Source organism: Haplochromis burtoni, unplaced genomic scaffold, assembly GCF_018398535.1.
Source record: "Haplochromis burtoni strain Fernald_Lab_line unplaced genomic scaffold, NCSU_Asbu1 Contig_51, whole genome shotgun sequence".
NCBI lineage: Eukaryota > Metazoa > Chordata > Actinopteri > Cichliformes > Cichlidae > Haplochromis > Haplochromis burtoni.
In genome coordinates, this window is record NW_024582412.1 from 2,032,555 (window position 1) to 2,103,458 (window position 70,904).

Below are 70,904 nucleotides of genomic sequence, written 5' to 3' on the forward strand. Positions count from 1 at the left end.
TTATGTACGATCATGTTTGGGCAGTAATATCTCAAATCTAAGTTTTCTTTCATTAATTTAAGTGTTTTCTTGCCATCACCACCTCTTAGAATGCATTCTTACATTATTATTATTATTATTATTATTATTATTATTATTATTATGATGCTTGTGAAATAACCATGGTTACAGCTTTTGTAAACACTGTACATATTTGCCCATCCTTTGGACATGATCGTCAATCAGGACTCTTCAATGCACTTTGATCAAATGCTCCTTGTGTAAATAAGATTGTATACATTTGACTTGATCAGTTTTTTGCTATGGTTGGGCGTCATACCAGCGGCTCAGATGTATTTAAGAAGGAAAAAACAAAACACAATGAATTTGGTAAAACTATTTTGTATGTTTGTGCTGTTGCTGTGAACTTTTTCTAGCCTTGTACAAAGAAGGGGGGACACCAATAAAATGGGAAGACTCTGTATCTGTGAAGAAACTGATCTGCGAATCACTTCGGAATTAAAATTTAATCCACAACTTTGCTCAGAAAATCTTGTTCTTTGTTTTTTTTGTCATGCATAAATGTTTTGTGATACATGGCCTCTGACCTCACCCACTGATTTGTGGACTGTTTTAAAGCCTGTTCCTGAGCTGTACAAATTTTTTCTTTTGTCAAATCTTGGTTATCAAGAAAACTATAGGTGGTAGGTTGCAGGCAAAATACCAGAATTTCACTCAGCAGAGCTGATTATTCTACAAAGAAAGTACAACATTACGTTTGCTGATTTGACAAATGCTAAAATCCCACTTGTACATGACTGATATTACAACAGTAGTTGTAACTTTGTCTGTTAACAATGACTGTAGAAAACAGTCATTGGTTAACCATTACAGCCATACTATATCTGCATGATGCTGGGCAATGTTGTGCACCTGCAGGAACCTGGAGCTTAGGACCCACTGCATCAGCATTGGGTCGGATGATGGGTCAAAGGATTTCATCCCAATACTTGATTGCAGTTGTGGTGTTGTAAAGATCTGTACGTCCCTGCATGGGTATTCCAGACAATCACAGACCTACCAAAACAGGTGGTGCAAAGCAATGTTTCCATGGTCTCTCCAGACGTCATTCACATGAGAGCTGGTTTGCCACGAGCACATCTGTGAAAAGCACAAGATCAGTTATGTGTGCGAGTTCTGTTATGCTATGGCAAATCCCAGGCACTGAACAGTAGGCCCATTAGAGGATTTTGGGCCCTCAGGCGACCCTCATGAAGTCAGTTTGTTCAGACATTCTCTGCAGTGCCCAGCTGAAGGTCATTTTGCTGTGCTCATCCTGTTCCTCCATGCACAAAGGAGCAGAAACATTGCCTCTGCCCAGCTCTCTTGGAATTTTCTCCGTGCCCTTAAATCTGTAAGGGGTGGGAGAGCAAACCTGACAATGGCACACACTGATGTGCCATCCTGGAGGATTGGACTGCTTGCACAACCTCTTTAGGGTCCATGTAAAGCCTCGTGCTTCCAGTAGTGACACTGACCTGAGCAAATGCAAAACTCCCTCGAGGAAAAAAAAAACACAAACCTACACACACAGATGAGGGGGAAATATGTGATTGGCCTCCACCTGTAAAGCTATTCCTGTTTTAGGGGTTGTCTCATCGTTGCCCTTGTAGTGCACCTTCATTAAAACAAAACCAGCTAATTAACCAACTCTGACTAAACTGGCCAGATGGATATGCCAGAGATTTAGTGCATTTTGGGGTTTTTTTTGTTTTGTTTTTTTTTTTGGGGGGGGGGGTTGTTTAAAGTTGCAGTGTATTTACTGAAAGCATAACTCCAAAAATATGTAGTTCTCATGCTCAAAGCAAATTATAAAGGTAAATTTGGGTGCAAGAGAACTAAAAATGTTAATGCATGTGCGTGCGCACCTCCCCATAGACCGAGTGGAACAAGTAACAGAACAACTTTCATCTAAGTCTAAGGACTTCCCCTGCACAAGCAGGACTGACTCTGTATGTAATGACTTAAACTCTCCTCCTCTGCTTCCAGCACAGTTTAATCTACCCTCAGTCAGATCAGGGGCAAACATGAGGATGCGTGTATGTAAAGGGAAGTGGGTCGAGAAACTGAGTTTGCCTCCATCTTTTTATTATCCCTGTTTAACTGCAGGAAGGATTAATCTCCACCTAACTTGAGTTATAATTGCAGCAACTGCATCAAACGCACACACTTGGATTAAGGCACAGATTTAAAATGCGAAAGTCTGTTGCATCTGAAGGAAGGCTACATCAGATATTTGAAAATCGAGGTTTGTTGTGATGCATTTAAGGAGCGCTCTGAACAACGGGGAAATACTTTCCCAAGATCGTATCAACTGAAATATCCAAACTTTATGTCTTAAAACCAAAAATGTCTTTTATTTGACTGCTGGGAACAGTAGATGCCTTGCTTTCCATTTTTTATTTTTTTTATTTTTTTATTTATTTATTTTTTTAGAAAACAAACTAATATTTACTACATAAAATCAATCTGTTCATCCACAGTTGGCTCAAGGTGACAGCAGGTTAACCCTGCTGTTTTGTTGCGGAACAGGAGAGATGTCACATGTCATCTGCATCACTACAGAAAACAACAAAAAAATCAAACTTATAAAAGAAAATCACAAAGTCATCAATGCCAGTGTTTCTGACACTTTTGGATGAGTAAATTTGCCCTGGGTCAAATTAACCCAGGAGCATAATTGGTGTTCCTGGAAACCAACATAACAGGAGGGTTAATTTAGTTTTTCCATACTGTGGAGGATCCTTGAGTGTCTTCTGGATCTCTTGCAAGCTGGAAACCCTCAAATGATCAGATGCCCGATTCATGGCAGTTGATTCAAAGGAGCGACTCAACCGGCTCGGTTCCCCTCCAAGCCTCAAAATACATTTTTCAGTGAAGTGAGGCTTCAAACCATGTACTGCATAAAAGATGGACAAAGATGCTGCAACATTATGTCAAATCATTGATATTGACAATTTTTGATGAGCCAGAAATTACCATATTTGGACAAGACGATGTGCCGAGTTACTAGCTCACAAGTTTCTATCATAAACTATGCTATTCAAAAAAAACCTTAAAGGAACATTTTAAGAAAGACTGTAAGAACACAAAAAATCTGATCTGAGTGGGGGAAAAAAAAAAATCCCAGGTCGGGACCAGGGATGAACGGAGGTGCAGCCTAGCAGCATTGGTACTCTGTTTGTCCCACCACGTGCTTGTATGTGTGTCTGTCAATGTTGGAGAAATCTCCTAATGACACAGTGAATGAAGTCTAAGGGAATCATCTCCCAGATTTAGACTGAAACATAATGTCCCCGAGGTGTTCTATTGGATTTAACACAGGGGAGTTTGGGGCCAGTCAGTGGTTTTCCTACATCGTCCCACTAGTGGCAGATCTAACAGTTTTGGTCTTCTATGGCAAATCTAAGTCGGACTCCACGGTGTAGTGAGCACAGAGCTTACTAAAGGATGTTGGGCCCTCAGATCAACCTCTGGAAGCTGTCTTCTGATTGCTTGGTCAGATGTTCACACCAGTGGCCTGCTGGAGGTCATTATGCAACTGTGCTCCTTGCACAAAGGAGCAGATACTGGTCCTGCTAAAGTACCTTCTACAGGCCTGCCCAGCTCTGTTACAGTAACTGCCTATTACCTGGAATCTCCTCCATGGTTATGAGACTGTGCTGGAGGAAACGGCAAACCTTCTGGCAATGGCATGTATTGATGTGCCAGCCTGGAGGAATTGGGCTCCCTCTGGAAACACTGTAAGGTCCAGGTATCGCTAACAGTAGTGTCATTGTACTAAAATGTACACCAAAGCAGATGAAACTGATCAACAATCCCCTCAGCTACTTTACGGACCAGATCAATGTCCATGTGTAGTGAAGTATAACAATGACAGAACTTTAGATCTGCATGTGTTCTGTAGGGTACAGAGATTTTGACACCTACAGTCACCTACAAAGAAATTGCTACTCTACTTTTTTCTTATGCTATCTGTTGGCAATGAATGTCAGAACTGCATTTTATAGCTGCTCTGTATCATTACGTTTCAGATGCTGTTGTAAATTAAGAGTTTTCAAATACTGTCTTGTACAAAGCAGTGGACTGACATCTTAGAATAGTATTAAAATGATCACATTTATGACCCTAATTTACCAGATTTGTAAACTTATGTGAAACTTATGTGAAAGTGGGAGGAGAGGGAGAGCTTGAGAGATCAGGAGATGGACAGAAGAGGATAATAGTATTTAAAACTTTAAGCACCCGGATCATCTCAGTCAGCAGCATTAGGCAAGGAGAATCACTTCCCTCATCACTCTGCGTGTGATATCTCTCTGTCAGCTGTGTGCATGTGTGTGAACAGTATGATTTCTTTATTACTGAATGTGTCTGTGACTGCGACGTGTCTCTGTGCAGTTTACATTTAACACTTAAAGCAGCGATCATGTTTAACCACCTCAGAGCTCGAAGCAGGAGTTTATTCTCCAGCTACAAGCCCGGCAGCCGGACTCAAGAGGTCAAAGAAACGGTGGAACACCTGGACTTGATCAGCGCCTTCATTAAACCATGGAACTCCATGCAGGTCAGTCACTCGGTCCATTTGGGATTTGTTTGATTTGATGGAGCTATTTTTAAAAAACAGATTTGAGCTATACCTTTGGATTTTGGTTATGTTTTGTTCAGATTCAACAAGTTCAGTGAGGCTGAGACAGCTTCCATGGTTTTACGGCTGTTGTGTTTTTTCAGCATTGAACCACATTCTAGTGCTCAAGCTAAGACTCTCAAATATAAGATAAAGTAGGATTCATGGATGCATAGATATGGAGAGGTAAATGGGTACTTTATTGATGCCACAGGGGAACTTGCCGTCTCACAGCAGAACGGTAATGAATAAAAATAGTACAGGCTACTATAAGCAACAAATCAACAGCAACATTAAAGTAAAACTGGAACTTAAATATACAGATGTGGAGCTCTTCAGTGAAATCTTTGGCAAGGATGCCAAGCAGGAAGTGGAATTGGACTTGGTATTCCATCTGCCTTAAGCACTGTGTTTTCCTCAAATCCACGGCCAGTTCAGAATCTGCTATTTAAATTTGCTGAAGTACTCAAAGCAAACTCCACGCAGAAGACTGTAGATGACCAGGTGAACTGGGGACCTTCTTGCTATGATGTGAGGCAGAAATGCTATTTAGTGAACCACCATGCCACTTATTTTTCTCATAAGTTTGGAAAGTGATCTGTCACGGCAACCAATAAGGTAAAAATTACACAACAGGTGCTACTCTACACCAGGTTTGGTGTAGAGTAGCATTCACCTAATTGGAACTGTGATGAGCAAAAACAAATCTATTTTACTACGATCATATCTAAGCTGATATTTTTCAGTTTTTCTGTTCATTTTGTGTTTTGTTATATTTTGAAGGACCTTGGCAGAGACATCTACGATATTTATGCTGAGTATGAAAACGAGGAGGTGGAAGATCGATTGCCAGTGTCTCCCTCCCGCTTGCTGAATTCTCCAACCAAACACTTCATTCTCAACATCAATGTTGGAGGAACGGTAACTCTGCTTAACTTTTGCATAACTGCTAATATTTTTATTTTACTGTTAGGACTGAACCTGACACTTATTAACAAGCAGCAGAGGTGGCACTCATACATCATTATCAGACTGTGAGCTGCATATCTGTCACAGCCGTCTTGCTCAGATGTTACTGCTGAACCCGTGGAATCAGTGGTTCTGATCCAATCCCATAGAAACTTACAGATTCAGGAGGTCTCCTCTGAGTTCACTCTGACTTTTTCCAGTAACTACCCAAAGCTCGCAGTCATCAGAGAGTGTTAAAACCAAAGACTGCATATAAAAGATGGATGTAGCCCCCATGATATCATCCACTGGTTTTCAAATCTGCATTTTGAAGTCTCATCCTTAGTCTTTGGGCCACCAGTGGAGTGCTGTGTTATCAGCAGATTACAGCACACAGTAGAACATCAGACAAATAAAATACTAGATTTTTATTGACTAGAACAACGCCATAGCCTGCTTAGATGATCTCTACATGCAAGTCTAGTTTGGTAAAGATGAGTCGTAGCATATTGCTACTATTCAGATGGATGAATTACAGAAAAAAATTGACTCTCACAGAAGGGAGGAAGAGAAAAATGATCTTTTGTACCAAATGATAAACATGCTTTATAATGTTGTAACATTTGGCATTTTTTATGTGGAAGTCTGTGGGGATGGGACTCCCTGTAAGTGTTCACCAGAGAAAATTTGGTTGGAAAGTTGAAGAGCTGCAAATATCGCCACCTACAGGCCACCAAACAAAGCTACTATAAGTTTTACAATTGCGCTAGTTGTGAGCAATGAATAAAAACTAGATTTTTTAAACTGGTTTTGTACATTGCATATTTTTTGTGATATTAGCATTTTGTAATTGTAATGAAAATTTTTCTATGTTTTTTCAAATGTCTGTGCAAAAGAGAAGAGACTAATTCTCTTTTTATTTCTCAGGTGTATCACCTGCCTTACAGGTTAGCCGCCAGGTATCCGAAGACTCGGATCGGTCGCTTGGCCACATACACAGACCACAGCAGGAAGCTGGACCTCTGTGATGACTACGTCGTCCAGCGCAACGAGTTCTTCTTTGACCGCGACCCAACAATTTTCCACAACATCTTTAATTTCTACAGGTGACATAAAACACGTGAGGTTATAAGTCAACACAGGGACACTTTAATCTCCTTTGTGATATCTTGGAATGATCATGGATGCTGTTTTCCCGTCTCTTTCCTCTCTGTCAGAACTGGAGTGTTGTGGATTAAAGACGAGCTGTGTCCCCGAAACTTCCTGGAGGAGATAAACTACTGGGGGGTCAGAATCAAAAACAGCCAGCGCTGCTGCCGGATCTCCTTTGAAGAGAGGCAGGACGAGCTGAACGAGCAGCTGAAAATACAGAAGCAGCTGATTACAGAGATGGGCGATCTGGTGAGTAATGTCACACTTTTTGTGCATTTTTACTTAAATTGTGTGTAATAAATAAACATTTACATTATTGTGCTCAAGTTCACCTCAGTTGAACAGACTTAAAAAACCTTTGCATGATTCACAGTTCACAGTATTTATCTTATACCACACGGTAGTGCAGGCGCTCAGTTCACCATCTGTCTGAAACAACCTTTATAGCTCCCTGTCTCTTTTCTTTAAACCAGTTTTCTTCTAATTGGCTGACCCTCATAAATAAATATTTTGAATTACAGGTGGGTGGGGCTTTTTTCATGGATGCTAAATGTTAGAGGACCAAATAGGAAACGTATCTTTTATGTGCTGCGTTTTATAAAAGGTCTGAAAAATAAGTGCAAGATCTCATGTCAGGATCCCTCATGTTTATCTTGTGACCCTTTTGGGATTTCCGTCTTCAAATGTAACACACACACACATATACATGGCCATGGATTTTTATTTGCAGCCCTCACAGCCTAGAAAACAGTAACTTTCCCTTCTCCGTAAGAAGTGGATAATCCACAGGACACAGGAGGCAGTTTGTAATCAGTGACTTTATTTATTTTACCACCGGTTCGACTCCATATGTTTAACAGTGCTGCAAAATAAAATGTCACGGGTTCATCACCTACTGCTGCCTCATTGGTTCAGCAGTTATTTTTTTAACTCTGATTTGGCAGTAATCTGCTGGCTGACTCTGAGTCTGTTTGACCTACATTATAAATCAGCGCTCTGCTCTGCTGTCTTGACAGATGGGGAGAAGAGAATAAGCTTTTCCTTGGCACAGATTTATACAGATGTTTCCATTACAGTTTGCTGTGCCCGTTTTTTAGTTTAATTCAAGCGCGTTTCAGTTTGGTGACTTGTCTTGACATTTCATTTGTCTAGTTTTATCCTCAATGAAAAATAAGATGTTTTTATACTGCCTATTTTTCTGGTTGTTTCTAGTGAGCATCAAGTTTGACTCCCCTCTAAAAAGCAAACAAAAAATGCTGTTTGTATCCTGTTGCTGATGCATTTCCATCCTGCAGGTAGAAACAGAGGAGAATGAGGTGTTATTTAACGGCATGGCCTTTGGGCAGACCCGGAGGAAAATCTGGAACCTAATGGAGATGCCATTCTCCTCGATCACAGCCAAGCTTGTGGCAGTCGCATCCTCCATGTTTGTGCTGGTGTCGCTGGTCGCCATGACCCTCAACACCGTGGAGGAGATGCAGTACAAGGTGTCTATAACACTAAAACCATGACTGATCCTTTATTGTTTCAGAACAGAAGCTGTATCTTTATATTCTGTGTTCTAGACACCATCAGGTGAGCCCAGTGGCAGGTTCTACGGCGAGTACGTCGAGACGTTATGCATCACCTTTTTCACCCTGGAGTACCTGCTGCGCCTGATCTCCACCCCTGACCTGAAATGTTTTGGACGCAGCATGCTGAACACAGTTGATCTGATCGCTATCCTGCCACACTACTTGCAGATGATCTTGGAATGCTTTGAAGACAAGGACATCCACGTGCACTCTGGAGACATTGAGACAGTAGCACGTGTCGGGAAGGTAAAGAAAATACGGGAGAGTTGTTGTTGTTAAACTTTAAATATGGTGGTCTTATCCATGTTTAGTAGTGTTTTTTTCCCTCTCTGTAGGTTGGGCAGGTTCTGAGGATCATGCGTCTGATGAGAATCTTCAGGATCTTGAAGTTGGCTCGTCACTCAACGGGCCTCAGAGCCTTTGGCTTCACGCTAAGACAGTGCTACCAGCAGGTCAGGGTTTATCTGCAGGTTGAGAGAAATATGAAGAAAGTGTTTAACTAAATGCTGAAATTGCTCTAAAATATCTGTCCAGGTGGGATGTTTGCTGCTCTTTATCGGCATGGGAATCTTCATGTTTTCAGCCATGGTGTACACAGTGGAGCACGATAGCTACAACACCAACTTCACCTCCATGCCACACGCATGGTGGTGGGCTGCTGTGAGTCGACACACAATTACACCAACAATTTTTGTTAAGTACACTTGCTCAACTGCTCATTAATGCAAATAAGTGTTGGAACAGGAGAGTTGCATCAGGGATGTAAGTCCAACAAATCTAATGCTATCATGTTAATATGGACCAAAATCTCTGAGGAATGTTTCCAGCAACTTGTTGAATCTTTGCCAATTAAGACAAGCAAGGTGTAACAGTAAATGTACTTTTGCCTCTTGGCATCTATTAATGTCTGTGTTTCTGGATATGAAACCCCTATTTATGACTTTTAACTCATATCCACTGATTCAACGTACACAAAATGAAGATCTTACACTTCATTTTAGAACCAGTGTTTTACATAAAACATAACAATGTATACAAGTAAGTGTTTGTGTGGTGGGACAAAAAAGAAAGACATGTTTCAGTAAATCCTACCTAAGATCATTCAATCTCTGTGTCTACCTTTGCGTCTTTATAGTTATTGTCTCTTTCACCCCTCAGGCGAGTATTTCCACAGTGGGCTATGGCGACATGTACCCAGAGACCAACCTTGGACGTATCTTTGCTTTCGCCTGCATCTCCTTTGGCATCATTCTCAATGGCATGCCCATCTCCGTCCTTTACAACAAGTTCTCTGATTATTACACCAAGCTCAAGGCCCATGAGTACACTGCTGTGACCAAGGCTCGTGGGAAGATGGGCTTTGCCAGGAGGGCAGCAAAGAAGTTCTCAGAGTTCTGCGATGACAGCATTCACCAAAAGTGATGACAGTAGCTTGTAGAAGTTTTAAGAGAAGAATTACAAACATGTGTTTGTGACATGTGTGACAGGTTCCTGATCACACATACTGCAGACAGTACCTGAAATTTCCATAACAGCTAGACTCTATCTGGATGAACTGCTGGATGGTGCGATGCTGCTGGAAACTTCCACCACCAACAACACTTTTCTGATATCAGTTAGGTGGTGTACAGGTAAATAGAAGCCAGGAATTGTACTTGTCATTCTACCTCTTTTTTTCAGGTTATTCGGTTATTTTTACAAATTGTTCTCACAATGTTCAAAGCAATATTATTGTTCATAATAGAACTATTTGACTGTTCAGATGCCAGCACTGGTGGAAGTGGAAACTAATGTGGCAAGAGACATTTCAGTGAAACAGCTTCCAGAAGCCATTTAAAGTCAAACTTGAGGACTTTCTGGCCAAAGAATTGGCAAACCTGTTTATTTATGCATACTTTCATCCATCCTCCCATTATACATGATGTAATCCCGCCCATTAAAAAAACCAAAAAAAACCCCAGTTGGTTTAAATTTGGTTACTATACTCTTGCTCTGTTGTGCTCCCTGCAACTCCTATTGGCTTCGCAGTGCAAACCTTTGGGGGTGTATGACCTTAACAGATAACCATGGACCTGATAAACTGACTTAGTTGGTGTTTAATGCACCACCACTTCTTCTTGCTAGGTCATGCTCTCCTGGCTGCAGTGTTTAAATTTCTTTGTGTGTAAACTTAGATTATTTAGAAATTGAATAAAAACTCACATTTCTAAATGATCCGATGTCAGTCTCAATTTTATGTTTTAGCTTTGTGAGCTGGGTAGCAACAAAAATTCATGTTGTAGGCCAGAAGTACCGATCCTGGACAAGCCCCCAAATTTATTTTTAACCAAGGTTTAAATACATTTTGTAGAGGCATATCTGCCTCTGTTCATGAACACTCCCACAAATGCTCCTGGTCACATTCCTGACCCGAAGTATCCCAGGTCTCAACTCTCACAAGCAATGATCCTTGGCACAAAAGTCAACGGTTAGTTTTACACAGAAGGGATTTAAAATGATCAGGACAGGATTTCTAGAGAGTGACCCAAACTGAAAGCAGCACTGTAAACAGTTCAGTGGTGCAAAAGGAGATAACCTTGAAGGGGGGCTGTGGCCAAATTTATATGTAGTATCACTTTTGCTTATTATTGTTGTACAAAGTTTTTTTTTTTTAAATTCCAATTCTCAAAGTCAAAAAAATGTCCTCTGAATTAAAGGTGTTTATTTATTTCAAACCTGTCTGTGGTGAAGCTGTTAAAGCCTCCATCCCCGACATGGGACCCGATAACATTGAAACATCCAACATCTGGACAGTGCCTGAGAGACCTGTTTATCTGCCCCATGAGTCTCTGTAAGAATGAAACTGTTTCTCATCGTCTTGTCTTCAACAGTTTGTGTACAGAACTTTCTATCCTCAAAATATGAACTGTATCTCTGGAGCCGACAACCTTCTTTTATAAAATATCAGATTTTTTTTAAGCAATTTCTTGCTTCAAATGGCAAAAAGAATTGAGCCAGGTTCTTTCACAAGAAAGCAACATTTTAAAAAAGCGATGTAGTCAAATTACACGTATGACATTGTCAAAGAGGACCCATTATGTTCATTTCCCCTCCATATTTTTATTCTTAGGCTCTACAGGAGTGGCTTTGCATGATTCAGAGTTAAAAATTATTTATCTTACAGGTATTGCCAGTCCATTTACCATGAGCACCAACCATTGGAACAATATCTATGGCAGAAATGTGACAGGTTCTTCTGCTCACTGAAATAAACCAACATTTTAAAGTCTACTTTGACAATGCTCGTTGATTACTTGCTTGCTCACACTCAGGTTTTGGGGTTCTGTGTCAGCATCACATAAATAAATCTCTTATTTAAAAAAAAAAAAAAAATCATAATTCATATTATAATTGTCACAATAGTCTTTATTTTGCAAACACAGTAACTTTGTAGCTGATGCTTACAACATATAAAATCTTACAAAACAAATCTGAAGGCTGATCAGATGAATCCTAGTTCACACAAATTACCAAAAAACTTTGGGCTTTGTCATGTTATGCACATGGTTTTACTTGTCCAACCTTTTTAATGACCTGCAGAGTGTTGGCCTGAACATAGATTTTAAAATCAAGTCAACTGGAGAAGACCCCAAGCATAAAATAAGCAGGATTTTCTCTTATAATTACAGTAAGTATAAGAGACCTCTGTTCATTTCTTGAAGATCTTGTCATGATTCATTCATTCATGCTAAGCTCATCAATCACAGACAGAGGCCGTTTCCCATTCACTAATCAGCTCTGTATCTAAACATTTTAGCCTCTGTCCATTAAACCCATCACTTTGTCCAGATTTGTTTAATGTAAATGATGAAGTGCTGAGTTTCAAAGACAGTAATGGACTCGAAACTGATTATCTGAGAATTTATGTGTGTTGTCCGTTGACTTTTGAACTGCCAGCTGTTCTTCCATGTTTGTAATCTGTTTTCTTGTAGTGGTGACCATTTTTCCAAACACTTTTCCTAATTTCCCAGATTCCAAACAAATTCCCATCCACTGTAATTACACAGCAGTGTGTCAGGTTGTATCCACTTCCTGAAAAATGTTCCCATTTGCTGCTTCAATCACTCAGTCATGCAGGTGTTGGTGCCACAGAGGCAGCGATGGGTTAAACATCAGCAGTTTGTTTGGAAGAAACAGGTCTACTTGTTCAGATTCTCCAGCAGGATTTCCACGCCTTTGTTATTGCTGATGCTGCTAAGCTCCGACCTGATGGACTCCAGCGCCGCCTTCACCTCCGCAGCCACAGACTTGTCACAGCTGTTCAGCAAACTGCAAAGAAACCCCGCCCCCCAAAACTTTAATTTACAAAAAAAGAGGGCAAACTGTTTCTTTGTGATACCAGAGTCGCCCCCTGTTGGTCCTTAGAACAAACACATGGTTATCTTCAGTTTAAAATCAGCTGGAAGTGCCATGTTTTCACATGTTCTTTGAGCATGTTTTGAAATCAGTATCGATTACAGTGGGGCAAAAAAGTATTTAGTCAGCCACCGATTGTGCAAGTTCCCCCACCTAAAATGATGACAGAGGTCAGTAATTTGCACCAGAGGTACACTTCAACTGTGAGAGACAGAATGTGAAAAAAAAATCCATGAATCCACATGGTAGGATTTGTAAAGAATTTATTCGTAAATCAGGGTGGAAAATAAGTATTTGGTCAATAACAAAAATACAACTCAATACTTTGTAACATAACCTTTGTTGGCAATAACAGAGGTCAAACGTTTACTATAGGTCTTTACCAGGTTTGCACACACAGTAGCTGGTATTTTGGCCCATTCCTCCATGCAGATCTTCTCGAGAGCAGTGATGTTTTGGGGCTGTCGCCGAGCAACACGGACTTTCAACTCCCGCCACAGATTTTCTATGGGGTTGAGGTCTGGAGACTGGCTAGGCCACTCCAGGACTTTCAAATGCTTCTTACGGAGCCACTCCTTTGTTGCCCGGGCGGTGTGTTTTGGATCATTGTCATGTTGGAAGACCCAGCCTCGTTTCATCTTCAAAGTTCTCACTGATGGAAGGAGGTTTTGGCTCAAAATCTCACGATACATGGCCCCATTCATTCTGTCCTTAACACGGATCAGTCGTCCTGTCCCCTTGGCAGAAAAACAGCCCCATAGCATGATGTTTCCACCCCCATGCTTCACAGTAGGTATGGTGTTCTTGGGATGCAACTCAGTATTCTTCTTCCTCCAAACACGACGAGTTGAGTTTATACCAAAAAGTTCTACTTTGGTTTCATCTGACCACATGACATTCTCCCAATCCTCTGCTGTATCATCCATGTGCTCTCTGGCAAACTTCAGACGGGCCTGGACATGCACTGGCTTCAGCAGCGGAACACGTCTGGCACTGCGGGATTTGATTCCCTGCCGTTGTAGTGTGTTACTGATGGTGACCTTTGTTACTTTGGTCCCAGCTCTCTGCAGGTCATTCACCAGGTCCCCCCGTGTGGTTCTGGGATCTTTGCTCACCGTTCTCATGATCATTTTGACCCCACGGGATGAGATCTTGCGTGGAGCCCCAGATCGAGGGAGATTATCAGTGGTCTTGTATGTCTTCCATTTTCTGATGATTGCTCCCACAGTTGATTTTTTCACACCAAGCTGCTTGCCTATTGTAGATTCACTCTTCCCAGTCTGGTGCAGGTCTACAATACTTTTCCTGGTGTCCTTCGAAAGCTCTTTGGTCTTGGCCATGGCGGAGTTTGGAGTCTGACTGTTTGAGGCTGTGGACAGGTGTCTTTTATACAGATGATGAGTTCAAACAGGTGCCATTCATACAGGTAACGAGTGGGGGACAGAAAAGCTTCTTACAGAAGACGTTACAGGTCTGTGAGAGCCAGAGATTTTCCTTGTTTGAGGTGACCAAATACTTATTTTCCACCCTAATTTACGAATAAATTCTTTACAAATCCTACCATGTGATTCATGGATTTTTTTTTCACATTCTGTCTCTCACAGTTGAAGTGTACCTCTGGTGCAAATTACTGACCTCTGTCATCATTTTAAGTGGGGGAACTTGCACAATCGGTGGCTGACTAAATACTTTTTTGCTCCACTGTATCTGCTCTTACTGTTAGATTCTTATGCTCTTGATAGATTTTTAATCACCGTTTTATCATCATCTGATAATATCTAGGATAGAAGTAGGCAGCACGCAGAGGTTATTTTGTGCTAAAGAAGAGTCATGTGACATTTGACATTATGATACCCTTCATCCCTGACTGGGGTTTGAGTTTTTGTCCAGCCAGTTAATAAAAAGACTATCTGAGCTGAACTTCAGTTGTTATACAACCCTCAAGAAACATCCTCTGAAGTGATAGAAATGTGTTTGTTCACCGACCTGCAGAGCACCATGGCTCCTCTGTTGACTTTGGCCCAGCTCTTCATCTTATTTGTTCCTACTGTGTCCACGAGGATCCTCCCAAATTGCTCTGAGAGGGTAAAACAGACAGGCAGAGATGAACAAGATACAGAGATAAGAGATAAGAAGATATATAGTTTCCACTTTCTAGCTCTGATGTGAAGTGATTTTCCTGCAGGTATGTAGGAGTATTGCAGTTTGTGGTGGTTTGTGGTTCTGTTGTTCAGCTCAGCAGAGACACACTCCAAAGCTGTGTGTTTGGCTTTTAGCCCACTGAATACCACCTGTCTGCTTCTAGCGTACTTGTGTTTTTAAAAAGTTCACTTCTTTCTTTTGATCCGTAGCTATAACTGACTAAATCCTCAATCGGGTTAGAGGGGACAGGCACTAAGCTGTTTTCACACATGTGGCCATTAACATTTGGAGACAATGCTCTAGAGAGTTGCCAATGAGAACACAATGTCCAGCTCAGTTGAATCAGGCATTAGCTGGTCTTTAACCTGGCGGTATGTTAGAAGTGTGACAGCTGGACACTGGACCTTGTTTTTACTTTGGGTATAACTATTGATTTTATTTACTCTGAGGACATTTTTATTTGTGATCACCATGTTATTGTTTTTAACATGTCTTTTAATGAGCTTTTGTCCCCTGTTCAACGGATACTTAGCTCTCGTATCTTAGACTTCTCCACAGCTAAGAAATTTGCAGATGCTTTTAACCTACTATCTCCTCATAATGACGTTGATTATTCAACCAATCTTTTGAATAATTATTGCCTTTCTATTTTAGATGAAATTTGTCCGGTTAAAACGAGAGTTTCTGCTTGCAAATCTCTACCTTGGCTAAATGACAGTATTTGCGGTCTAAAACATGATTGTCGTAAAGCGGAGCGCAGGTGGAGAAAAACCCATCTAAATGTTCATCTCCTCTACCTAAAGGACCTTTTAGCTTCTTTTAATAATGCTATCAGAGATGCGAGGGCTGCCTATTTCTCACACTTAGTTACAAAGAGCAGAGGTAATCCTAAGGTGCTATTCAACACAATTAGTGACATTGTTACTCCTGCTCTTCCTGCAGCCCCTATTTCATCTAATGAGGACGACTGTGACAGTTTTCTTTCTTTTCTGCTTGCAAAGATGAAGAATGTAAGAATAAATTTTTCTCATGCAGCACCTGTTATGTCGATCTCAACCCCATCTTGGCACGTCATTTTGGATACTTTCTCTCCCGTTTCACTACCTGAGCTGGTAAAACTAGCGAATTCAGTAAAAACATCCTCTTGTCCACTTGACATTGTTCCTGCATCATCATTCAAAAATGTCTTCCAGGTAATTGGTCCATCTGTGCTCACTCTAATCAACTCTTCACTGGCGTCTGGCATAGTTCCAGTTTATCTTAAAAATGCTGCTATTCTCCCACTTTTAAAAAAACCTCAGCTAGACCCCTCTCTTTGGAGCAGCTACAGACCTATCTCTAAATTACTGTTAATTGCTAAGCTTCTAGAAAAGGTTGTGGCTAAGCAACTTATAGCAGCTCTGGAAAAACATAGCATTTGTGATAAGGTTCAGTCTGGCTTTCGCAGAGCTCACTCCACAGAAACAGCCCTTCTTAGGGTCTCAAGTGACATTCTGATGAGTAATGATGCAGGAAAATGCTCAGTCCTACTTATGTTGGACCTAACATCGGCTTTTGACACTGCTGACAACCGCAGCCTCCTTGAAAGGCTTAAACATTGGGTTGGTGTATCGGGTACTGCTTTGGAGTGGTTCTCCTCATATCTACATCACCGATCTTTTTCTGTGGTGATCTCCGATTTTAGGTCATCCTCTACCTCCCTTACTTGTGGTCTCCCTCAGGGTTCGGTCTTGGGGCCTTTATTGTTCTTAATATATCTTCTCCCCCTCAAGCATATAATGGGCTCTTTTGAGGACATTTGTTATCACCGTTATGCTGATGATATTCAGTTGTGCATCTCTTTTAAGCCCCAGGATTTATCTAAGCTTCAGCTTCTGAATGATTGCTTAGATTCCATCAAACATTGGATGCTGCAAATTTCCTCTAACTCAACGAGGGGAAAACTGAAGTCCTCGTATGCGCTCCTGACAGATTTTTATCCCAGACAGTGAAAGCCCTTGGTCCTCTTTCAGTGTATGTCAAATCCTCTATCAGGAATTTAGGTGTAACTTTTGACACGACTCTCACATTGGATGGGCATGTGAAATCTCTGGTTCGGTCTTGTTTTTATCATTTAAGAAATGTGGCTAAGTTAAGCCCTATTTTATCTCACCCTGAACTGGAGATTGCCATACATGCATTTATTTCCTCACGCTTGGACTATTGTAACTCTTTCTTTATGTGTCTAAGCAAAGGTTCTCTGGATCGTCTACAGGTTGTGCAAAATGCTGCAGCTAGGCTGTTGACAAAATTTTATTTATTTATTTACAGCTGCTGCTTCCAAGCAGCTGTCATGTGTCCTGTCTGCTTGTCTAAAAAACACAGTGTTCCCAGCATTGTGAACACATCTAAACCCAGCCTGATTCCCCTGCAAATATCTGGAGTTTGTGTGAAAATGACTCAAGCTATTCTAAGAAACCCACTTAAACAGGTTTTTTAAATGCTCAGCACACTGTCAGAAATGACCCTGAATTCAACAACATTCTCATTAAAACCAGTTTACTGTGTGTGTGTCAGAGTGTCCTTACCTTCCTTGCCGGCCTCTGCCAGCGTGACGTCCTGCTCTATGAGCCACTTCAGCACCAGGTGTCCTGCTGGATGCTCTGCCATGTGAAGCTACAGAGGGCACAAAGAGCACAGCGCATCAAACATAAAGTCACCATCAAAGCTTCTTTTAGTGAATTTTCAAGTAAAAAAAAAAAAATTCCTCTCATATTCATATTTGTTGTTTAAATGTTGACACTTTTGTGCTCGGTTTCTAACTACTGTCACACACCTTGCCTTTAATCCCTCCTGGTACCAACTCCTGATTGGCCAGCTGAGCCACAGCCGTCATGGCGGGCCGCAGGTCCCCACAGGCCGACGCCAAGATGTCGCTGATGGTGACGCTGGTCGCCTTGTCCATCGCCATGGCAGCTGCGTTGTTACACAGGTACTCCAGCAGCGGTGGGGAGACAACTTCCAGCAGCTCCTTCCTCCGAGTTGCTGTGTCCTTTTTACTGAACAGAGCAGAAACATGTGACCTTCACTCCATCTCAGACTTTTATATGTTAGCATTACTATTTATTTTTACTTTCTTGGATTAAACAAAACCGTCCATATTGCTGTTACCTGTGTGCGTTTCCGTCTCCCTTCTCCAACACCTTGATGATCTCCGGCACCAGGTGAGCCGGGTCTCTGGGGCTCAGCAGGTACACTAGGACCTTTTTACCGTACTTGTTACCTATGACCTCATCCAGAGATTCTAGGATCTCCTGGAAAGGTGGGACACAAATGAGTTTTTAATGGGGATACTTCTTAAACATGTCATGCTTTGCATTCTCTCCCCTCCCAGTCAGGAGCATATGAGTCCAGGAACCATCCAAGTCTGAAGCTAAGGTTTCTTTTGCTGTGGCAGTGTGTGTCTGCCCTGTTCCTGTTCAGACAGATTTGCACTTTGGCTCAGGCCACTCACAGTCATTTTTCTCTACACTCTCTAGTCAGTTTGCAGATTCCTGCTGGGCTCCAAAACCATTTGAGTCTGCATACCATCCATCCATCCATTCGCTTCCGCTTATCCTTTTCAGGGTTGCGGGGGGCGCTGGAGCCTATCCCAGCTGTCATAGGGCGAGAGGCGGGGTACACCCTGGACAGGTCGCCAGTCTGTCGCAGGGCTAACACATAGGGACAGACAACCATTCACACCTAGTGGCAATTTGGATTATCCAATTAACCTATCCCCACAAGCTGCATGTCTTTGGACGGTGGGAGGAAGCCGGAGTACCCGGAGAGAACCCACGCAAACACGGGGAGAACATGCAAACTCCACACAGAAAGACCCCGGCCTGATGGTGGAATTGAACTCAGGACCTTCTTGCTGTGCGGCAACAGTGCTAACCACCGTGCCCCTGTCTGCATACCAATGAAGTATTTTGCATTTGACTTACTGAGAGCACGGCCTGTTTGACCAGCTTGGTGTCGTCCACACAGTCAAATATGGCCAAAAGAACCAGGTGAGCAAACTCCCCCTGTGGATACATACATATATCAGTCCTCACTCTTACTCACTCTGAGGAATTTTAATTTCTGAACAATGTGACTTTAAAGAGATCTAATAATCAGCTGCTATTTTCTAGTTTTGAACAATTGTGCACATAACAAGTTGTCTGAGACGTTTTAGAAGATACATCAAGAACAGAGAATTTCATCACAAAACGTCTGAAACACTGACAGAAATCCACAAGAAAAATAAGACTAATGAGAGGTAGAAGTGGAGGTGAGAATACAAAGTACAGAAATGACAGTGATTATTTTTTGGCAGACATACAACCATGAAGTTATTTTACACTACACTAAAAACATCCAAACTGTTTATTAACATACTTTAACTGACCTGGAACAGACCACTTTCCGCCATGAATTGTAACATCATTAAACGTAGGTCGTTTGGATGGGTTTAATCAATCAACACAATGATTAAAGGAACTCACCATGGAGCAAATCTTCACCCATGTAGGTCTTCATAGTTTTTATATGACTTTTCCGGGTTCCTAAACAAAAAAATATAAAAACAATGATGTTGTACATTTGTGTTGGTATACAGACGCAATGTGCCATTTCCTGCAATCAGATCACAGGGCTCGCAAAATCGCTAGCCCGACGTCCCGGGGCTAGCGATTTTTCCAGTCGGGCTACCAAAATCTAACTCAGCCCTGCCCGTCGGGCTATCATAGGAAGGAAAATATATGTCTATGCTTTTGCATTCTTTCGCCAATGTAGCTGAGTAATTATGTCATTGGCATCGATGAGCCACTGTCAATATGTGACATATTGAAATCGCTTTTGAATTTGCGCTTGTTTTTTGCTTTCACTTTCATTTTGCGATTCGCGCGAATGGTGTGTAGAGAGCAGCAGCACTGATTGGTGAGTGACGATTAATTGCGCACCATTTCCTCTGACTTCGTCTTATCACTCATTAGCTTACTTAAAGGACAAGTGAAATCTCCGCAGCAAGCTTAAACATGTGAGAGGTTGAGTGCGCAGAGAATCGCTGAGCTTATGTAGTGCGTGTGTAAAAGCAGCAGGATATTACCGTATTTTAGTTCTGCTGAGCCAAATAAGACAGGTCAGGGTGAAGAAGGAGCAGCCAAAGAAAAGCTTACCACAAAACGGAAAAGTTATGACAAATCAGACTATAAGGCAAAAAGAAAGTCGCAGCTTTATTGGTTTCATGGACAAAAGAATTTCTGTGGCTGGAATATGACGAGCTAAATAACATGATGTTCTGCCAGGTGTGTTGTGAGTTTCATTTGATTTCTGAGTCGACAAGCGCCTTTGTTACTGGGACTAGTAGTTTTAAGAAAGACCGCATCAGAACCCATGAGAAATGCAAGAAATGCATTATTGCCCAGTCTGCAGTATCTTTCCAGGAACAGACACCAATTGCAAAAAACATACTAAAAATAAACCAAGCACAACAAGAACTCCTGAAAAAGCTGTTTAGAACAGCGTGCTATATTGCAAAACGTGAACTACCACTGGCAAAATTTAGCAGTCTTTGCAAACTTCAAAAAGCAAATGGCCTAGATCTTGGTTCCACTTGCCTCTTACCCGTGACTTCAGTGGAAATTTCAGATTCAGGATCTGACACAGACTGATTCATGTGCTACACAGTTCTTACAAGTTCATAGAAATTTCTGTTCAAATTTGTATTTGAGTTGATGATTGTAATTTTTATACAGTTGTTGTGATTTTTATTTTAACAATTTTTTTGATTAATTTTTGTTTCCATTACAATATTATACTTTAATGTATAATATTGTAATGGAAACAGAACATTAAAAAATTGCTTTCTTTTTTATTCGGGCTCCTTAAATTTATTTTGGGCTACCAAAAACTGAAGAATGCCTGCCCGAAGGGCTACCAGAGATTTTGAAATTTTGCGAGCCTTGAGTCATCAACATTAGTTACATATATATGAAGTTTGGATGGTGCCAATCTAAAGATTATGAAGAGCTGAAGAAGCTTTAATGTGTGGCTGGCATGTTAGAAAATAATTATGATCATCCATCTTCTGCCACTTGATGTCCATCAGGAATCCTAATCAGATGCATGAACCACCTGAACTAGCTTCTTTCAATGAATAAAGCAGCAGCTCTACTCTGAGCTCACCCCTATTCTAATGAAGAACAGGCCATCTTGCATCTTCTAGAGGAAACTCATTTCCCCTCATCTTTTGGTTGCTACCCAGAACTTGAGGGTAAGAGTGTAGATGCACCACTGAACTGACAGCTTTGCTTTTACACCGCAGAAGAAAACCTCTTTGATCACCACAATATTAGTTTACCCTGGGGCTTGTGGTACATGGAACAATTCTGATAGGTAATAATAAAAAAACAACTTTCAGCCTAACCTTTATTTCCCAATGGGTCACAGTGGATGGACCTGCAACCCTGTACTGGCTTACTAGTACAGGTAAAAGCCTGGGTTTGTGTGTCCTCCTGCTAACCTCATGAACCGATAAATAAACACAGGTGATGACTTGAGGTCATTTATGCCACCGATTTTAAACTGGGTACAAGAGTCTTTACGTAAACAAAATCCGATCAGGCTCTCTCTTCGTGTATTTTGAGGCCATAAGTTTTGTTTTCGAGCAGAGTTTTTTAAATGACTCCCATGGAGGAAAAAAGAAAAGAGTGACGGCTGCTTCTCAACTGTCTGTAACAACAGAACTCCTGCATGTGCACGTGCAGTTGTTGCATTTGAGCGTGTGCGCACCTTGGCTGTGCCGTGCCACAAGCTGTTCATCGCCACTCGGGCTCCGTCATGAGTGTGGGCCATGTAGACGACAGACTGTCTGATGGACTCGATCATCTCCTGCTCGAATCGCAACAAACACAGAGCAAGGAGAAACAATTATTATTCCATTTTTAGTTCCAATGAAGCAGCGATATTCAGCTTCTGTTCTTTAATACATGGAAACTTTAAAAAGAGGCTCACCGTTCTCTGTTTCTCAGGAGCACACTGGAAGAAATCCAGGAAGACTTTGTGGACTAGAGAGTGTTTGATCACTTGTTCCCTGAAATACAAAAAAACAGTCCAAGTGATTAACAAACATCCAGATAAAATAAAATATAAACAGAATTTTAAAAACAGAGCAACTGCAGTTAATGGCATTTCCACTTTAGATTCACTTTTCATCCTTCCATTTGACCCATACAGCAATCCTGGCATACAACTTCACTTCCTGTTTGACAGCTTTGCAGCCGATTTCAGTTAACCATATCTAAAATCCATCTGATAGCTTCTGTGAGCTTTGGTCTGAAGATTAAAAAGTTTGGATAGAATATTTGTGGCATTTCAAAAGAGGTTAAACCTTTAACTTCTAATGGTAGAAAATCCACAGTGGTGCCAAATGACGTAGGCCACTTTCACACTAGAACTAAACCAGTGCTTCATTTTTCAAAACTGGGGCCTGTGATTCAAACACGTAAAATCACCTCCTTCTTCCACCCATATGCACAACGTGCAGACTTTGAGTGAAAAGAATGACAGTAGAATGACTTAGGTCTGAATCAGGGCACCAAAGAGCCATTTTAGCCCCTCAGGCTGAATACTGGGAGAAACAGAGCCGTGTGTCTGTGTCTGGGGTCCAGCCCTGAACGTAAAACTCAGGGTCAAAAATATAGAGATATTTATTGAAAAATAACAGCATATTAAATGCTCTTTTAATGTGATTTCTGTTTCTGAACATCGCTGCAGAGCTTCTCCATATCAGGGCTGTAATATTAATGCAGTACTGCAGTGGCATCAGTCAGGAAAGAGCACCGTTTGGACTTCATGTGGTTCATGTTTGAAAAAACCTTCTCGCATAGGTATACGGATCCAAAGATGGACAGGACTCCGAAATATGGAGAGAAATTTGTCTCAGTGTGTACAATATGATCTGCAAGTATAAATTAAGTTTAACAAATGTGTTCAATGATTTGTGTATAACTTTTGAGGACTCACACGTGCATGTTTAAATCCACACAAATACAAAACAGAAATACCAAATCTGACCTAAAACCATTTTACAAATGCGTACATCCGAACCCGAATAAGTTCAGCTCACCAATCCGATAATTCTGACTTTCCTGACTGACCTTTGTGTGCGTACAAATGTCTAAAACAGCATGTAACATCTCTCTCACTTACAAAACCTTAAATATGTGTGGACGAATCGACTTCAAGGTTTTATTTGTAACTTTTAAGTTCAGTAATGAAATTTTATAACTTTAACTTTCTTTTAGGTTCTAATTTATCTAAAAGAATTAAATTCTGACCATAAATGCGTCTCAAACCAAATCAAAGTTTCCACATCAGCTCAGATTTGTTCTCATCTTTAGGAAAAACATTTTAAACAATGTTTTTATTGAATCTTTTGCCATTTTACCTCAACTTAATGTGAATTGCTTTATTCATTAGTATAACAAAAACTGAAAGCTTTACCCACACTCTGTCAGAAAACATTTGTAAAGGACTTCAAAGTCAAACTTGGCAGGTGATTCTTTTCCTGGTCTTACTTCTGGGCCATGGGTGTGAGAATCTGCTTCATCTCGTCCATGATGTTGTTCAGCTTGTCCGGGTTCGTCCTTACGACTTTCTCAAGGGTGTTGAACTCGTATGACTGGACACGGACAAAGAGACGCACAACACCAATTAATAAACACACCTCTCAAAAATAATAATCACAATAGTGGTCGGCCTGTTTGTCTGCCCTCTGGTGGCGCTGATACAAAACAATAGTTTTAAGCCTCTGTGTGTGTGTGTGTGTGTGTGTGTGTGTGTGTGTGTGTGTGTGTGTGTGTGTGTGTGTGTGTGTGTGTGTTTACCTTGCAGACAGTGTAGGTGTTGCCGTACAGCTCATCTGTGAGCATGAGTCTCTGTGCGAGCACCGCTTTGTCATTGTACGCATATTCAATGATGGACGAGGCAGCGGCGTGCCGGAGCATCTGTCGCACGTGACCTTTAAACCTGTTAATCACTGCTGCCACCAGCTCTTTGTTCCTGTGGAGGAAGTAAATACATAAATAATAAATACACCTAAGATTACACTTATCTACTGCAGAACTTCATTGTAGCTGCTGAGCAGTTTATTCTGTCATATTTAGCTGAATTCATTTAAACTGGTTGGACAAAATAATAGAAACACCTGTTTCAAGACGCATCTGCAGAAAGGGGAAAAAAACTCCTCTAAGCCGACTCACCCGTACATCAGCAGCTTTTTCACCACATGTCTGCCGTACTGTGACTTGCTCAAACTCAGGATGTCATCTGTTAAAAGAAAACAAGGACACAGTCGTATAACTGGATCTTTTTATGTCTACTCACATCTTACTTATTGAATTTTGATGTAAAAGGGAAAATGTGCTGCCTGTTCATAATCCGTGGATGAGGTGTTTTGAAAAAAGCGGCAGAAGCTAGTTTCAGTAGCAACAAATATGACTTTGGCGCTGATAGATTTCTGTTGGTTTTGATAAAAATATAAATTTTCTGGAGGGAAGTAGCAGGGAAAACCCACTGGACCCAAAAATCATTCGTTACCAGCAAAGTTATCAGGGCCGTTCCTGCATGAGTTGAAAAGGTCCAAAGGAACCTCACTAGAATTCTAATATTTTTAACCAGTTTTGCTGGTCTGTAGTCCCATTTACTCAAACATATAAGACATTTTTCCCATTCATCCATCCTTTTTCGCTAATCCTTATCAGGGCTGCAGGAGGGCTGGAGCCTGTCCCGGGCACCAGAGGCATGGGTACACCCTGGACAGCTCACCAGTCTGTCACAGGGCTAACAGAGAAAGACAGACAACCATTCATACTCTCATTCACGCCTATGGCCCATTTAGAGACAGCAATTAACCTAACCCTGCTAAATATATGTCTTTGCACTGTGTGCTGAATTTTTATGCCAGCATAAAAATGAACGTACATTACTCATGCACGCCAGGGTTTTCTCAGATTCTGGCTGGTTAAAGCACCACGTGTGGTCAATTTGTGATTTCCCTTTGTTGCTAAAAGCCTCGTTGCCATTTCTAAAACTTCTTCTGTGCAAGAATAAAAAGTTAAAACAAACAAAAAATAAAAAATAAAAGGGAAAACTATCCACTGTCACATTAAAATCCAGAACTGCTAAATGCCCACAGCCCATTCTGAGTTTTCTGTCTGTATTGGGGATATTTTCTAGACGTCACCTCTGAATTAACTGGTGATGAAAAAGCTCAGAGTTTGGGGTAACTCACACGCAGACTGTAACACTTCCAAAGACAGTAGATGAAATTATGATGATCACCTTTGAGCTCCTCAAACACTTCCTGCCTTTGCTCGTGGTTGCTGAACTGAATGTAACACTGCAGCACTCGCACGGCGTCGTGAGCAAATGCCATCTGGAGGAAGGAAAGCACGGTCACATAACAATCCAAATCATTCCATAAAATTAAAACAAAATGCAAGAAACTGCTTGTTTTCCTCTGTTCTGTTTTTATGATGTTTTATGATCCGTGTGTCCACTTTTAAGCCTCTTTACTTTCTGAGTCAATTGCAGACATGATGAACAATCCTAAGATAACTACATTTTAAAAAGGTACATCTTATTGGAAGCCTATCCTGTTTGTTCTTTTTTTCCGTCATATATGATTAGGCTAGTGTATGTACACGTAATTCCTGTGAGCCAAATACTTAGATTTCAGGAGGTTTTTTCCCCACTGTATGATGTCAACAAGAGTGAATGTCCATAATATGGTCATTTGAGGATGGGTTCATTTTAAAGAAAAAGTTAAACAGGTTTAAAAATAAAGATAAATCCAAATGTGCAGTTTCTAACAAACAGACGAACCTGTTTGACTTTTCCATGGATCAGATCACGAAGCTCTCTCAACAGTTTCTTCTTCAGGTCTTTCTCGCAGTTCTTCCTGTTAACACAAACATCCAATACTGAACCGACCGCAGCAATACAAATGACGGCCTTGTCTCCGACCCTGTGAGTGAGTGTGTGTGGACATGTACCTCCTGAGGTCTCCCCACATATGTTTGGACTGATTGATGATCTCATACATGTCCTTCCTCTCAGCTTCCTGTCGACTCTTCTTCAGGTCCTTCTTTCTCTGTTGCCTGTTCTTCTTCAGCTCCTCCTTTGTGAGCTTCTCATTTGGTTTAAACCCATCCTTCTTCACCTTCTTAGCCCCAGGACCTGATCTCACACAAAAGAGGAAATACAACTTTTACTTTTGAAGACCGTCCTCTAACAGAAAGGCTCTCAGGAGAAGCCGAACACAGAATCAGTGATTTAGAGCAGAATGCGTCATTTCAGCAGTCTGACTGTCCACACTGTAGCACAGAGAGTCTGTCTCATGTATTTATTTATTTTTACTCTAAAACTAACAAGCAGTGCGTTGATAACATGTGCTGTATATGTGCAGAATGTATGTGTGTTAATTATGTTCAGCTTATGATATACAACCACCTCCAATGTTTACAGTGTCAGATTTGGTCTGTAAAGAGCCGATATTTCCTCACCCTCACCCTCACCTCCTTCATCTTTAGCATCTGTCAGTTTCCTCTTCCCTCCTTTAGAGAAAGAAAACTTTGTTTGTCTCTTGTCGCCATCCCGGCCCTTCCCCGGTCGGCTCTTCCTCTCTGCGTTGTTGTACTGTTTGAAGGGCTTTTTGCTGCCCGGTTTTCCACCAAATTTGGTCCCTGTGGAATCTGGGCAAAATGAGACACCGCAATCACAAAACTGGTTTGATGTGATGAAGCTTGGAAGCGTTGTTGTAAAAGATGCTTTACCTTTTCCTTTCTGCATGAACTTCTTCCCATTTCTAGGAGAAAAATTTTTTTTTGATTGAGTTTCCATCCTAATGTCTGTCTGAGAGAAAAAGTGAGACAAGAGTAGGAAAATTAACATGTCACATACACGCAGGTGACAAATTAAAGTAAAAAAGAAAGAAAGAAAGGATGGAACGCCAATCTCCCACAAGCGGTTATCTGGGTTGAAATTTGTTGGTTATGGAGAGTGTAGCATGTGATCAATATCTCTTTCATACTCATCAAAACCACTGCATGACCGCTCATGCTGTCACACATAGGCTGTATACAACAAGAGGCTTAGCAGGCACCACAATCCTTCACTGTGTGCTGCAAAGTGATGATGAGATTTTCTATCCATCAGTTACTGCAAGTACAGTGTACTTTGCTGTGATCTGCAGGAGAAGCAGCACTACAGCTGGTGATACTAACAGACTGTACAAACTGGAATCACGAAGACTGGTTCTGTGATTGCAACTGATGAGAACTAAAAACTGCTATGCTATCACTCTCTATAACACAATATATCTGAAAAAGAAGCACCTGACAGATGTTAATAATAATAATAATAATAAATATTAGTATCATCTGATCATTATTTAAACTGCTTTAATAAGTAACCAAATATGGGAAAAATAAAGTATTCCAGAACATCTTACCGAGGCAGTGAGAAGCTTTGTTGGACTGGGCGAAAGTGTCTGACGATAACGTTTCTCTGATTCTAATTGGATTTAAACTAGAACCACAGACAAGAAACTACACCAAGCTTTTTTTCTTCACGTGCTGTTAATGACGAAACTCTGCTTAAATTTTAATATTAATGAACCACTTTTCCATCAGTTATAACAGTTTTGAAATGTGTTTTCGATCCATAAAGCGCTTCTGGTGCTTTTACCCAAGCTACTTAGCTAACAACATATATAACACAAGTTAGGAACTGTTATTGCGCAAATAAAATTAGCATTTTGTTATAACATAACGACGTAAACGTGATTTTTTCGAGCAGTTAACTCACATTTCAGATGTACACGCTACCTCAGCTCCGTCCCATGTGTTCTATAACCGACACGGTTTACGGCACCAAGCGTCCAATCAAACTGAAACTCCACTGCCGTAAAACGTTGGTTGTTGCGACAATTCATTATCGCCCAAAAACGCCGCACCGATAAATTTATTCGTTTCAGCTCCCAATATTTAACACTTCGAGTGGTTGTGCAGTCCCAAAGTGTACTGACAAAAAGTGAACTTCTTTTTTTCGATTTGTGGAGCTCTGAGCCACTGTAACGCGGCCAATGTTTGTTTACAGACTGTCATTTAAAGGGGCAGACCTCGTTACTGTGGTTACATCGATGTGAATTAGAAATTGACATTCTTTAAAATTCCTTAAAAATCAAGTTAGTTTAATCTAATATTAAAGTTAATCATGTTTGTAAAAATTATGTCATTTTCTTTAAAATTACGACCCATTACCTCCAAACGCAAGACAACGGTTGAGAACTACATAACCCACAAGGCTTTGCAACTCACTCATTTTCCCCGTTGCCCGGCAACGTAGCAACAGACTTTACTGAGCCATATCCAGAAGATAGGACTTTAAATCCATCTGGTGGCATTGTGTATTATCATATTCTAAAGTTTAATTTCCTTCATTTCAAGCTATAAATACCTTTGAATAATAGACTGCCTGTGTGTGTTTCACAGAGCAGGTAACAAACAGGAAATGTTGGGAGAAAACGGAGCTTTTGTTAGTGAACAGACTGAAAGCACACGGACATCTTCACATGAAGGTCAGGCAGTTTAATGCTATTTTCCCCCAGGTTTAATTAATAATTGTTTTTTTAATGTCAGCTATTTTAATTTACTTTATTAACCCGCTTTATTTCAACTTTTAATGAATGAAAACCCATTATTATTAATTTATTTCATATTTTAAATTTACATATTTACATTTTAAACTTAAAATGTTGTATTTTTGTTCTAATTTTCTCTTTTTACTTTATTGAGACATTTATTTTGATTTTGAATTTTATTGTACTGTAACGTTCACAAGAACCAGACGGTTGGATCTGAGTTTGTCCGTTTATTCGGTAACACAGGCAAACGGGCCGTTAACTCCGGGGAGAGTGCCCTCGTACAACACTTCACTTCAGCCCCGCACCGTCACACAACAACAAGGCCCCCCCTCCCCTTCCTGCACACATTAACTCCCTATTTCCTGCAGCACAACCAAACATGTATCTTAAAGAAATAACAACCGTGTGCAGAGATAACCAACATGTCACTGTAAAATAACATTTAACCATCGTTATAGTACATAGCAATGTCCTCATTCTACCTATTTAAGCTTTGTTCTAGGTTGTGTTAAGTAGTTTTGGCTAATGTAGCCCAAACTTTGGGGTAAATAAAGCATGTATTCTCATGAATGTACCAAGTTAAAGCCAATCAGTTTTAGATACTTCGTTGTTATTGTAGTTTGCTGATCATTTTATGTCATGCACCACGTAAAACCCCGTTCCACTAAAACCATTTTACAATACCCGATATCAGTGTTTTCCCTTTAGTGTAAAGTTTGCGTTGTGAGGTGGTAGCACTATCACTTTAAAATAAGAAGGTCCTAGGTTGAATTAGAAAATAAGTTGTGAAGACAGTGTCCTGGAGGAAAGGTCTTGGCTGTAGATTGTTACACTTGGAGTGGGTGTAAAATTGATACATAAATGTGATTAAGCACTAAAAAAAATCATGTGGCTATCCCCTGTAGTTCCTAAGTTATGAGTGCTAAAATGCTGGAAAAATAAAGTTAATTAAATGGTACAAGTCACCAGTGACTAAAAACTGTTTTCACATCTTTCCTTCCTGGCAGAGTGTGATACCAAGCACTCAGCAATGCAGCAGGAGGCTGGGAGCCAATCAAAAAAGCAACTCCCTGCAGACATGTACTACAAATATGAAGAGCTTCACTCCAGACCGTACATCACACCCGATTCTGAAATCCCAGAGAACCTCCTGCATCTCTCGTATCCTTTGCTGAAAAATATTTTTACACCTTCCATTATAAGAATAGTGCACATAGTTTATTTTGAGTAGTTTTTAACTTCAGCTTTTATGTATTCAATTCAATTAAGTTTTATTTATACAGCAGCAAATCACAACAACAGTCGCCTCAAGGCACTTTATATTGTAATGTAAACACCTCACGATTTTATTTAAATATGTTATAAACACTACCTAACTCTATATCGTGCTGATGTTTGCAGCCATTATATGTTTAGCTTGTATTATATAAGTGTATGTGTAAGTATGAATGCTCAGTATAATATACTGTACATTTAAACATGCGTTGTGTATATTGTAAGTAATATGTAGTGTAGACTAAGCAGTAATATTGTTTAATACAGTAGCATTATAGTGCCATTATCTTATGGTATGTGTCATATATTTCTCTGCTAATACTAATGCTTCTAAATTAATAGTATGTATAAACAGTATGTGGGCCAGAGATATTAGTATATTTATACATTATTATAAAAAAGCAGTTGTCATTTTCATGGGACTTTTGCTAAAAAACATTTTTCTATAACACTGATGTGAATTTTAACTTTGATATCCTTAATTAATGATGCAATCAGTCACTCCTTTGGCTATGACTGTGGACGCAGGGCAAACCTGAAGCTGCTGGATGACAGAACTCTGATTTTTATAGCGGGGAACATGCTCGTCCTGCTCGATGTGAACACCAAGGAGCAGAGATACTTGCGCTCCTGCAGTGGAGGGGGAATTGGAGCAATCACGGTAAGGGGAAATTACTCATCATGCAAGGGAATTGTCCCACGGAATCTGCAATCTCTGTGACGGACAGCAGGCACGTTGAGGAGTTAAATAATGCTACTGGGGATTTAAGCATTAGCGGGAAATCTACGGCACAACTACACCGTAACCCCAAATTCCTCTGAAAGCCCTCGGTGTAACCCAGTATGCACCTCTCTAGAAATGTAACTACACATCATGTTGACTCAGCCCGCAACTAATATGATTGGCCTGTCTACTACCGCAAATTCCTCCTATGCATTTCCAGCAACTTTTCTGCTGTAGTTTTATAATTTAACAGTGCGGCTAGCATCAAATGTAAAACTCCAGGATAAATGCCACCAACCTGGTCGGCTGCTTATGTAGGTTATATCGTAGGCACTCCAAAGATTTCCTGCAGAAGTGTACATTTATGCACCTACAGTTTTCAAGCAGAAATGATTGAGGTACACACAATTAATACCTCAATTGTTTTAATGCAGTATTTACAGGAAGATTTACAATCCCTTATTATAAAATGCATTTGGTCCAGTTGCATAATTAATCACTTGATGACTGCATTTTCTCAGACATGTGTGTGTGTGTGTGTGTGGTTAAAGGCCCACCCTGGCAAGGAGTACTTTGTTGTAGCAGAGAAGGGAAAACAGCCCAACATCATAGTCTATGAATATCCTTCATTGGGACCTTACCGCATCCTCAGAGGTAAATCGGATTCATTTTACAGTTATTATCTTAATGTTATTTGATGCTCTTGATTTAACCTGCATGTCTGTAGGTGGTACTGAGCGGGAGTACAGTTTTGTGGAGTTTAACCACAACGGAAGCATACTGGCCAGTGTGGGGAGTGCACCTGACTACACGCTGACACTGTGGGACTGGAGGCAGGAGGAGGTGATACTGAGCTGCAAGGCCATTTCACAGGAGGTCTATCGAGTCAGCTTTTCCCCATATAACCCAGGAATCCTCACAACGTCTGGATTTGGGCACATCAAGTAAAGTCAGAGTATAGTCCTCTGAAAATGTTGCAAAAACAACTTTGAGTTAGTTTCTTGTTTTATGCAGAGGACATTGTGGTAAACTCTGGGGTCAGAATAACAAAAAATAACTGCAGTCATTTCTGACTGAAGAGTTGAGGTTTTTACCCTTTTGCAATGTCGAATGTTTTTGTTTTCTTTCTCTCTCTCTTAGGTTTTGGAAAATGGCAAACACATTCACAGGTCCTAAATTACAAGGACTTATAGGACATTTTGGGAAAACTGTACCAACTGATATCGAGGGCTACGTGGAACTTCCTGATGGAAAGGTCTGTACTCGAGAGCCAGAGGCTACCTCCAAGAGAGCCTCTTAACTTCCCATTAATCCATTTAAATTGAAACTGGCCACACATCATGTAGTGAAGTCTCCAGATAAAAAGCAAGAATTTTACTTTTTTACAACTATAGTATTGATTACATGTGTAAATTAAAGTGAATAGGTGATTTGTTATTAACTGTAGATAAGAGGTAGATTGAATTATACAAGTGCATGAAATAAAGCTCTGTGTGAAAGTATGGGTAAATGTAGCTTTTAGTCTAAAGTCCTTTGAGAGGTCGGTGACACTCAGAAAGAAGTATTTACATACCACTTCATGTTTTAGTCAAGAGTATGGAGCCTCGCAAGGGACATTGGAGCAAAAAAATGAAGATGAACTTTTGCGAGATTGGCTCTGTACAAGAGAATTAATATTTCACCTCATCTTCTCCTTTTAGGTGTTGTCAGGAACAGATTGGGGCAATTTGCTGCTGTGGGATGGGAACACCATCAAGGTGGAGATTTGCCGTAATGATGGCCGGACCTGTCATGCAGGGACGGTCCAGCCGTTTTCCCTAGAAGATGGACAGCTGATGACGATTGGCTCTGATGGTGTTGTCAGGGTAAGATCCTTGCTACACCAATCACAACATTAAACCATAGAGTCTCCTCATTTTGCCAAAAACAAAAACATTTGACCTGTCAGAGCATGGCCATGTGTCCCCTGGGTGTGAACAGTAGTAACTGCCAGCAGATACTTCTTGTCCTTCAGCTTGTTCCACCACATGCCAAACATGCTTGATCCTGATGGAGGCTACTGCCACTGCAAGTCAATTTTGTACAGCTAAAATTAACAATGACCTTTTTCTGAAGAAGGAAGAAATGATTATTCTTTCGGAAACTATGTTGGGGACTATTGCCCTAGTGGATTAAAATACATTATTTTAAATTATTAGTACTTTATTGGACAAGCATACATTTTTTAATTAAGGGCTAGAGTAGAAATATAGAGGCACTTTCTCTTTCTCTTAAAGAAACTGGAATTTGTGTTGAGCGTGGATTTGAGCAGATGGATTTATTGAGATCATGTCAAGCAGTTATTTAAAAAAAATGCTGACATTCTCTTTTAAGATAATCCTGGTGCTTACAGTACAACCAATTTTCTGTAATATTTTCACCATGACCATTTTTATCAATACCATTCTTTTTTTCTTTCTAGTTGTAAAATTGTATCAATGTGTAAATAGCAAAAGTAAAATTTTCCCATCAGGTTTGGGACTTTGAGAGGATCAACACAGCTGACAGTAACAGTGACGGCATTAGATTTGAGATGGAGCCCAATAATGAGCTGGTGGTCGGACGCAATGTGTGCCTCTCTTCTGTGGTGAGGAGGAGCTCCCTGCCTCACTCCTTCGTTTGGTTTGCCCAGGTCAGAAAAAAAGGTTTGCACTTGGAAACCATAACACATGATCCACACTCACCTCGGTCCTGATCACTCTCCTGTGTGAACTTGTAGGATTCTAATGGAGCCATCTGGAAACTGGACCTTTCATTCACCAACACAGTAAGTTTCCTGCATCTTTTGTTTCTATGGAGATGCTATGTAAATGCAGCAATTTGTTTATTGGGGATTTGAATGAACAAGTAATAGTGCAGGCATTTCTAAATGGATGGATTGTAACTGATAAAGACCAAAATGTTATATTCTCCGTTCTTCATAGGAACTTCATTAAACCACTGTGTGTCATAATACAGTGCGCAGGTTCCGGCCTGTGTAATAAAGTCTTTTGTGTGCAGAGTCCTGATCCAGAGTGCCTGTTTTCGTTCCATGGTGGGATGATTCAAGGCCTGGACGTATCAAAGAAATCCCACCTGATGGCAACAACCACTCTGGACTGTGAGTCCATGTGTGCTTACATACCTGTACCATGCTCTCCTTTTCCATTGATTCAGTGCTAGTGGCCAATCAACCACTAGCAGTTCCATGCATTTCAAAGAAAAATGCTGTTACACTTAAACTGTCGCCACACCCCAAAGCTATTGGGCCCAGATTTGGAACCACTTTCATGTCAGTAGATATTAGAAAAATCACCAAAATCACACATGCCTGTTCTCAAGTGCTAATACTATAGATATATAGTTTATATAAATATACTATATATGTGAAAACACATTCAAACTCTGTAAGAGCTGCTATTTTGTCCATGTCATCCAGGCTCTGTCAAAGTTTTTGACTTCCTGGCAAAACGAGAACTGACCACCAGACGCTTTAATCAGGGAGGAACTGCTCTCTGCTGGGCTCCAGCTAAGGTGAGTGTGTCAGTGAAAACAGAATTCTTCTTCCAGTGTGACTCAAAAGGCTCAACAATGGCTCCGGTGTTGGCTTTAAGGTGAGCCAGAGTGGAGGTTTACTGGTGACCGGCTTTGAGAATGGAGTAGTTCGCTTGCTGGAGCTGTACAACCCTCAGAGGCTGCAAACTATCACAGGACAGAGCCCCGAAGGAGATGCCGAGCTGCGCCTTAGACAGCCCTTCAAACCACATGATGCTGCTGTTACAGCTGTGGCATATGAACGAAATGGAGAGATCCTGGCCACAGGGGTAAGCGGTTTTCTAGTTTACTACTGTGGAAGCATATAATATGGAGTACCAGTAACAAGGCTTCTTCAGATAGGCTAAATTCATCTGCTACACAAAGTTAGGTTTTGTCAGCATTTATTGGCTTTGGCAAGAAGGAATTTCCACCCATTAAAAGTTCAGCTAGAGCTAAGCTAGCTAGAGATGAAGTTTGTAAAGTTTCTGTAGACACTTTATCAGTCTAAGGTTAGTTTTGGTGTTTGTTGTATCTTTCTGATATCTCTTCTTATTCTGATCTTTTTCCTCAGAGTGCTGACTGCACTGTGTTCTTCTTCACTGTTGGAGAGAACTACAACCCCATCGGTTTTATCCACGTCCCTGAGCCGGTAAAGGCGCTGGAGTGGTCACCGCATTCTCACGTAAGCTCAGTGTTTAATCATTGCTGCTGTGAATGTGAAGGGTCTCTGTGATAGATTTGCATAACGTTGTTTTTTGTACGTTTTTATACAGAACGATAACAATCTGGTCATCCTGTGTCAGAGCGGTCATGTGGTTGAGGTGCACAGTCCTGATCTGGCAACTCAGAAACCAACCAACACCTTTCATCTGTCAGAGCTGCCCAGAAGATCCTTCAAGTTTAAAAGCATCAAGTCTCGAATCAAGGTCTGAAAGTGGTCTTTCTTGACTTTAGTCTGTTTGAATAAATAAATTCATTTTCGTCAGCACCGCTAAGGTAAAGAAAGATCAACATTCACTTCTGCGAGTGTTCATATTTTGGCAGTACAGCTCTGTGCTGGGTGGTGAGAGGTGAAACGTCTTTAGGCAACTTAAAGAAGTCCAGATGCTCCAAGTGAGCAATAGCTGACCTGTGACAGAAGTGGTTTGTGAAGAGGCTTGCAGGTTCACAGTAACTGTGAGCAGGTTAACCAGCTATAAAATCTTAAGTATGTAAGTTTTACTACTTGGATGTGTAACCACTAACTTTATCTACCAGGACTGTGGCTAAGGTTAATTGTGTGGCCTTTTTGAATTATCGCTGTTCTTAACTTTTATGGCTCCATTAACTGTGTTTTTGTACTCGGTGTTTCTTTATTTCCTGCCTTTTTACTCTGTTTAAAAGAACTGCTGCTCGAATATGAATGGAAACGTCATTTCAGATCAGATGTTTTGCATTTTAAATTCTGTGTTTCAGAGAGAGGAGGATTTTGCAAGAAATAAAGCTATAAAGGAGGAGAAGAAGAAGAAAGCAAAAGAAGAACGGTTAAAAGATACAAAAAAGCTGGATGTAGAGCAAGAAGAAGAAAAAGAGGAGAAGGAAGAATTACCTCCTATCTATATCCCTGATCCACCAAGTCCTCTCTGCTGTGGCTTCTATTCACAGCCTGGACACTTCTGGCTCTCCATGGTATGCATACAAACACACACACACCCATAATGTGTCTGTTTCTTACAGTCATACAGGAATATGATACCAAGTTCCTTCACCCACAAAAGTAGAAAATAAACTAGACTACAACCTGCATTTGCTGTCAGTGAGTAAAAACATGTAAAATTCACAGTTAAAAAGGGTGAGGTACCAAATCTTTTTTGATAGCTATCAAATCTGTTCAAAAAACAAACCATTGTGCAATATCAGATATAGTCCAAAAACAAGAAGACTAGAAAACTCATCTCCACTTTCAAATATATTGTACACTCTGAGAGTCTTTAGTGCAGAGGTTCCCAAACTTTTTTTGCTGGGCCCCCCTTTGTTTTACAAGAAAAATGTTCACCCCCCCCCCCTTCCATGCGCACGCACGCACACGCACGCACGCACACACACGCACGCACACGCACGCACAAACACATCCTCCAACCACACACACCCATATTTTGCTCCATTGCGGTTTATTTCACACCTCAAACATTTAGTAAGCAATTAAGCAAATACAAGTAATCTGCAATAAATGACAGGTAGTAAGAAAATAAACTACTAACTCTTTTACGTTATATCTGCACCTACACGGGTATTTTTGAAAACTCAGCTGTTTTGTCCACACATAAACGGCGTTTAGAATCACAGAAAACTGAGATTTTTTAAAACTCATTTTTTGCGTTTACGTGCGGACGAGGAATACAGAGTTCATCACGCAACGTCAAAGGTATGTGCCCTTTTTCACGTCACGCTGTGCGCCACGTTATTGTTTACATGAGATGAATTGCAGAATGGCAGATAGAGAATCTGACTGTCTTCAGGTTTTACATGCTTACATTTACACGCGGTTACTGTCCCTCCATTTACAAAGGCAGAGGCGTCACGGTGTAATTATTTTACATGTAGTTGTTTTGTTCATGTGTAATAATATTCAACATTGCTATCAATACATTTTTCAAAAAATGCCTCTCTGTGCAAAATGGGTTTAAAAACATAAACAGCTGTAGGATACTGTTTGTCTGTGATTTGGAGAGCCCAGCTGTGCTCCTGACAAAGGGAAAATCAATTATGCAGGGGAGACCAACCTTGGCATTTGTGCAGGTGAAACCAAAGGGAAGATTTGTTTCACCATATTTTCTAGTCTTTGGCTTAGAATGAAGTTGGTTTGGAAACATATACTGTTAAAAAAACATCTTAAAAGAACGGTAATATTCCGGCAGCTGGGGCGCCAAAATACGACCGTAAAATAACAGAAAATAACTGTCCCATAAAAATACGGTTATTTTCAGTAATGAAAATAGAGTTTGTTGCGCTAATTTTACATGGGATTCTGCCTTTTCCAAGTGCTTTTAGACATTAAATTAGGAACATTTTAACGTGGTCAAACAATGAAATTACCTATAAACAAGGTCAATGAATGTGGCAATATGAATCATAATACGTAAATGTACAGAAATATACGGTTGGCTTAAATAATAATGGATTGCATGCCCTGGGACAGACTGACAGAGGCGAGGCTGCCATATCGCACCATCGGCCCCTCTGGTCATCACCAGTAGGTGAAGAGTCTTGACCATGGACACAATACTGAGAGTGTCTGAGCCGGTGCTCGAACCGGCAACCTTCTGATCACAAAGTGAACTGCCAACTCTTGAGCCACAATCGCCTTAAATAGCAATGATCATAATACTTATGTGATGTAACACAAGCTTATAGGAATCATGTTATATACTTTTCCATAGCATTACATTTGAATTCAACAGTTCAATCTTTCAAATAACAGACAGATATTTGTGAAATCATGATACATTTGTGAATGTATTTTTACAATCTAAATATGCATATGTACAACAAAATATATTTACAAAACAAGTAAATTGTGTTTTACTATATTTACAGTGATGTTATGTTATTTTACCTTTGACATGTAAAATCACAGTCTACTTATGTAAATTTAATGATATTCTAGAAAGACAGTACAAACTGTAAAATACACAGTAAGATACTTTGACATTACCGGTACTATTTATTGGAACAGTGTATTCAGCAATGCTTCATCTCCTGCATTGCGTTTTTGTGGGCGTCCAGTACTAGCAGCGTCCAAGCCTTGTTTTTTTTGTTTTTTTTGTTTCCCTTTTCATATCGCCCCCCCCGCAATGGCTCTGCGCCCCAGAGGGGGCGGGCCCCACACTTTGGGAAGGTCTGCTTTAGTGTAATTGAATGCAATGGCCACACATTACAGTCACATTCATCAACAAGAAGTTAATGATATCTGTTTACCTCTGGAAGTTGATGAGATATAGGTAAATATCCTGAAGTGTGATTTTTTTTCTTCACGATTAACTGTTTTCTGTCTCTCTGAACCCTGTAGGGAGGCTTTGACTCAGGCTTCTTATATCACTGTAAGTTCTCTGAGAATCAAGACGAGGATCCTGAGCAGCGGCAGGATGAACCATTCAGCTTTCTGCCTGTACATAACGCAGAGGATGACCCCATCTGTTCCATCACCTTCAGGTAGCCTGAGGACAGACGAGCTTTTCTAAACTTTTGTGCAGCTGTTTACACTTTACATGTTTTGAATGAAAAGGGTGGTGATTGAAGTGCAATTCCTGGTTCTTTGTAGCTCCAACAGACAGCTGCTTCTCTGCGGCATGAACTCGGGCTCCATCAGGATTTATCCCCTGCAGCCTGGTGATCACAGCCTCACCTCCATGCAGGCATACTGGACTCTCAGCGTCCACGACAACCAGTATGGACACCTGCGACACATCCGCTGTAGCCACGACGACCTGTTTGTGCTGACAGCGGGAGATGACGGAAACATCTTCTCCTTCAGCCTGCTTCCTCCGGAGGAGATGCAGCAAAGCCTGCAGAGAAAGAGAGCCAAGATTCCTTCACCCAAGGTCGGTCACATTTTGATGGCGTATTGTCTTTAAACCAGTTATATAATAATCAGCTTGAGTTTGTAAGGGACTAAAATTGAGCTAGTTCATAAGTTTAAGTTTAAAGGGGCACTTTATAGGCCTAAATGCTGAACTCGTGGTCACGTGTTCCCAAGTAAAACAGTTCAGTAGAAGACAGACCCCCCCCCCCCAAAAAAAAAAAAAAAAAATTAAAAAAATGTTTAATAAAATTGTTTTATATGTGTGAGGTTGTATCAATATCATCTTTTTTGCATGATTTAGATAACTCTTGGGAATGAGACTGAGGATATTGAAGATCCAGCAGCCTACAGGTGAGAATAAATAGCAAGTTTAGTTATAATTTTGTATCAATTAATAATTTCTTCCTCTGTATATCTATCATTTTCTCTTTTTGGGACTCTCATAAACTGTATATACAGGTGAAACTCAAAAACTTGAATATCATGCAAAAGTTCATTTATTTCAGTAATTCAACTCAAAAGGTAAAAACTAATATATGATATAGACTCATGACTTACAGCTTACCCCAAATTCAAAATCTCAGAAAATTAGAATATTGTGAAAAGGTTCAATATTTTAGGCTCAAAGTGTCACACTGTAATAAGCTAATTATTCCAAAACTCCTGCATGAGGTTCCTGAGCCTTTACATGCTCTCTCAGTCTGGTTCAGTAGGAATCACAATCATGGGGAAGACTGCTGACCTGACAGTTGTGCATAAAACCATCATTGTCAGCCTCCATAAGGAGGGAAAGCCTCAAAAGGTAATTGCAGAAGAAGTTGAATGCTCCCAAAGTGCTGTATCAAAGCACATTAATAGAAAGTTATGTGGAAGGGAAAGGTGTGGAAGAAAAAGGGCTAAATGAAAAAAAGAACTGGTCTGTTGCTCAGTGGTCGAAGATCCTCTTTTCTCGTGAGAGCAAATGTTGCATCTCATTTGGAAACCAAGTTCCCAGAGTCTGGAGGAAGAATGGAGAGGCACACAATCTAAGATGCTTGAAGTCCAGTGTGAAGTTTCCACAGTCTGTGTTGATTTGGGGAGCCATGTCATGCTGGTGTTGGTCTACTATGTTTTATTAAGTCCAGACTCAACGCAGCCATCTACCAGGACATTTTGGAGCACTCCATGCTTCCTTCCGCAGACAAGCTTTATGGAAATGCTGACTTTGTTTTCCAACAGGACTTGGGACCTGCCAACACTACCAAAAGTACCCAAAACCTGCTTCAATGACCATGGGATTACTGTGCTTGAGTGGCCAGCAAACTCACCTGACCTGAACCCCATAGAGAATTTATGGGGCATTGCCAAGAGAAAGATGAGTGACACGAGATCGAACAATGCAGAAGAGCTGAAGGCCGCTATTGAAGCAATTATAAAAAATAAAGGTTTCAAATATCTTGCTTTTCATGTAATGAGTCTATATCATATATTAGTTTGACCTTTTAAGTTGAATCAGTGAAATAAATGAACTTTGCATGATATTCAAATTCAGCTTCACCTGTATATGATGGACATAGCTCACCCGATCTGAAACATGAAGATACCTTAATCCTGCATTATTTCTAATGGCCAGTAGAAGGACACTCCTGTTTCACAAAGACATAGAACGAAAATAACCTTACAACCAACACATCTGTGACCTAAGTAAACATTTTCCTGATGAGTTAATGGTCTCAGTCACTACTTTTAAGTCTTATTAATGCATTATGTTTATTTTGGACATCAGAGTTACACATACTTTACAGGGTTGACAAGTAGGCAGAATATGAGCGTGCAGGGTTCCTCGGATTCATAGCTCGTGACATCATGTTATAAACTGCCAAAGTGGGGGTGTTGAAAGCTTGACTCTTCACAATGAAACTTTGCTGTGGCTCATGAAAAGTATCAAGTTTTCTCTCTTCTAACTTTCTAATGTCTCCTTGTTCCAGCTTAGAGATGGCTAAGCAAAAGCTGCAAAATGACCAACTGCAAAAGGAGGCTGAGCTAAAGGTTTCTGAAAAGCAGAAGAACCTGAGTGAACTCCAGAAGAAATTTAAGAAAGTGCTGAATGACAACCAGAATCTGTCGGAGCACATTCGCCTGAAACCTGAGGTACAAATGCAAATCTGGGATGTGTATGTGTGCACTATCCCTGAGTTGGGAAATTCAGCTGCGTTGCCACTGAAACTGAGATTCAATGAGATGTGAAAAATAATCTGATCTGGAATGTTTTATTAAGGGATAGACACAGTAGATTGTTGTTAGATGTATGTGTTGTTGTGTGTCTGTAGGAGCTGCAGCTGGACCAGCGATGTTACAAACAGGCAGAGAGGCTGAAGGCCCAGCGCGTGATGGAGGTCAGGAAGCAGCTAGCCTGGGAGCAGGAGCGCTGCAGCATAGCACTCAAAAAACTACAGGACTGGTACATGCAAGTTTGTATTCTACAACTATTTATATTATTCACAAATCAAAAAAATAGTAATTTGTCTTAAAAAGAGCCTTTTTGGTGTGAAACAAAGTGTTAGCTCCTCTCCTTCTAAGGTTAGCGTCCCTTTCAGCCAGCTTTGTTCTGATTCTGACTGCCTGCCCCTCAAACAGAAAGCTTGAACAGCTGGTGGGACAAAGCTGTGTTCCTGACTTGACCACTGACCTGCACAGACTACATTACTTGAAACTTTGGCCAAGTGAAATATGAGCGTGCATCTTTAGAATAGTGTATGTAGCCAAATGACAAACACCTATGCTTGATGTCAGGTTCAGGGACTCTCTTGGTGGAAAAATGGTCACTGTGGTTGCCATCCAGACCAGCCACAGAGTCTCCACTTACCATTTACCGGAGCCTGCCGAGCTTTCAGCTCAGGTCAGGCATCGGAGCACAACCAGAGAGCCTGTTGGACACAGAGATGCTGCACTAGATTGTAGGAAAGTCAGAGCAGAGACTGCAAAAGGCAGCACCAAAATTGACGGTAAGAAAGTGATTGTGTCTTTGTTTTACACATCAAAGATATATCTTGACCTGCATTGTCACCTGTGTGCATCCAGAGGAGGAGGTGTTATGCCACCCAGTGATTCGTACAGCCAAGATCAAGCTGGGAGATCGTCAGGAAGAGAGACTTCGAAAGGCTGCAGAGAAAGCTGAGCAAGCTCGAGCCAAAATAGAAAAGAAGAAGCAGGAATGGGCACAAATGTGAGTGACTCTGCAGTGTCAGGTTAACCCACTAAGGAGTAGCTGGAGCTTAAATGATAACTAAGATGCTGGTTCAAAAATGTATTTGGATTTTTGGTGTCTCAGTTACGCAGAGAAACCAAGTGAGGACTATGAAGATCCGAAGGACGTGGAAGCCATCCGTGAAGCCAAAGAGAACATCGGGGACTACATCGGGGTGAAACACCGGAGGGTGAACGCTGAGATGAAGAGAGAAGAACTGATTTCCTTGGAGGAAAATGTACAAACTCACACTAATACCCAGATGTTCACATCTGCTTTAAATATACTTTGTGCTATCTATTTCACACCTACGTGCAGGCATATAATTATGGTCCTTAAATGTCATTATTAAATTATCTGGATAATCTAATGACTCACTCCATCATCACTAGATGCATGAAAAGCAGAGTGAGGTGAACAGACGGATCGTGGCATTGCGGGACTCCAAACTTCGTCTGGTGTCTTGGTTGCGTGCTCTGGCTCAGCGGCTGCAGAAGGTCCAGCAGCGCCTGGCGGTTCATCTCCGCTGGCCTCCACCCATCCTGCCCAACATGTTAACAGAGGAAGTGCCAGAGGAGAAGCTGTGGTACAGCCACTCCACCTTGGAGCGATACCGGTCACTGAGGGAGCAGAGGTACAGAGGATGGCTGTTCTCTGAAAACCAAAACTTTAAATGGTTTCAGTTGGTTTGCTTGACATTGTTGCTACAATGACATGAAAAACATTAGAAAACAAAAACTGTAGATTTTTTATGTTTTGTTTTTAAAAAGGTTTAGGGATTTGGAGCAGGAGGGAGCAGCGAGTTTGTTGGAGCAGCTGGAGAAAGAAATGGAGGAGGATAAAAAGGAAGAAGAGCAGAGGAGAGATGTAGAAGAAACTCCCAGATTGTCTGTTTCATCTGTAACCAGAGAAGAAGAGGAGACACCAGTGGACGAAGGATCTGAACTGAGCGAGCTGGAGGAGGAGCTTCAGAAGGAGGAGGAGATCAGACTGCTGCATGAGCAGAACACTCTGCTGGAGGAGGTCATTGTCATTAATTTGATTTTTAACTGAATAACTAGTTGGAATGTCTTCTGGATAATAACTGATGTGGGGATGGATTTTATCCTCAGATGGAGACTGCAGTTTGTCAGTTTGACGCGGAGCTGCAGCTGCTGTGTCGACAGAAGCTGCATCTGGACTGGCGGCTGAAGCTGGCTGACCTCCGCCTGGTGACGCTCTTTCAGGAGATGCTGCTCCTCAAACAATTTCAGAGGAGAGAGGGAGGCTTACATGAGAAGCTCAACACCTGCATTACGGAGGAGAACAGCATCACAGTAGGTGGATTGAATTAGCCTGGAGTTGGTGTTTTTATTTAATAATACGCTTTAGTAATCTGCTTAAAAGAATATAGCAGCGTTCTTATGTTTTAGCTCACCTATGCGCATCCACATGCATCGTTATTTTGAATGGACAGTTTAGGGATAAAACAGAGTGGCTCATTTGGCGACGAGCAGAGGAGAGATGTTGGGCTTATTGAAAGGTAGATGTTAAAGATGGAGAAAGAGAAAGAGGAGGTTTTTAGTGTCAGAGGGCATGCAGGTGACTGTCATAACAGGAAGACGTGGAAGCAAGTGGTTTGTTTGTTTAGGGTCAGCACAATTGTCAGCTTTTAGAAAGCTTGTCACTTGCATTCATCAGTAGTTGTTGTACTCTTGATGCTTCTGGTGGCTTCATACATTGCTATTTTACAGTGACATTCCTTATTTTATTTGTTCTGCTGCTAAATGTGCTTTAAAATAACACTGACTTACTTTAAATTGATAAAAAAAGACTTGAAAACAGACCTGAAGCATGAAGATTTTATCAGATATGTGACTCAAATTTACAATTCATTTTTTCCACACATAACTACAATAACTGTGTAGTGTTTGCTGCCAAACACTGGTGGCCTGGAAATCAATATTTGCCAAAAAACTGTGTAAGCACAACACTGGACCTGCAGTTATTGTAGTCCTCACACTTCCTTCCTCTGATCACTCACAGTCAAAGCTGGGAGAGTGCAATGAACAGCTGGAGATGAAGAGGAGAGACATAGCCAAGCTGCAGGAGAGGGAGAAGGCTCTGACCGCTGCCTTCCAGGCTTCGCTCGGGGAAAACAATAAGTATGAAGAGTTTCTGACCAAAGTCTTCAAGAAGAAGATCAAACGTGTGAAGAAGAAGGAGCAGACGGGAAATGAAGGTGAGGGAAAGTAACACAGTGTGTGTAACGATGTGTGCATCAGTACTTTATGATCACAGTGTGTGTTTGTAGAAGAAGAGGACAGTGATGGAGACAGTGATGGAGACTCTGAAGAAGACGATGACTGGGATGATGATTATGACAGTGAAGAAGGAGGAGCTGCTGTGAATGACAGTATTTGCCCTGAAGGTCAGTAAAGTGGTGAAAAACATTCATCTCCTTTAATTTTTTAACAGTGAAAACTTTTCTGTTGTTCCAGCAGGAGCACAGAAATGTTTCAGTACTTTGAAATGCACCATTAAAGACAGATTTCAGGTCATTTCATTTTTCAGCCTGAAAACAGGTCTCTTTAATTTGACTTTAAGCATAAGTCTGTGTTTGTGTGTCTCAGGCTGTGAACCTGAGCTGTTTGAGAACACACTGCAGCTGCGTGAACGTCGACTGGACCTGGAGGAACTGTTAACAGAGGAGAAAAAGAGCGCTGAAGCTCTGAAGAAGGAGAGCGACAGCCTCGCAAAAAAGGTCAAACTCATCGGTTTTCATCACTGTTGTGCTTTCTGTACCTTGCTCTTGTTATCACTCATGTGTTTTGCACTCATGTTATTGTGCTTGTGTTTTTGCGTGGATTTGATCTGCTCTGCAGGAGAAATCGGTGAAGAGCAGCCGGGCTGCACTGGAAGACGACTTGGATTTAATCAACAGGGAGAAACTGCAGAAAATCAGTGAACTGGATGTTGTGGTTCCTCTGAGATTGCACCAGGTAAATGGGATGTCATGCTGGATATTCTCTGGTGACAAAACTGCTTCAAGCAAGTCATGATAACACATAACAGATGATTGTCTGCCTGCTGTCAAAAATACTTATAGTGAGAAAGTACAACCAGCTCAGTCTCTACAAAAACAATTGATTAGTCCATTTCACCAAATATCCAAGCTTTTACAAAATCTATACAAATCCTGCCTTTTTTTTTTTAATTAAAAAATTAAATGTATGTTAATTAAAAATACACTTTAGAAATTATAAATTTTAAAAGAATATTGCAGGAAATAAAAGGTTTTTCTCAGAATAGGCATTTGGACCGTGGCGATCACACAATATCCACAAATTTTAATAGCCATTAAAAAACATTCTGTGTACATGTTTTTTTTTTGTCCTCGTAGAGTTATTGAGTCGCACAGATGTTTAAGTCTTTAAATGAAGTGAATAAAACAAAAATTCAAATGAAGAAACGAAGTAGAAGAACACTCTTTTGCATGCGTGATTTTATTGATCTTTATTGATCCAAAGCCAAACAGGATTAAAACAAAACATTTTCATGGATTTTACAGATTTTTATTATGAATATTGACCATAATAGACTTCCATGCAATACTTTGTGATGTTTTATTTAAAAGAAATGGTTACAGTGCAGTTTAGTCTATATTACAGAAGTTCTTGAACTTTTTCTTTTTGTTTTCTCCTTCCTTCCACTTTCACCCTGCGTCTTCCAGATTGAGTATGTTGTTAATGGCTCAGTGCCGTCAGATCTGAATGAGGCGTTGGTGCTGGACAAGAGTGAGCTGGACAGGCTGAAGGGGCGCATCCAGCAGCTGCAGGGGGAAAAGCTCCATCAGAAAGATCTGCACCGTCAAGCTCGCCAGCAGCACACCAAGCTCATCCACGACCGCAGAAACATGGCTGCCACGATCCAGAGTAAGAGTCTCTGACATGGAAGAGCTGAAGTGTAAAGATATACGAGAAGTTCACAGGTCACATGTAGACATTAGCTTTAAAAGAAAACACACATGCAGATGAAAACAAATCCAGATTTGTGTTGCAGGATTTGCCACATGGCTTCAAGAAAATATTCCTGTGACTTTCTTCATGCGTCGATTTGATCATGTGTTTGTTAATCTGTGCTGTTGGGTGCCTGCTTGTATCTTGGTGCAGCATTGGACCAGCAATGCAACGAGTTGATGAGAACAAAGTTTGGGAGGCTCGTGGATTTGGAAGCTTTGCAGATGCTATCAGGGAACAGGAGGCTGGAGGAGCTGAAGCAGGAAAAACTCCTCAAAGAAGCCGCATACGCCAAGGAGATCAGACAGTGGGATGTATGCTTATCTGTGTGTGTGCGAGATGTCTACATCTGTGCTGTTTTGATCATTTGCAAAGTGAACATTTTAAAACCACTTCGGGTTACATTTTTTTAAAATCTTCTACTTGGGGTGTGTGTGTGTTCAGGCTAAGGTAGAAGAAGCACGTCAAGCTGTGATGGAGGTGACCACGTGTAATACGGAGCATCTCCGCAGTGCAACGAGTCTGAATGAACAGAAGAAGGAGCTACAGCTTAAACTCAGCACCAGCCAAAAGAAAATGGTAAACAATGTGCAAGGCTGATGAGCCTGGGATCCACGGTGTCACACACACATATATAAACAAATAATGCAGTTTATTTTAATAGTGTCGTTTAACATAAATACTTTTAATATGTTAATATTTCATTTTTGTTCCGGATAAAAAGTGAATCCCGCTATAATTATGCAATTCTGCTTTTCTCATTCAGATCCAGAGACTTATACAAAATATTTGTTGCTATCATGTGTTACTTTGCCCATATACTCTATAATCTATATATGTGTGAATGTATCCAGGGCAGACAACAGTTCCAGGACTACAGGAGACGCACAGACCAGGAGGCTATCCAGAATCTCCAAGACTTGGTGATAAAGCAGTCTCAGCAAGCTGAAGCCCTCAGGAGAGAGATCCACCTCCTGTCGTGCAAAGGGGGTCACATGTTGCCCCCTGATCAGACCAGACTGCCACCACTTTCCCCCTTGCGCACCCCCATAGGCAGCATCAACACTGGAAAATAAAGAATGTCCACATAGCGCAGCTGAACAGAGTACGAAATATACATGTACCCATTTATATCATGAACACTTTGCACACCAATAAGGCTTAATGATCATGGAGTGTTGCTTTTCAGTGACCCTCATCACCTTTTCTCTTCTGCTCTTCTGCTATTAACACACCTAAAGAAACATTAAACGAATAAGCACCCAGTACAGGGACACTTATTTAATGAGATATGATTAGAAACATAAATGAAGTTATGAAATATGTAGTATTTCTGTATTTTGACCCCACAAATTACAACACCACAACCAGATGAATAGAATCAACTTTTTGGGACTTCCTTACCTGCATGTTTGAGCATGCATCGAAACTTCCCACAAATTACTGTAATTAGTCAAAGAAATGATCATAGAAGCATAACAAACATCATCATGATTAGTGTAGCTTCTATCCACTCGCACCAGCTGTTAAATAACTCCAGTCTATTTGAGGTCAGACAGCTTAGCAGTGGATCCCATATCTAGTCCGAGTCCGGCACAGAGGGGCTGAGTGAATGTGGTCTGGACTCTGTGGAGGAGAGTCATGGTGCCAGAGATGCTGTAGAAGGACAGAATGCCTGCTCTGTGATCCAGGTACACTCCTACTCTGGACGGCCGGCAGACTGAAATGGGAGTCTTTCTTTTGTTATGTTTGAAAAAGCATCTTTGGTCAACACATTGCAAAGCCCAGGATTTGTCATTGTGTCCGAATTCACTTTCTTCTTGCTGCTTCCTGCTGATATCCCGGTATGTGACTGCCACTGTAACCCCTCCGCCGCTCCACTCCACCTCCCAGTAACAACGTCCAGTCAGAGTCTCTCTGCTCAGCACCTGAAACCTGTTAGTGAAAGCATGTGATTCTGGTTTGTTGGCATATAAATCCACTGCCAGTTGCACTGCCGCTAGCAAAGTGGGCATTCCTGTTACTTTCCTGTTCCCTTCGGCCAATATCAATAATGAGTTTGCCGTGCTCTGATCCAGTGTGAGCTGACAGGAATACTGTAAGAATGTAGCTCTTGTTTTGGGATCTGGTTGTGGCAGTAAAACATCCACTTCACTCACTGTCTGTGAGATGTTGGTATAAACATCACTAAACATTTCCTGCATTTTATCCCTGGCTTTTGCCACAGCTGCTGTCACATCTTTAAAGTAGCGCAGAGGACGGATGTTGATGCTCGGTGAATCTGTCCATTCGCTGATGTGTGACAGTGAGGTGTAAGTGCAGAGAAACTGTGTGTGGTCCTCCGTATGGAAAAGCTGCTCCAGCTCAGTGTTTCTCCTCCTCAGCTCAGAGATCTCCTGCTGCAGCTTCTCCTGAAGCTCTTTAACCCGACTGACCTCAGTTTTTTGCTGAAGTCTGATCTGCTGGGTCACATCAGATCTTCTTTTCTCAATCGTTTTAATCAGTTCAGTGAAAATCGTCTCGCTGCACCTCACAGCTTTATCAGCAGAGTGATTAATGGCCTCCACCTCCTGCTGAAACACTCTCTTGGCTTCCTCTCTCTCCTGGAGTCTCTGCTGGAGTTTTTCATGACTTGCCCCGAGTGCTTTCTGCCTCTCTTTCCTTTCTGCTTCAGCGGAGACAGTGCAGTGACCTTTATGCTCATCCATGGAGCACAGATAACAAATGCACTGTTGATCAGTGCGGCAGAATATCTTCATCACCTCATTGTGGCGAGGGCAGATAATCCTCATCTGGGAGGGGTCCACCAGCTTGTGTTTTTTGAAGGCAGGAGATTCATAGTGAGGCTGGAGGTGCTGCTCACAGTAAGAGACCAGACACTGCAGACACGACTTGACAGCTTTCATTTTTTCCCCAATGCAAAAATCACAGGCCACATCTTCAGATCCAGCATCGCAGTGATCAGCAGGAGGAGCTTGGAGTCCGCTTTTCTTCAGCTCCTCCACTAACTCTGCCAACATGGTGTTTTTCACCAGAGCAGGTCTTGGTATGAAGGCCTGTCTGCACTGAGGGCAGCAGGGGATCTCCCTCAGATCACCTCTATCCCAGCAGCATTTGATGCAGTTCATGCAGTAGTTGTGTCCGCAGGGAATAGTCACAGGATCTTTCAGTAGATCCAAACAGATGGAACAGCAGAGTTTGTCCTGGTCGAGCTGAATTCCTTGCTGCGCCATTTTACCTCAGAGAGAGTGCGTGTGTGAGAGTTTCAGTTCCTGCCACCCGATCCAAACCAAAACTCAGTTCCTTTTTCTTGCTTTGCTATCTTGTCAGTTGTCTGCACTCTGGCATATATTTGGAAGGATCAGAAAACAGGAAGTTATGTTGATCAAAGGGCAAACAGGAAGAAGGGGGAGGGTATTTTATGGTTCAGATAATTCCAGGAAGAGGAGTGGTTTCACGAAACAGGGTGTGTTTTTAGGTCCTGAGTGTTAGAAATAGAAAAGATAGAAATAGAAAAGAGTAAGTGTGATATAAAAATGCCTGCAGACAAAACAAAGCAGAACCAAACCAGTGAAACCAATCATCACTGGTTTGGCTGTAGTGTTGATCCATGGGTCTGTAGATCTGTTTTCATTGAACAGTTTGTGGCCTAAATTGATTCATGAAATACCAAACATGATGATGTACCAATTCAGTGTAATGTAAATCATGTTTGATATGTAATATGGGTATCGTGTTTTTTCCTCTTGTAATCAATGAAGCAGTTTATGGGAAAGTGCTCTGGTGCTCTTAACACATTCTTTATTTTATTTTATTTTTTTAAAGCTTATGTTTGTAATAATAGAAGTAAAAATGATAAAAAATAAAAAAAATCAGTCACTTGGTACACTTGGTCTGCTGATTGTTAGTGCAAATGTCTAATCAGCCATTCATATTGCAGCAACTTGATGCATTTAGATAGGTAGATATGATCAAGACAGCCTGCTGAATTTCAAACAGCATCAGAACGAGGAATGTGATGAAACCCCAAAAAAAGTTGATTCTGTTCATCTGGACGTAGCGTTTTCAGGTGGATAAACGTTTCAGCTCTCCCACTGAAAATGCAACGTCCAAATGAACAGAATCAACTTTTTGGGGTTTACTGACCTGGATGATTAAGCATGCATCAAGAATGTGATGAAAGTGACCTTGACCGTGGCGTGGTTATCGGTGCGAGACAGGCTGGTATTTCAGAAACTGGCAATCTATCAGGTCGATAAGCAGCAGAAGAACAAACCAGGTGCCATTCCTGTGAGCTAAAAATACAAAAATGAGGCTTCAGTTCACACTGATTCACCAAAACTGCACAATAGAAGATTGGTGAAGTGCTGCCGGATCTGAAGAGTCTCAGTTTCTGCAACATTCGGAGGGTAGGGTCAGAATTCGGTGTAAACAACATATGGCCAGCAGATCTGTATGATCTTAGCAAAATCCCTGAGGAATGTTTCCAGCAGTCTGTTGAATCTATTTCATTCAACTGGGTACTAGGTGATTTTTTTTTAGGCCCAAGCATCCCTCACTAATATGATGCTGAATCAACAAATGTGGAAGTGAAGTCAGAATCAAAATCAATCAGATGTCAGGTGGCCTTGAGATGTTTTATTGAAGCAAATCCAACCAGGATGTAAGGTGATCATAAAGATTGTGACTATCATAACTATAGAAATCTTTAAGCAGTTGTGTTCAAAGTTCAAGGTGTTCCTCTTCCAGGACTGTGAAACACTCACGCTGTTATTTAGTGCATATAAATCAGCTCATTATACTCTGTTCAGTAAAATGCACAAGTTTACATGTTGTTCCATTAAATTTGCTGCTTTTTTGTGTTGTGAGTTTCGCCAACCTCATTTTCAGTAAGAATTTTTTAGTTTAGTTTTATTTAACTGTTTACAGTGGTATGCAAAAGTTTGGGCACCCTTGATAATTTTCATGATTTTCCTTCATAAATCATTGGTTGTTTGGATCAGCAATTTCATTTAAATATATCATATATAGCAGATGAACACAATGATATTTGAGAAGTGAAATGAAGTTTATAGGATTTACAGAAAGTGTGCAATAGTTACTTAAACTAAATTAGGCAGGTGCATAAATTTAGGCACCCCAACAGAAAAATTACATCAATATTTAGTAGAAATACCAGCCTCCAAACACTTCCTATAGCTTCCAATGAGAGTCTGGATTGTGGTTGAAGGTATTTTGGACCATTTTGGTTTTACAAAACATGTCCAGTTCAGTCAGGTTTGATGGTTTCCGAGCATGGACAGCCCGCTTTGTCATGATCTGGGTGGGTACCTGCAGGTCTCCAACAGCGGCTCCTCCTCCTTTAGGTGGAGTTCGGTTGCTCCTCCCTGGCTGACCACCTGTGAGTAATTATTCCGGCAGACCTGCGCACTCAACCGCCTATCTGCTATCCCCATGTTAGTCAAGTGGAGCATTATTGCTCTGTCCAGAACCCGTGTGATGACTTGTTCTCAGAGGTAGCACCTGGAGTGGAGGTCTTGTCTCCCTCATTCCCGCTTTCCTGGACCTGGGCCGCTTGCTGCTGATACGACGTTGCCTGCCGGCCCACCACTCACTTGCCTGCCTGCCTCCCCACATCTCGACCGCTTCCGGGCCTTCCGCCCCACCTGTCCCCTCCACCTGAAACCAAGTAAGGCAACTCAGTTTAACTGTGGAGGATCGTTGATTGTCTGCTGGATCCCACTGACCGTGATCTCCTCTCATTCCAGTGCCCCGGCGCCTACATAGTCCTGCTTCCACCTCCCCGCTGCCTCTGCTGTTCAGCTGTCTCCTAGAGGTGTCTAGGTCACCCTTAGTTATCTTAGATTATCCTACACGCCACTAGTGTGGTGGCGTCGTTTTGTTTTTGCTTGTGTTTGCCTGTGGGCGAAAATAAATCCTTTGTTCTCTTACCGTCTCGCTTCCGGGTTGGTTTCTGCACCTGTGTCCATCTCTGTTCCCTCGTGCCGCTGGGCCGTGACACGCTTTAAGTAACACCTAAGATTTTCAATAATATTCAGCTCTGGGGACTGAGATGGCCATTCCAGAACGTTGTACTTGATCCTCTGCATGAATGTCTTAGTAGATTTTGAGCAGTGTTTTGGGTGGTTGTCTTGTTGAAATATCCAGCCCCGGTGCAACTTCAACTTTGTCTCTGATTCTTGAACATTGTTCTCAAGAATCTGCTGATACTGACTGGAATCCATGTGTCCCTCAACTTTAACAAGATTCCCAGTACCTGCACTTGTCACACAAACCCCACAACATGATGGAACCGCCACCACATTTTACTGTGGCTAGCTCTTGGAATGCTGTGTTCTGTTTCCGCCATGCATACCGCCTCTTGTTATGTCCAAATAACTCAATTTTAGTTTCATCAGTCTACAGCACCTTATTCCAAAATGAAGCTGGCTTGTCCAAATGTGCTTAATCATACCTCAAGCAACTCTGCTTGTGGCATGTGCGTGGAAAAGGCTTCTTCTGCATTACTCTCCCATACAGCATCTCCTTGTGAAAAGTGCGCTGAATAGTTGAATGATGCACAGTGACGCCATGTGCAGCAAGATGATGTTGCAGGTCTTTGGAGCTGGTCTGTGGGTTGACTATGACTGTTCTCACCATCCTTCGCCTCTGCTTATCTAAGATTTTTCTTGACCTGTCACTTCCGGCCTTAACTAGAACTGTGCCTGTGTTCTTCCATTTCCTCACTATGTTCCTCAAAGTGGAAACTGACAGCTGAAATCTCTGAGATAGCTTTTTGTATCCTTCCCCTAAACCATGATGTTGAATAATATTTGTTTTCAGGTCATTTAAGAGTTGTTTTGAGGCTCCCATGTAGCCACTCTTGAGAGAAGATGCAAAGAGGGGAAAAACTTGCAATTGGCCACCTTAAATACCCTTATGTAGGTCAAGGGTCAATGAGCTTACCAAACAAATTTTATGTTCCAATAATTAGTGCTAAAGGTATTCAAATCAATAAAATGACAAGGGTGCCTAAATGTATGCACCTGCCTAATTTAGTTTAAGTAACTATTGCACACTTTCTGTAAATCCTATAAACTTCATTTCACTTCTCAAATATCATTGTGTTCCTCTGCTATATGATACATTTAAATGAAATTGCTGATCCAACCAACTGAAGATTTATGAAGGAAAATCATGAAAATTATCAAGGGCGCCCAAACTTTTGCATACCACTGTAAATGTGTGTTGGTTGCATTCTAGGATAATATTGGAGTATTTAAACTCAATACATATTCATTAATACAGTTAAATGTATGACATTTAAGCTTATTTTTCCAGAAATGGAACAGTTTAAGTGAAAATATCTTCACTCAAAATTCTCTTCTTAAAACCATCTAGTTGCAGCTGCAGCAGCTCATCCTTGCCTTTTGATCATGGGGGCGTTAAAATATCCAAACTGACTGTTGTATTATTGGACTGCACAGCTGAGGTCTTTTGTGTTTTCTGACAAATGAAATTCCTCACTAGGTGTGGACTCTGTGTTGCCATGTTTTTATACTCTGACACAAGAAAGAATGGTCTGATAGTAGAAATGTAGCTGGTTTCCTGGTGACATCTATCCAGTAATAGCAGCCTCAGTCCCACTCCCTGTGAAGCGCTCCCAAGATCTTAAACTCCACATCTGAATTTGGGTTCTAATTTCCATTTGTTAGCCTCAAACGAGTTTGTAATCAGCATTGAAATACCTAATGATAATCTTATGGATCTGGCAGAGTGATAAATGCAAAGCGGTACTCACTGATCCATTTTAAAGAACATTGTTATTTTGAAATTGTCTACAAATTGTCAAGGACTGAGTTAAGGTTGTGTAAGGTGTCTAGTATTTGCATCTTATACTCTGTGTTGTCAACAGTGGGTAGAACCACATGGTGCTTTTCTCAAGAGTTGTGGCTTCGTGGCATGACTTGCAGGCTGAAAACTTCCTCACTATTCACAAAATCAACCAATTGCGTTCAGTCTCAGTGTTTTTCTACAGCTTCACTCTCACAGATCTTCTCATAAGTTAAGACATCAGGATGCTGTTACAAACGAGCCGCAATGCAGATATTGAAGCATGCATAAAGAAGATGTAGTTTCTGTGTAATTTGCTTTTAAAAAATCTTTTTTAATTTTAATGCAGTAGTACTATTTTTTTTTTTTTATCATTCTGTCATCTGAGAGCGATAATGGCACGGCAAACAAGCAGACTGGATGAGAAAAAAATCTGCTGTTCGATCTGTTTGGATCTCCTGAAGGATCCGGTCACTGTTCCCTGTGGACACAGCTACTGTATGAAGTGTATTAAAAGCTACTGGGATGAAGAGGATCAGAAGAACATCCAGAGTTGCCCTCAGTGCAGACAGACCTTCATACCGAGGCCTGCTTTGAAGAAAAACACTGTCTTGGCAGAGTTAGTGGAGGAGCTGCAGAAGACTGAACTCCAAGCTTCCCCTGCCGATCATGGCTATGCTGGACCTGAAGATGTGGCCTGTGATGTCTGCACTGGGAGGAAACTGAAAGCCATCAAGTCCTGTCTGCAGTGTCTGGTCTCTTACTGTGAGCAGCACCTCCAGCCTCACTATGAATCTACTGCCTTTGAGAAACACAAGCTGGTGGACACATCAAAGAGGCTTAAGAAAATCATCTGTTCTCAACACAGTGAGGTGATGAAGATATTTTGCCGCACTGATCAGCAGTGTATCTGTTATTTGTGCTCCATGGATGAACATAAAGGCCACGACACAGTTTCAGCTACAGCAGAAAGGAATAAAAAGCAGAGAGAACTTGGGGTGAGTCGAAAGAAAATCCAAGAGAGAATCCAGGACAAAGAAAAAGACATAAAGGTGCTTCACGAGGAGGTGGAAGCCATCACTCAGTCTGCTGATAAAGCAGTGAGGGACAGTGAGAAGATCTTTAATGATGTAAAACAGCAGATCAGATCTCGTCAGAAAGCTGAAGTGTGTCGTGCAAGAGAGCTTCAGGACAGAATAGAGAATGAGATCACTGTGCTGAAGAGGAAAGATGCTGAGCTGGGGCAGCTCTTTCATACACAGGATCACACCCACTTTCTCCAGACGTACACCTCACTGTCACATGTGCATGAATCTGTTGGATCACTCGACATTAAAACATGTACTTTGCAGTACTTTGAGGATGTGATGACAGCTGTGTCAGAGTTCAAACGTAAACTACAGGAAATCCGTTTTGGCACCGCAGTCTCACAGTTAGAGGGGGAAGTGGATGCAGTAATGTCTCGACCTGAACCCAAAACCAGAGCTGAGTTCCTCGGACTATCTCAAGAACTAACGCTGGATTTTAACACAGCAAACACAAGTCTCTTATTTGAAGGGGACAAAAAAGTCAAATGTATGAGTAAAAAATTTTTATATAGTCATCACTCAGACAGATTCATCAACAGACATCAAGTCCTGAGCAGAGAGAGTCTGACTGGATGTTGTTACTGGGAGGTGGTGTGGAGTGGAGGAGCACTTTCAGTGGCAGTTTCATACAAGAATATCAGCAGAACAGGAGATGAAAGTCTGTTTGGGAACAATGACAGTTCTTGGGCACTGGAGTGTTTCAAAAATGGTTATGAACTGAGGCATAACAAAATCAGAACTGTCATTTCAGGCCCTCAGTCACCCAGAATAGGAGTATACGTGGATCACAGAGCGGGTATGCTGTCGTTTTACAGTGTCTCAAAGACCATGTGTCTCCTGCACAGAGTCCAGACCACATTCACTCAGCCGCTCTACGCTGGATTTTGGCTTTATGTTGGATCGTGTGTTGAGCTGTGTGAGCTCAAATAGTCTAGAAAAAGAGGTCTCTCTTAAAGAGGTCAGGCAAAATATATAGCATAGATTATAAGTGCAGTGATGTAGCATGGGTCTGTGTTACTTGCTATAAAAATTAACAAAAACAAATAAAAAAAGTAATTAAAAATCTTTAACTGGAGGTGAGCAGACAGTGTGTCACAGCTTCCCCATTTAAGCAAAAACAAAAATTGCCTAAAATTGATTACCTCAGTAAGTGTGTGTGATATAGATGACTTCAGATGTTGAGGATGAACTCAATTGCACAAGTCACCTGGACTGTTAAGGACAGCATAAGTGCAGGCCAGTGGGAGAGTGGGGACAATTGGATCGTCCTGGGTCATTTGAAGCAGCGTTTTGAGCTTTCTTGTATTTTAGTGTAATTTTGTATTATGGTTTATGTAACTGTCCCTGAGACAGTTAAAATAAAGTTGGTTATTTCATGTTTCTGTGATAGATTCATGCTTAATTTAGTTCATTTATTTATAAGATAAGATGATAAAAGTTTAACATTAATTAAAAAACATGTCTAAAATATGTGATTACAAAATATGGGTTTGTTAAATATGTAAAGTGCTGTAAAGTTTGTATGAGGTAAAGTTTGTAATTGTCACATGACCAGAGTTTGGTTGAGAGCACAACCATGGCATTGTGGAGCTAGCATGGATACGTGGCTACAGATGCATCTACAGCCTCAGCGTTAATGTTATTCTGCATGTGGTCCAAGAGGCGCACACGGTATGGTTTCATGTATATTGTTTGTTGTCAAGGGATTGACAATTGTTCAAACACAGTAAGAGAGAAATGAGACACTGGCAGACCGACTCAGAGTTTCAAAGACGTGCGCACGGGTGAGAGTCTCTGAGCAGACTAACACACCGAGCACCGTTTACTCGCTTTATTTATAAGGCAAAATGGGTTACATAGTACTTCCTCTTTCAACTGAAGAGGGGAGAGCTCAGGCATTGTCTTAGCTATCTAACTTCTGCACACAAACTGAAAAACAACGACACAGCAGTATTCATGCTTATCTGACATCTCAGACACTGAAGTAAAGAATGCATGTATATCCTGTCTTTGTCAAACATCTCACACACTTAAGCAAGGAATACATTGTGTTCTTTTCAACAGTAAGCTTTACCGTGTGAAAATATATAAACACTTGATTATACTTTAATGATTTAACTAAAATAAAAATTCTCTTAACATTTGTATAATGTTGCATACGTGTTCTACACTGGTAATGAGAGGACATTTTTGTGATATCCATTATTGTGCATTTTTCTGTTCTGCTTGCACAAGACTGTTTATGGACACTGATATGAGAGACTGATAAGCTCAAAACATTTATGTTGTAAACTTTGTGTTTCTTCAGTTTTCACGGTGTCTGAAGACAATAAGAGTGAGAGAGAGAGAGAAATAAATTTCCGAAGACATCAGTATGATGCGTGGCCATTCTTTGTTGGACCCCTGTAGTTACAGTTTATGTTTAGGTTCATTAGTTGGTCAGGAATTTATTCTGCATTTTGAATTGTCTAGTTTCCCCCGTTTCCCCCCCTGTGTCTTTGTCCTGTGTCCCTCTCTAGGGTGGCTGTAGCTCAGGAGGTAGAACAGGTCACCTACTGATCGGAAGGTTAGTGGTTCCATCCATGGCTCCTCTAGTCTGCATATCAAGTATCCTTGGGCAAGATACTAACCCCAAGTTGCTCTCCAATGCATTCATTGGAGTATGAAAGTAGTTAGGAAGCACTAAGTATAGAAAGAAAGAGAATGTGGCATGATGTATAGAGCGCTCTGAGTACTCCGGGAGAGTAGAAAAGCACTATATAAGAAACAGTCCATTTACTCTCTTTGGGTTTGTGGGTGTGCGTCTTGATTTCCTTTTCTGTTCCCATGTTCCCCCTCCTTGGGTTCATTCCAGTCCTCTCCTGTCTGTCATGTTTATCCATGTTTCTGCAACTCCCCTGTCTCTTGTCCCCTCTCACTCCTTTTCTCTCGTGTCCCCTCTCGCTCTCTCTCCCTACCTGTTCCCTTGTTGCTCTCCTTGTGTTTCATCTCGTCTCCCCGTTTGCATCCCTGTTTATCCCTGGTGTGGTGTCATGGTCTTAGGTCTGCGTCTCTGTGCTTCCTGTTTTATTTTGACAGTCAAGTGTCCTGTGTTCAGTGTGTTCAGTTTTGCTTCCTCCTGTTATGTCATTATGTTTATTCACCCCAGCTGTGCCACCCGTGTGTTTCCTCTTCCCTCTTCATCCCTCTGTGTATTTATGAGGGCCCCGTGTTTGTTGTCCGTTCGTCTGTTAACCTTTCCTGCATCTCCATGTTTCATGTACTCAGTTTTTCCAGTTCAGGTTTTATGTTAGTTTCTCCCCTGGTTATTTCCTTTGTTTGGCTTGTGTTTTTGTTCTTAGCCACAATAAAGGCTCATTTTTCATTAAAGTTCAGTTCTGCCTCGTTCGTCTGCATTAGGGTCCTCACACCACAACCTCCACACGATCTTGACAATAATGATGCTCCAGGAAGAAATAAGGCAACTGTGCATGATATGAGTTCACCCTTACAGAGTATTTTGCAGGGAAGAATGTTTAAAAAAGACAAACTGAAGCACTCATAGCAAGCAAAACTTGCTACTGACCATACAGTAAGTACCAATGCCAAGTCAATGGCTCTATGGTTAGGATGATAGTTGGGACTTGGTTTACGCTCAGCCTATTTTGCAACAACGAGTTGAAAAATTAAAATTCCTATTTTAGATGTCTCTAAAAGAAAACCCAGTACTCTCCTAACCGTGGACCGGTCTTGTAGTCTCAGATTTTGGATGATGCCCCATCTGTTTCCTGTTGTCCATGAGTCCTCAGTGTCTATAAATTTTTCTGAGTACTTAGCTGCTTTGATTCTTGATACTTACTTTTGGATCTTTGGCTCTTTCATACAGAGGCTTGCTTATTAATTTTTGGTTTGCTTGCATGTGCAATTATTTTCTGTAAAAAAAGAAAAAAAAAGAAGAAGCCTATTCCAGTTTGGCATGGCCTGATAAATTTCACAAAAATTAAAAAGTTAATGACAAAGGTAATGTAAAAAGCTCCCATAAAAGCATAATACTTCTTACATAAAAGATCAAAATACAGTGGAACCCCGGCTTACGAATACCCCATTTAATGAAAAATTCAAGTTATGAAGGCATTTAACGGCAATATTTCTGCCTGTGGTACGGCAAAATGCCCACATAAAGAAATCCGCTGGCTGCGCCCAGAATGCCTTCCAAATCATGTGATAACCCCTTGGGTTTCGTACTTGCGTTTCGCTGTTCCACATGAAAGACTGTCAAGAGATGTATTCTAAAGACACTTCTTCAGCTGAGAGTCAGAGAGTAGAAACACACACACACGCTGCAGTTTTTACTTGCAAGGGCAGTCACAGAGCGCTCACACGAGAGTGGGGGCCCTGTGATGTGCGCTCTAATTTTGCTCTTGTCTTTATTTATACACAAAAGTAATACAATAGTGAATACGTCTGTTCATAGACAGAGGAATGTTGTGCGTATGTTGTGCGTATGCATGTGTATATGTGTGTATTGTGAGAATCTGAAGACGCGGCTTTGTGTTGTGTGTGTGTGTGTGTGTGTGTGTGTGTGTGTGAGATTCTGAAGGAAGCGGCCCATTCACACTGAAATGATCTGAAGCTAACTGTGTGCATTTAGCCACAGTTAGCTTCAGAGAGACAGAGAGGTGATCTGATATCTGGAGATTTTTATCCTCAAAATGTGTATGATGTATGTTAAATGTTAAGTTTTGAACCTCCAAGCTTTTAAAATCCTACTGATATTTAAAAAATAATTACTTTGTCTTAGAAGAGTGTAATTAACATAAAGTAATTTAAATAATGTTCTTACTATTTTAGAGAATTAAACTAGTTCACATAACTGTCTTTGAGAGGTGAAACGACGCAGCATGGAATTCGCATGGACCCTGTAGACACAGCTACTGTATGAATTGTATGAAAGGAGAAAGGACTGAAACGGCAAAAAGAGGTCAACTCAAGTCGTGAAAAAACTCAGGAGAGAATCAAAAACAGAGAAGGAGATGTGATGGTGCTTCTGCAGGAGGTGGAGGCCATTAATCAGTCTGCTGATAAAGCTGTGAGGGACACTGGGAGGACACTTCAACAACTATTCCTTCTCATCAAGAAAAGCATTTCTGATATCCAGCAACAGATCAGATCCCAACAGAAAACTGAGATAGATGAATACTTTACATCTATCTCAAGCCCTCCATCTTACAGAATTGGAGTGTAACTGGATCACAGAGCAGGTATTCTGTCCTTCTACAGCATCTCTAAAACCATGACTCTCCTCCATTCACTCAGCCGCTCTATGCCGGATTCAGGGCTAATCACTTCTTAGGTGAAGGCTCTTCTGCTGTGTTCTGTGACCTTGGGAAATCAGAAGCTGCTATGGAATGAACTGGAATTCTTCTGCTTTCAGTTTTTAATTACTCACCATTGTTGCTTCTCTAGCGGTTTGCATGGGCTGACTTGTGATGATGCTATTTCTGTTTTCTGTCGATGCCATTTTCTTTATAATCCTTATACTTTCTTCTTAATCTTACCTTACTGGGGCAATAACCTAGTTTTACTTGAGTTTTATTTCACTATTCTAAATCTGGTTGGTTTATTCTAATGAATTGGTTCTAACATCATTATTATCATCACAGTCAGATATTGATTTTGCTTACTTTTACATTTTCCTTGTGCAGTTTTCAGTTAATCTGTTTAACAAATAGATGCAATGCTGCTTTCACTGCATGGACCTGTGTGGATCTAAGTGTAAAACTAGGTGTCGCAGATAGTTGTTTATTTCATTTATTTTCATTTTTAACAATGCAAATGATTTCAAAAATATTACAACGATATAATGTTCATCAAATCATATGTTCACTAAATAAATGTATATTTCAATATATTTAACCATATTTTAAACATATTTAGTACATGAAAAGTCTGTTGTTCTTCCAGTGTTGTAAATAATTGAAAATTCTGAAAAACAAGCTTGCTGTAATTGCTGTAGCTCAATTATAACTAGCTTGTCTATACCATGTCAATAATTGGTAAAGTCACTTTTCTAATAACAAATGCGTTACCAAAATAACTGTTTTTCAAACATATCTCTTGGGGACAGTGAAAGTGAAGGCGATGGGGCACTTTCTGTGGCCTAGCTGGAGGCCAGCAACAAAGCAGGAGACTGACAGTGCTGACAACAAGGAAGGACACCCTCTATAGAGTGGCATCGTATCAGAATCACAATCACAATACTTTATTAACCGTTAGGAAAGTATGTGGTTACAGTTCAATTCTATTTGAATTTTTACAGCGCCAAATCACAACAACAGTCGCCTCAAGGTGCTTTATATAGTAAGGTAGACCCTACAATAATACATATGTTGCTCCAAGACAATAAGAACAGTAACAGACTGTACTAAATTAAATACAAACGATTACAAGTTACAAAATATAAGGAACAGCTCTAATATATACAGTCTATGCAACTGTGGCGTCTTTGGCAAAGGAACAAAGCATGACGTCTTGCAGTGCACTGGGACCCTCTGCAGACTCAGACTCATCATGAACAGTTTGCGCTGCGGTCCCATTCCTCCCCAAAAGTAACAGTTCTGTTGCAACAAGAACAAAAACTCTCCATCCACATATTTGAGAGAAAGCAATTAAAACAAACTAACACTCTACCCACACCACCTATTCACACAATCAAACTCTCACAAGGAATCTTTAAGGCTGCAGACCCTGAGTTGGCAATTGGGGGTTTAATAAATTTGTCCATATTTCTAGCTGCTCCATCCAGAGTGGGATGGATGCCGTCTCTCCTAACAAGACCAGGATTTCCCACAGTATAATTCACACCCCCATTATAGTGAATAAATATTTCTGCTATTTTACACCATCAAACTTAGATAGCTAGGGATGAAGAACCTTTTGTTCTTTAAAGAACCATTTGTAATAGCTGAAGAGCCATCCAAAAAATAAAACGTTTTTTTGACGTATGATGTTTCTTTAAAGAACCATAAAGACGTCTGAAGAACCATTTAAGAAGCATAATTTTTCTGAGAGTACTTGCCATGTGTCGTAGCTCTCTTGTCCAACTAGAGCCTAGTTTGACTCCACAGCCGTCATGTTCGCAAAACTTAGGAAACTGATTCATACTACAACCAAAAGCTTAGAGTTCCTCGGTGAAACTCAGGAGAACAACATCCTCACACAGGATCAGGATCTATTTTATCTATACTTTGGACAAAATTCTCCTTTTTGGATCTGCAAAGGCTCTGATGTGCTTTTCGATCACAAATCAGTTTCTCCTCCTCACCATCATCTACTGGTTGTTCATGTTATAATTGCCACTCTCCTCTGCAATTATAAATAGTATCATTTGTCTACAAATTTGTTACTATAAGTACATCGCTGCATAACATTGTAGCCTTATTAACATTAAAGAAAACAAAAAAGAAATATTAATCAACTTAAAGCAAAGAATAACTTTATGAATATTGTTTTTTAGTCTGTAACAGAAAAGATTTAAAGTGCATGTAGTCACAGTGAAGCCAGGCTACATACACTGGTTATATTTCCTTGTCTTAGCTTTCGGGAGACTTTGGTTTGTCTCATTATCTCTGTCTCTCTCCGCCTTTCTTTTTGTTAACTGTTAAATATTTTTCCATTTATCTTGAGGGTTTGTTTACTGCTAGAGGTGGGCGGATCGATCCAAATAGTATCAATACCAACTCTGCTATTGGTATTTGATTGATACTAGCACAATTGAATCGATCCTTCAGGTTCAGTATGCAGCCCACTGAACTGTGTTAATTATTTCTTTGTAAAAAGTAAGCCTCAAACTTGCACTTTGAAAAATGTTTGAACCTTTATGTGTGCTTTAGAGACCAGAAAAATGTACATTCCAGGTCTCCAAAAACCCAGTTTCAAAACACATGAAAAGGTGAAAGGTGTGTTTTGTTGTGTTAACTAATTGTTATGGAAAGTAACAATCACAGTGATATAGTTGTGTTGTGGTGGACCACTGGAAGGCTCCACTCACACCCAGTTCTCAAGAAGTGTTGTTGCTGTGTTTTGGAGGCAAAGTGTTCAGTTCTGTGGTGATGAGTAATAAACGAGCAGTGTTTATCGAGAGCTCTCGGGTCGTCTGTGTTTACCTCCACAGTGTTTAAATTGTGTTCAAAATTTGCAAATTGTGAATTCATCTCATAAGTCATGGCACACTACTTTCCTCCAATTAGCTGCCCGAATAACTTCTGCAATACTGGCCCTGCATTTACTTTGTATTAGATTGATACCAACATTTGTAGTGTGCCACAAAAGTGCTGTGAATGAGGGAAATTGTGAATGTTGAATTTTCTTGTTGAAATGTCCAGGCACGTATATACATGTTAAATGACAAGATATACATGTTCAAATAGCATCAACTAACAAAAAAACTTCAGTTTTTAATTTCTATATGATAATTCAACAATAGGAGCAAGTAGTCTGATGTCCTGTAATTATTATGAAGATATAATTTAAAATACAATAACACGTTATGTTTTTGTACAAAGTATCAAGGTTTCAAGGTTACAAAAAAAAAACAAAAGGGGAAGAAAGAAAGGAAATGCATCTCTCACCGCGCGCCGCACGCCGTATGAGGCCGCTTTGTAGGCGCTCATATCGCCAGTGGCGAGACCCGCGTTGTAGGAGGCGGTCCTGGCGTTTACTGCAGTGCGGATCGATCTGTCCATCCACGGTTTCTGGTTTGGGAATGTGGTGACTCTCGCAGTGGGGATAATCTCCTCCGCTAGCATATTGACGAAGCATACTGCTACTTCCGTAAACTCGTTGATGTCGACTGCGCATGCTCTGAACATGTCCCAGTCTACGTCGTTGAGTGCGTCCTGTAGCGTAGCTTCTGATTGGGCAGTCCACCGTTTTACTTCCTTCGTGGTCACGTCTTCCCTCCGTATGCTTTGTTTATACTGGGGAATGAGGAAGATGGCGTTGTGGTCAGACTTCCCAAAAGCCGGGTGTGAGACAGCTTTGTAGCCCTGCTTGTATGGCGTGTAGCAGTGATCCAAAATCCGATCCCCTCTCGTTGGACACGAGACATGCTGGTAAAAGTTTGGCATGACTTGTCTGAGGTTCGCTTTGTTAAAGTCTCCTGCTACAATGAGGGCTGCGCCCGGGTCCTTGTTTTGAAGCGAGCTCAGCACATCATGTAATTCGGACAAAGCCATACCTGTGTCCGCTTGGGGTGGGATGTAGACCGCCGTGGCGATGACTGAGGTGAACTCACGGGGCAGATAGAAAGGGCGGCACTTAATGCTCAGGAACTCCAGATGTGGCGAGCAGCCGCTGGAGAGAGTAGAAATGCTCCTGGCATCACACCACTTTCTGTTTACCATGAAACACACTCCTCCACCTTTGGTTTTGTTCGACTCTGCCGTTCTGTCCGCGCGGAGCACAAAGAATGAATCCGACGGAGTTACGGCCTGGTCCGGCACGGTGGGGGTCAGCCATGTCTCCGTGAAGCACAGAATGTTGCAGTCCCTCATGTCACGTTGGAAGGTGACCCTTGCTCTTAGGTCATCGAGCTTATCAGTATCGGATCAGTATCGGCGACACCACCCTGAATTTTGCTTGGTATTGGATCAGAAAGGAAATCAGTGGTATGGCACATCACTATTTACTGCACTTTCATTTCTCCTGCTCTGTGCTGTGTGTGTGCACATGCTTGGTGCAAAAATAAACCCTGCCACCTACTGTAGTGGATGTGCAATTACAGTTTATTCTAGTATGGCGATAAAAGCATCTTCCCATACCCCCTGACATCGGCCCCACTATTTGAGAAAGACTGCTCTAGAGTCTTTAGCTGACAATACAGAGAGGCGTGAGGTGGTTATTGTGATTAGGAGCTATATAAATAATCTGAAACTGAATTCAAATAAACAGTCCAAAAACAAAACAAAATAAAAAGTTGCAGTAAAATATTTTCAATAATTTATCTTTTACTCAGTTGTCTTAATGAGTTTGGTAGTGATAGTGTTAATTTGTCAAAAACAAGTTTAATAAATAAATTAATCAAATTATGATGTGCCTTTAAGGTTCTATTCCATGGAATAAAGTCCTCTATGTTTTACACTGTATTAGTTTGAGTTTAATATGTGCATACATCTACAGTGTTTTTATTCTTCTAAGAACATAATTATTCAGATGGATAAATACATTCTACTACAAATTTTATGATTTTTAATCATTTATTGTGTTGTGCTTTGCAAAGACAATAAGAATCATTTCAGTTTTTCATGTGAAGCAGTAATTGAGAAACTAAGCAGCTTTAATGTGAAGGAAAAGAAATGCTAATGTTGCCGTGGTAACCAGAATGTTACCACTGTTCTATGCTCTAATGACATCATGCTCCTTCATGATGTCATTTGAGTTTGACACACATGATGTCACTCAGATGGCTTTGATGTCTGGAATCCTTTCATCTTTCTTTATTCTTAAACATAGGTTTGGACTCATTTCACAGCACTTGGTTCCTCCATAAAACAGGTATTTCATGCTTTACTGCTACGTTTCGTAAAAAGCGGCACAACGTTTGTATTACAAATTTTCTTTCTCTTCTACTGAACTGACTATAAGCAGACATGCCCCTCCTGCTTTTGTCAGGGGTTTCGTGGGCTGCTAGACGTGCTGCAAATGTCATCAGATCAAGTCTTGGATTTGATCATCCTGATTCATCCACTGCCCACCAAACAAAAGGTGTGCCATGTGACGTAGCTCCACCAGACTACTGTCCAACTAATGGTCAGTTTGACCCCACACTCTTCAGCTACACAAAACTTAGGTCACTGACTCATTCTACAACCAAAGGGTTGGAGTTAGTCAGTGAAAATCAGGGAAACAAAACAGAAAATACTCACACAGAATCAGAAAAATCTATTTTATCTGGAGTTTGCACAAAACTCTCATATTTCTCTTCCCTACCAAGAGCTGCTGCTCTGTCTGTGGGTCGTGCAATAATTTACATCACCAGGACAACAATCAATAATTCATGCAGGGCAGTTGTGGCGATGTTTAACATGCTCCTGGCAACAATTAGACGCTCTTTTTCTTGGTTTTGGGAAAGAATTGCAGCTCTGATTTCCAGAATCAGAATGGCTGCAAAACAACTGGTGACAACAAAAGTTGCTTTTACCTCTCGTGGAAGCAAGATAGTAATTCCACTTTTTATGGTAATCGCATTCACACCAATTGCAATTTTCCATGCAATACTTAAGACTTTAGTAAAACTTATACTTACTAACTTAAAAAATGAACAGGCGAAAAATGAAAAATGTGAAATTTTAATTTCCATGGCCTGTAACAAAAGGGCAAACAATGAAAGTGTTGGATGCTGGATTTTCAAAGACAAGAATCTGATTTTTAGATGCATTAAGCCTCAATATCACCAAGCGAAAAGCTTAAATTCGCTTGATTGGTACCATATCGAAGGAAGACTTGTGGAAGTGGCTTGTGTCAAAGATCGAAAGAAGCGCCAGGGAGTCTCTTACAAGTTTTTGTAAGAGACTCCCTGGAGAAATCCAGCAAACCAAACTTGCTGTAAACCCCCCAAATTGGCTCAATCTTAATTAGGCTGTAATGATGTTATTTAGGCTCTTATCATACAAACAACAGTTAAAAATGGTTTATCTTACAGGTAAACTAACCCAACCAGTCGCGACAGATGGCTGCCCCTCACTGAGTTTGGTTCTGTCAGAGGTTTCTTCCTGTTAAAAGGGAGTTTTTCCTCTCCGCCATTGCCTAGTGCTTGCTCATAGGGGATCATTAGATCGTTGGGATGCTCTCTAATACTTTAGGGTCTTTACCTGACAGTATAGGTGACTGTTGTTGTGATGTTGAGCTATAGAAATCATTTTAAATTAAAATAAACATTGTTTAAAAAAAAGAAAAGAAAAAAGATTTGCATATTTTTTAAGCGATATCAGTGTCACAATAAAACTCAGTTGTTCATATAGAGTGTTGCTGTTTTGCACTCCAATAGCAAGCTGGAACCATGGGTGCCACAGATACCACAGATAAGCTTATACAGTATGTATGTCAGAGGACAAGATACTTTGATGTTTCCCACTCCTTTGGGTATCATCAGTGGTGATATATAGCTTTTTTAATCACAGCAGTGCTATCTGCCGAGTCAAACTGAAGCACCCGATTCTTCAATAGAGTAGAGAGAAACATAAAATGGCAGTCTGTAGAGAAACACTGTGACCAAAAATACAGCTCATCAAGAAATAGGTAATTGAGACAGTGGAGTGTTGGAGTGGCCAGTCACATCTGGAAAAAGTTCCTTTTTGCAGTCCACCCTGCCTCTTTCAAAGAATTGACTATGTGCACGTTAGCATATGCTACTTCCGGTGCGGAAACTCCTGTGGGGAGCTTTGTTTCCGGTGTCCTATTCGTCCCTGTTTACGGTCCAAAACAAGTTAAGCAAATGAATGAATCAAGCGGCGATTTACATTTCTATAGATGTCTTGGGCATTTACCCAATATATCTGTAAATGATGTTCATCGACTTGTCAATATTTTTTCCCCGCGCCTCAGGGCAAAAGAGATTCAAATGTTATATTTCTCAGCTGTCCCTCGTTTATCGCAGGTGTTATGTTCTAAAAATAACCAGCGATAGGTGAAATCAAGTAGCCAATTTTATTTTTTGACGGTGCAAAATTTGCGTGGACATCGTGGACATACAGTACTGCACTTCAGAGTCACACTGCTAGCGATCGATGCAGCGATTCTGTACTGTACAGGAGAGACGTCACGGAGGAGATCGTCTGCAGCGATCAGGACGCAGGACACAATGTGACGTAAAAAAAAAATAAGCATGCAAACTTGCACTAAAAAATCTGCGAAACAGCGAGGTGAAAGGTGAACCGCGTTATAGCGAGGGACCACTGTAATTTTGAAGGTAAGTCACAACATACCCTTCGTACATACTAATGTATAGAAACCCTTACCAGCAATCATTCATTTTTTGTGTGGCTTTTTTTCACGGTTTGTTAACATGCTGTGTAGGTGTGTACTTGACTAGCTGATTCGACATAACGGGGAAACATCTGGTTTGACTATTCTTCACCTGTAGTTTGAATGCTGAACATTTGCCTGTTTAAATCATAAGACCAGTCACTATACAGAGATGTGCTTCTGAATGTGGACGATGTGTCTTCTGCTGCAGTGATGCAGTTCTGCTTGTGTTGAGTGATGTAAACAACTGATCGATCTAAACGCTTTAAACGTCAAAATTGATCATTAGATTTTTTTTCTTATTTTGAAAAAGTCGTAAGGTGTCCACGTCTTGAAAACTCGCTAAATATAGCGACAAAGTCGCTAAGTTGGCAACACTGCTCCCCTCCCTCTCCTGTTCTACTTAATCATGAAACTGATCAATGATCAGCTGATCGGCTTTTCCCTCTTGTTTGTTTATCGCTCCTTTGCGCCAGAAAGAGGAAACCAGCGGATGTCAGGCTAAACAACAGCAGCACGTTTAGTTGATCAGCTGTTGTTAGAATTTATTTAATATTAATTTCTAGTATCAGCTGATGTTTGCTGGAGCCACAGCTGTAAAGCTGCTGGTCATGATATCGGTTTGGTTATCTGGTGAGAGGGAAACATGAAGATGAAACCAGGAGATGTCCTTACTGAATCATCAGAGCTGAACAGGTGATGGAGAAACAGGTTTACCTTTTAGGTGACATGAATGAGTTGAAGGGAAGTTATGAACTGTTTCTGAGAGACAAATAACACCAGGATCCTTTTCTTGTAGCTGACAGCTGGTAACTGTGCAGGGGCGGGTCTAGCAAAGTTTTGCCAGGGGGCCAGGTAGGGCATTAACAGGGAAAGGGGGGCACAAAGAAATACTTTCTTATTCTCATTTAAAATGTCTAGCTTTTAATAAATAATTATCTGATCTTACAACAAACGATTGATAGATTGATCATATATACCATCAGACAGTGTACATCACTGTCACAACAGTGTTTTTTTCATTCAAAGGCTTTATGATTTTTCCTATAATGGTGGCGGTCTCTAGTCAAAATGCCCGGGCGATTTTTTGTCCCAGTCCAGCCTCTGTATGCAGCTCATCTGCAGTCTGGTGTTACCTACATCTTCCTATTCGGAAGGCAGAATTTCCGAGTTCTGAGTACAATCGAAAGCACCACGACTGCAGTTTTTGTGTTGGATGTAAAAAGCGCACATGACGCTGTAACGTAGGCTAGAATCATGGCGGCGGTCAACGACGGTCCAGGCGTGGGATTTCTCTCGTGGAAATATGCACATTATTTTTTCCTTTGGTAGGTGGCACAGTGCACTTGTGGCAAGTAAGCAAGCTAGAAGACTGGCACTCTTGCTGGGTATCCAGTTAGCAACACATTAACAAGAGAAGTCTGAGTAAAACCAAAGTTACTTTCCCTAGTAACTAGTTACTTTGAAAGTAACGAGTAACTTGAAGTAACTGAGTTACTTTTGATGGAAGTAACTAGGTAATGTAACTAAGTTACTAATTTAAAGTAACTTACCCAACACTGGGTCTGTGTGTCTAATGATCGTAGCGTATGTCTGTACGTATTTTTGCATGTTCTTTCTCTCTTCCTGCACAAGTGGACCAATGTTGATCAACTTTTGCATAAACATTGACTGGGGCTCTGTGATTGCTAACATCTGTACTGCCGACACAAATATTTGTTTACCAACCCTATAGGTTTGTATATGTTACAGTTACGTTGAGCAACTAATAGAATGTCATTGCATAGAATGGAACGTGAGATTAGAATAGTGTGACACAACATAATGTATCATAGCATCATGCTGTATGCTGGATTTGGTGTGTGGTAGTAACAGGTAAATGAACATTTTTTTTAATTATTTGAATATATATGAGTGCTTGTGTATAAATACACAAACAATACACATATGCTTTCAATTGTGTAATTTAAGTGATCTAGGTAGCTCTGTTTTGGAAGTTCAGTTAACGCTAGAAATGTGTTTTGGAGTTTGTACGTGCTTTGTCTCTAGGGGCCACCGCATATATTTATATATAAACATATATAAATAAAACCACTTTTTTTTTACATTAGTAATTCCTTTTGTGCATAATTTTATATTATTGTTAATAATAAATTAATTAAAGCAACAAAACAACCTGAAGAGCCGGTTTCGGAGCAAAAGACGCCTATGTGCTTCGAATATTGTGTGTAGTTTTTGTTTTATACAGTTGTCAGTCAGGCATCTAACTGATGAAACAAATTACACTCCAAAAGACCACCGGGCTTCTGAAAAAATGACCTGGGCTTAAGCCCAGTAAGACCGAGGGATCTGAGTCCATCGAAACCAAGACAAGACCAAGACCACGTAAAAGCAAGCCCAAGTCAAGACCGGTCTTCAGAGTCCTTTCTTAAACGAAACTCGTGTCTCCCCAGACCCACTGAGTTACATGTTCACACTACCTCCACAGTCATGTTTGAAGGTAGATCTAAATGTTAAACAGGGTTTATCTGTCAGCATGTGGAACAAATGTATTTCTTCAGTGGAAGAAAGACTCTGCACGGGAAGGCAGGAAACCCACAATTCTTTTCTATGTTCTTCAGCTGTACTGAAGAAAATAGTCTGAAATACTTTCTTTAAAATAAAAAACTACTACAACTGTTTAATACACTGCTTAATATTATCTTAATGTACTTCATTCTTGTATTTCAGTGTTTCCTGCTCATACACTTTGGTTTGCAGGTTTATTAGTGGCTCCTGCAGCTCATTTTTGATTGCTCAGACAATAATGTTAACAGGAAAAGGAAGAATTCCTTTTTAATAGGAAGAGGCCTGCTCAGCAACAGGATCAGGGAAATGCTGCCATCTGCTGGAAGTGTTTCAGGTTTGAAAGGAAAAGAAAAGAGAAAAGAGGAGCCTTAACCACACCAACCCTGACTGTAAGCTTTCACACACATGAAAAAACAAAACATTGATGTTGACATTATACATTTAAATGTTGATCGTCTAAACTCAGTTTTTAAACCGTGTCACCTCTCT

General features: G+C 40.8%; 6 protein-coding genes across 7 annotated transcripts in view; 4 read left to right on the top strand and 2 right to left on the bottom strand.

The window, feature by feature from the left end:
* The window catches only part of vldlr (very low density lipoprotein receptor), an 83,437-nt gene extending 82,878 nt beyond the window's left edge, over nt 1-559 (top strand). Inside the window, exon 28 of the mRNA XM_042220599.1 lies at nt 1-559. This exon is cut by the window's left edge and continues 537 nt beyond it. The gene's annotated coding sequence lies outside the window, so the exon portion shown is untranslated.
* A 3,736-nt stretch (nt 560-4,295) lies between these two features.
* On the top strand, nt 4,296-11,662 carry kcnv2a (potassium channel, subfamily V, member 2a). Its single transcript, XM_005921675.3, has 9 exons — nt 4,296-4,603; nt 5,447-5,584; nt 6,539-6,717; nt 6,829-7,012; nt 8,059-8,250; nt 8,329-8,583; nt 8,673-8,789; nt 8,872-8,997; nt 9,496-11,662. The coding sequence occupies exons 1-9, from the start codon at nt 4,466-4,468 to the stop codon at nt 9,757-9,759; spliced, it is 1,593 nt and encodes a 530-aa protein (XP_005921737.1). The 5' UTR covers nt 4,296-4,465; the 3' UTR covers nt 9,760-11,662.
* A 310-nt stretch (nt 11,663-11,972) lies between these two features.
* Nucleotides 11,973-27,753, bottom strand: pum3 (pumilio RNA-binding family member 3). Its single transcript, XM_042220592.1, is given in 18 exon segments — nt 11,973-12,645; nt 14,719-14,809; nt 17,442-17,529; nt 17,690-17,912; nt 18,025-18,167; nt 18,840-18,961; nt 19,401-19,442; nt 21,666-21,768; nt 21,892-21,970; nt 23,457-23,560; nt 23,766-23,940; nt 24,141-24,207; nt 25,222-25,315; nt 25,765-25,840; nt 25,935-26,118; nt 26,457-26,633; nt 26,715-26,793; nt 27,392-27,753. Coding segments are annotated over 17 exon segments (1,965 nt in total). The 5' UTR covers nt 26,782-26,793; nt 27,392-27,753; the 3' UTR covers nt 11,973-12,515.
* Nucleotides 27,754-28,259: 506 nt separating this feature from the next.
* On the top strand, nt 28,260-47,334 carry LOC102296561 (cilia- and flagella-associated protein 44). Of its 2 annotated transcripts, none has more exons than XM_005921672.3 (34): nt 28,260-28,519; nt 29,593-29,746; nt 30,359-30,521; nt 31,136-31,238; nt 31,312-31,528; nt 31,725-31,839; nt 32,285-32,449; nt 33,097-33,255; nt 33,343-33,390; nt 33,624-33,723; nt 34,042-34,136; nt 34,217-34,426; nt 34,711-34,821; nt 34,913-35,065; nt 35,595-35,807; nt 38,188-38,330; nt 38,440-38,719; nt 39,002-39,051; nt 40,668-40,830; nt 41,010-41,140; nt 41,473-41,684; nt 41,761-41,905; nt 42,011-42,164; nt 42,319-42,560; nt 42,697-42,949; nt 43,039-43,242; nt 43,952-44,147; nt 44,220-44,336; nt 44,539-44,669; nt 44,791-44,907; nt 45,639-45,840; nt 46,078-46,238; nt 46,369-46,503; nt 46,779-47,334. In XM_005921672.3, exons 1-34 carry the CDS (start codon nt 28,453-28,455, stop codon nt 46,998-47,000), a joined length of 5,331 nt encoding a protein of 1,776 aa, XP_005921734.1. In that variant the 5' UTR covers nt 28,260-28,452; the 3' UTR covers nt 47,001-47,334. The 2 variants fall into 2 exon arrangements, with proteins under 2 accessions (XP_005921734.1, XP_005921735.1); XM_005921673.3 differs by having other exon boundaries at nt 44,223-44,336.
* A 131-nt stretch (nt 47,335-47,465) lies between these two features.
* LOC102297078 (tripartite motif-containing protein 16-like) lies at nt 47,466-49,399 on the bottom strand. Its single transcript, XM_005921674.3, has one exon. The coding sequence runs from the start codon at nt 49,155-49,157 to the stop codon at nt 47,466-47,468; it is 1,692 nt and encodes a 563-aa protein (XP_005921736.1). The 5' UTR covers nt 49,158-49,399.
* A 4,447-nt stretch (nt 49,400-53,846) lies between these two features.
* LOC102296254 (tripartite motif-containing protein 16-like) lies at nt 53,847-56,983 on the top strand. The gene has a single exon (XM_005921671.2). The coding sequence runs from the start codon at nt 54,153-54,155 to the stop codon at nt 55,773-55,775; it is 1,623 nt and encodes a 540-aa protein (XP_005921733.1). The 5' UTR covers nt 53,847-54,152; the 3' UTR covers nt 55,776-56,983.
* Nucleotides 56,984-70,904: the final 13,921 nt, after the last annotated feature.

Bases quoted from the DNA above. Each gene is read 5' to 3' on its own strand.
- kcnv2a (XM_005921675.3), top strand. From the start codon at position 4,466: ATGTTTAACCACCTCAGAGCTCGAAGCAGGAGTTTATTCTCCAGCTAC. The intron at 6,718-6,828 runs GTGACATAAAAC...CCTCTCTGTCAG, and splicing joins AACATCTTTAATTTCTACAG to AACTGGAGTGTTGTGGATTA. The intron at 7,013-8,058 runs GTGAGTAATGTC...TCCATCCTGCAG, and splicing joins TTACAGAGATGGGCGATCTG to GTAGAAACAGAGGAGAATGA.
- LOC102296561 (XM_005921672.3), top strand. From the start codon at position 28,453: ATGTTGGGAGAAAACGGAGCTTTTGTTAGTGAACAGACTGAAAGCACA. The intron at 29,747-30,358 runs GTATCCTTTGCT...TGATGCAATCAG, and splicing joins GAGAACCTCCTGCATCTCTC to TCACTCCTTTGGCTATGACT. The intron at 44,908-45,638 runs GTAAATGGGATG...TGCGTCTTCCAG, and splicing joins TTCCTCTGAGATTGCACCAG to ATTGAGTATGTTGTTAATGG.
- LOC102297078 (XM_005921674.3), bottom strand. From the start codon at position 49,157: ATGGCGCAGCAAGGAATTCAGCTCGACCAGGACAAACTCTGCTGTTCC.
- LOC102296254 (XM_005921671.2), top strand. From the start codon at position 54,153: ATGGCACGGCAAACAAGCAGACTGGATGAGAAAAAAATCTGCTGTTCG.